Source organism: Coffea arabica, chromosome 7e (assembly GCF_036785885.1).
Source record: "Coffea arabica cultivar ET-39 chromosome 7e, Coffea Arabica ET-39 HiFi, whole genome shotgun sequence".
In the NCBI taxonomy this organism is placed as follows: domain Eukaryota; kingdom Viridiplantae; phylum Streptophyta; class Magnoliopsida; order Gentianales; family Rubiaceae; genus Coffea; species Coffea arabica.
The window spans coordinates 8,527,574-8,595,849 of record NC_092323.1 but is presented as its reverse complement, the minus strand read 5'-3'; the positions used below and the strand labels follow the sequence as shown (position 1 = coordinate 8,595,849).

Here is a 68,276-nt window from a genome sequence, read left to right as displayed (position 1 = left end):
CTACTAATTAAAGTGCCAACAGCTATCATGAAGCCATACATAAACTCGAAAGCCACCCCCATCCACCCTTCACTCTCCACTTCCCTTCATCCCAAAAACACACCAAAAAAAAAAAAAAAGAAAAGCACAGGACAGACGGAGAGAACAACACAGACATCTAATTCGACTAACCCCTCAAGCCCAAAAGAATAGTGCAATTTCAATTCTCATAAATGGAGACATAACTGACCTTGTGAAGATTCAGTGACCAGAGAAGGTGCAACAGCTGAAGCTCCGGCAGCAACAATCCCCTTGAATGTAAAACCCCTCCTGTTTAATTCGCATTTGCTCTCTGAGAAAAAGACGAAGGAGGAGGAGGAGGAGGAGGGAGGGGGGGGGGCGTTGTTAACAGCGAGTATAAGCATCAATGCTAACGAAGAATCTGAATACTCACTATAATGGTGAAGTCCGAGTTGAACTGGGGCAATGAAATTGTAGCTGCTATTGGGGTCCAAGAATTTGGTCCTCAGATAATGTGGCAGAGTAGCACATGAAGTTGACATGGATTTCATCTCAGCTCGCAATGGCTTGCTGCAACTAAGAAGTTACAAAAAGTGAGTTCTGATCACAATTCAAGAATTACAAGTTGTTGAACTGGCGAAGGAAGACGAAGATTTTTCTGGAGGAGCATTTGTCAAAGGATTTTTTTTTTAAACTGGGGGTTTTTTCGTCTGTATTTCTGTGGTGGGAGTGCTGTCTTAAGTTGTGGCGGATTACAAGCCAACAAGCAACAATTTTTATGATGAGACTTGTAGGCATACAGCAGAAACTCTTTATGATGTATTTTCTACCAATCTATTCATCACTGAGAGAAATAAGTTTGTTAATTAATTGTGCTTGGCGTCCAGATTAACAACTCATAGGCCTCATGTGGGTGGAGAGATTAAAGATGATGAGAATTAAGTGCAAGCCTAATGATCATCTGTGGTGACACTAAGTGCAGGTACAGTACGCAAAGCGAATGTTCTTGGGCCTAAATTAATCAACTCATTGGAGGTGCTACGATGGGCCATTAAGGTCCGCTATCCAACCACAATGTAAACTCACAACTGCCAAGTCAGTACATTAATCACCAAGGGAAAAACCAACTTTCTTGAATGAACGATTTTGAGGTTGGTCTATCATTTTCTATGTCCAACTTTCTTGTAACAATTTAGTAGTATTATGTTATTGTGAGTTCAACCTCTCTAATAATATATATATATGATGCGACTGCCAAAAACGAAGTCCGAGCTGAGCTGTGTTTCTGCCGAACTAGCTGATAGAGAACCGGGCGGCCGTGCCGACCTGTAGGCGAAGATGCGGCGGGGTTGGTCCCCTGGAGCAACTCCGACGATCAAGTCAGTAAAGCTCGTAATCGGAGTGAATAATGTGCTCTCAAGAAAATAGCGTACCTTGCATCCTTGTAACGCGTGGTATTTATAGGGTTGGAGGTGGTAGTTTCCCAGCAGGACAAGGGGTCCTTCCATAGCGGGACTCCTTTTAGGGCTCCACTATCTAGCTCCGATAAGTTCGGGCGGCGCAGCCCACCAGGCCCATACATCAGGGGAGGGGCCACGCGCATACTGCTCTGCCGGACTGGCCTGCGGGTAGGTCGGCTCCTTCTCCCTGAGCTACTGCAGGTATACGCCGAACTGGCGCACGTACATGGCCGACCCGACCTGGGCATGGGCCCCACTACACTAGCCCCCCCTTAGTCTAGAGTCATTGAGTGATCGCGTGAGTCTAGACCGAGTTTCAAGGCATCGTGTCAGTTCGGCGTGGGGCCCCCTTCTGAGAGCGGCATGAGTAACCGTCGCGTCGGTTCGCATCCGTCGCCTCAACCGTCCTTTCGAGTCATTATGACGGTTAAGAACGGTTCCCGATGACTTTTGAAAGTAAATGCGCGTCTCTTCACTTTCCCGCGCTGTCGTTGCCTATAAATAGGACCCTCCAAGTGTCATTTTCATTCTCCTTCTCTCATTTCTTCAGCTCGCTCCCCTCGCCTTTCAGTTCGCTTCCTCGTTTTCCTCTCTTCCAAGAGTTCATCCTGCTTCCAGAGCCTCGGGTTAGTTCGCGCACTTCTTAGATCAGCCCTTCACCCGATCTCCTCCTCTCGCCAGTAAGTTCCCTTTTTTCCTTTTTATGTCGTTCTCTTCTTCCGATCGTTCTGACGTTACTAGTTCAGCCATTGGCAGTAGGGTAGCTTCCCCTAGCCTCGTAGATATCAGTTAGTCCACCACTTCTAGTTCTCTTCCTTCTTTTAGCTCGTCCGGGTCAGAGTTCGCTCCCCCTCTCATTTTGTCCCCTGCTAGAACAATGGGTTCGTCCGAGCAACCCATAGAGCCTCATGGCGGAGCTGCCGAACAGGCAGCTCCTGATCCAACGGCCGCCGGGGCTTCTAGGGGACCTAGTGGCGAATTTGGTGAGGTCGACACTATTTCTCCGGCCCTGGAGCAGAAAGATGTTGACGTACTAGTAGAAAAATATGAAATTCCTGCCCAATTTGAACCTAGGGCCGCCCGTCCTGGAGAGGTCGCCAGCCGACCTCCTCCCGGGTTCGTGGCGATCTACAGGGACCAGCTCATGGCCGGTCTCCGTCTTTCCATTCCCCACCTTCTTTTCGAGATTCTCACCTTTTGGGGCATTCGTATAACCCAGCTCATCCCAAACGCTGTTCGCTCCATTATAGGCTTCTTCATTCTCTGTCGGGTGCATGAAATCCCTTTTTTCCTCGACTTATTCCGGGCCTTCTTCCAGATGAAGGTCAGCGGAAAAGTGCCTGGGTGGTTCTATTTTGCTAGCCGAAGTGGACGAAAACCCCTACCCGCGAATTGTTCACGGGAGCTCCTTCATCCATCAAAGACCGGAAACCCCAGTTCTTTTTCGTAAAAAATCTTGGCCTTCCTCCTCCGACCTGGAGAGCGGAGACTCAAGTGTCTGACCCCATTCCTTCTCCGCTTCCGGTACCCGAACTGACTCGACTACTCAGCTCGGATATGAAGCTGAACGTGAAAGAGTTCAGCAACGCCCAGCTCGGGGCCGCAGGACTGATCCGAGCTAACCCCTCGGATCCGTCTCCCGAAAACACGGCTCTTGCTCCGGACGAGCTGACCACCTGTAATACTCTTTCCCCTTGTCCTCTGCTGGCTTTCTTTTAATTCGGGTGATAGCTTTAACCACTTGAATCCTTCTTCTGTGCAGTGAAGAGATTTTCGCAGCTATTGTCCATCGGGGGCAGCGCATCCATTCCTGCTCAGACTCCTTCCAGCATCCCCGTCAGCTCGACACCTGTTCCACCCGTCCAGCCAGCCCCTGCTCAGTCATCCAAGGCTGCGGAGGCCGGGAAGAAAAAAAAGAAGAAGACCACCGCTAAGAGAGCCAGGGTGGAAGCGACCTCGTCCCCAGCTCGGGATGAGGGGTCGACGCCTGAGTCGGCGCAGGTCGGCCACTATGGCGTGAACACCGCCGAGGAACAAGCTCGGGCTGATGCTCCTCCTAACCTATGGCAGCGCCAGAGCACCCTGCTCTTCGACCCCCAAGTCCAGCCGGTCAAGCACCAACACCCCATGCATTTCTACCCACAGTGGAAGCTATCCATAAACGACCGAGCTCAGTTCCCAGATGTAGCTCGGGAGCTTGTCCACGGCGCCATCCTTCCACGGGATTACAATCTTGTCAAGACCATGGACTCGACCGACCTTCTCAACCATTATTACACGGGAGCTGCTCAAGTCGGTATCCTTCACTCCTTACCGTAGATAAAAAGGTTACTCCATCGTAAGACTGACCTTCTTTCCCAACTGTACTTGTCAGATGAACGTGGTCGAACCCGAGTTGGCCAGGCGCTACGAAAGCCTACTCCCACTGATAAGCGAAACAAAGGCTGCTAACGAGAAGCTACTGAGCCAGCACGGAGCTGCCGTGGCTGAGGCGGAGGGCCTGAAGAGACAGCTCGCCCAAGTTCATACGAACTTCGAACTGGAGCTGAAGAAGAATTCCGAGCTGACCTCCCAGCTAAAGGAGGAGCAACAGAGGGGTACCGAACTGGCCGCTCAGGTGGAGGCAGCCAAGGCTGATGGGCGCCAGGAGGGCGTGTGGGACTTCCTCAGGTCGGAGGACTTCCGGGGTGACCTGGCCATCTTGAATACCCCCGTACTGCAACATGGATACTCCCAGGCCCTGAAGGAAGTGCAAGGACTGGGTCTGCCTGGGTTCGACCTGGGGAAATTTCCCAGCTATAACCCCCAGGCGGTGGAGCAGATCGATCGCCTGGTGGAGGGCTATACCCGGGGGCGGCAGCTGGCCGACCTGATCGCCGATCCTCTGCTGCCAGTAACCACTCCCGAGCCCGAACAAGAGGAAGAAGAGGGGGAAAACTAGGATAGGACCTTAGTGTAGGACTCCGAACTGTCAGAGCGCAGTTCGTTTTGTATGAGCTCTGCTCTTTTGTATAGTCCTCTTTCGATGGAATGAAAAACTCTTTCTTTTGCTCCATACTTAGTTGCATCCATAGTTTTAACATTAAATTACAATAGCCTGATCTGGTACTGACCTCGATAAACACGAGCTAACTTTTAAGAAAAAACAGTTTATTCCTAACTGAACACATCAATATAAAACTTTTATCTTGGAACGACCTAGCCAGTGCGAGCTGGACTCCCTAACGGAAAATCCTCAAGTTGGAATTATGCCAGGTACGTGGTACCTCCTCCCCGCTGAGGTGCGCCGGCTTGCAGTACCCAGCTCGATCTGCCTCCTTCACCACATAGGGACCCTCCCAATTAGGATCCAGCTTAGACGTACCCCGGGCTCGGCTCACACTATTCTTTCGCAAGACCAGGTCTCCTGGTTTGAAGTACAAGTGTCTCACCCTGGCATTGTAGTGCTGCGCGACCTGTCCCTTGTACTTAGCCATGCGTATAGCCGCTTCCTCTCTCCTTTGTTCGAGCAGATCCAAATTCAGCCGTAGCTCGTCCTCATGATCCTGGACTATAAAGTTCTGAACTCTTCCCGAGGGAACACCGATCTCCGCTGGGATCACAGCCTCTGCCCCGTAAGTTAGGGCGAATGGAGTCTCCTCTGTGGTAGTTCGGGGAGTAGTTCGGTATGCCCATAGTATCGTAGGCAGCTCATCGATCCACCCAGTCTGAGCAGACTCTATCCGAGTCCTCAAGCCGTGCAGGATGGTTCTATTGACGTTTTCTACCTGACCATTGGCTTGAGGATGACCTACCGAGGTGAAGTGCTGCCTGATTCCGAGCTCTGCGCACCAACCCTGGAGGGAACTGTCAGCGAACTGGCGACCATTGTCCGAAATCAGAACCCGGGGTATACCAAATCGACAAACAATGTTCCTCCAAAGAAACTTCTGGACCGACCTACCACTGATGGTGCTGAGCGGCTCCACTTCTATCCATTTGGTGAAGTAATCCACGGCTACTATCACATGCTCATACCCCCTAGGAGCTCGAGGGAACGGGCCCAGCAGGTCAACGCCCCACTGGTAGAACGGCCAGGGGCTCTGGAGTGGAACCATCTCCTGGGTTGGGGCGTGATGGACTGGGGCGTGCAGTTGACACGATCGACACCGCGCTACCAGTTCGGCTGAATCCCGGAAGATAGTGGGCCAATAGTATCCGGACAACATCCCCTTTTTGGCTAACACCCTAGGGCCGACGTGATTTCCACAGAGACCCTCGTGTATCTCACGCAAGATGTAGTCTCCCTCTGCCGATGTCACACACTTCAGCCATGGTTGTAAATAGGATCTCCTATAAAGCACTCCATCCGTTAGCACATACCCCCGTGACTTGAGGAGAATCTTGCGCGCCTCTACCTTACTAGAGGGGAGCTCCCCACTGGTCAAATACCGCACTATGGGATCCATCCAGGAGCCCACGGCCTGGATAACTGCCGCATCAAGCTGTTCATATGCCCGACTTCGGAAGACTTCCACCAGTACTTCTTTATTCAGCGTCCCCGTCGAAGTGGAAGCCAGCTTGGACAGAGCATCTGCTCTCTTATTTCGGCTTCGAGGGACCTGCTCCAGTGCGAACAACTTGAACTGAGCTTTCAGTTCATGCACCTTGGTGACGTACCTTCTGAGTGGTTCCTCTCTGACTTCATAGTTTCCTAACACTTGATTCACTATCAGTTGCGAGTCGCTGTGAACTTTTATCGCCTCGGCTCCCAACTTCCGAGCAATTATCATCCCTGCGATTAGGGCCTCATACTCGGACTCGTTATTGGAAGCCCTGAAGTCGAATCTCAGGGCATAGGCCAGCTCCTCCCCCATGGGGCTGGTTAGAAAGAGTCCGGCTCCACAACCTTCCTTGCTCGACGACCCGTCTACAAACAACGTCCAGGTTGGAGCGGTTTGCCCTGTCTTTTCGGGGACCAGCTCAGTAACTCCCCTGGCCTGTCCGGCCCTTGCGGGGTCTCCCTTCTGCTCGTCCTGGGCTGATTTGGTAGCCTGTGTGGCCTCGGCAGCTTCTACGACCAGCTCGGCCTCAGCTGCGTCTCCGGCCAACTCGGCCTCTGATGCCCTGGTGGCCTGCGAGACCTCCTCAGCTTCTTCGACCTGCTCGGCCTCAGCTTTATCTCTGGTCGGCGCGGCTCCGGATGCCCTAACGGCCTGGGCGACCTCGGCAGCGTCTCCGGCCGATTCGGCCTTGGATGTGTCTCCGGTCGGCTCAACCTTGAATGCCTGGACGGCCTGCGCGACCTCGGCAGCTTCTCTGGCCGGTTCGGCCTCAGCTGTATCTCCGGCCGGCTTGGCCTGGACTCCCGGTTGTTCGCAAGAGACCCCCTCCGCAATGAAATCTGCTAAAGCCTGGGCCTTAATGGCCGTGCGGGGTTGGTAACCGAGGTCGTACTCGAACAGTTCTACGGCCCACTTCACCATTCTCCCAGATGCATCAGGTTTAGAAAGAATTTGCTTAAGGGGCTGGTCGGTCACCACTATTACGGGGTGAGCCTGAAAGTACGACCTAAGCTTCCTGGCCGCGTGAACTAATGCCAGAACGTAACGCTCGATTGTAGCGTACCTTGGCTCTGCTCCTTGCAGAGCTCGGCTCACATAGTACACGGGCTTTTGAACTTTGTCCTCCTCCCGAACTAGCACTGCACTGACTGCCTCTTCCCCCACGGCCAGGTATATAAATAGGGTTTCCCCCTGCGCGTGGGAAGTCAGAGTTGGCAGCCTGGCTATATGGGCTTTTAGCTCGTCGAAAGCTTTCTGGCACTCGGAGGTCCATTCAAACTGAGGACCTCTCCTTAATGCCTTGAAAAAATGCGAACCCCGAACTGCTGATTTGGACAAGAACCTGTTTAAGGCCGCCATCCTGCCAGCTAATCGCTGGACCTCCTTTATGTTTCGAGGAGGGGCCATGTCGGGGTTGGCTTTCACCCCGTCTTTGGATATCATATACCCAAGTAACTTGCCCAACCTGACCCCGAAAGTGCACTTCTTGGGGTTCAATCGCATCCGCGAGCTCCTTAAAATGTCGAAAATTTCCCTAAGGTCGCCGATGAGCTGCTCCTGAGTTCGGCTCTTCACCAACATGTCATCCACGTAGACCTCCATGTTTCGGCCGATCTGGTTTTGGAACAACTTGTTGACCAGCCTCTGGTAGGTCGCCCCAGCATTCTTCAATCCAAAGGGCATGGTGGTGTAACAGTAGGTACCGTATTCGGTGATGAAGGCAGTCCTCTCTTGGTCCTCCTCGTCCAGGGCTATCTGGTGATATTTCTTAAAGGCATCCAGAAAGCAAAAAATCTCGCACCCTGTAGTTGAGTCTACCAACTGATCGATGCGAGGGAGAGGGTAACAATCCTTCGGACAGGCTCTATTCAGGTCGGTGAAATCCACGCACATCCGTCAAGCTCTGTCCTCCTTTTTTACCAACACAGGGTTGGCCAGCCTGGTCGGATAGTAGATTTCCTTCACAATCTTGGCCTCCAACAGCTTGCCTACCTCCTCCTTGACGACCTCATTCCGTTCGGGCGCGAAATTCCTTTTCTTTTGTTTCACTGGTCGGATGTTCGGGTCGACATGTAGCCTGTGAACTGCTAGTTCGGGAGGGATTCCGGGCATGTCGTCTGCACTCCACGCAAAAATCTCAGCGAATTCCTCCAGCAGAGACTCCAATGCCCTGCGCGTCTGTTCGCTTAAGCCAGATCCGGTCCTGACCACGCGGTCAGGTCGCTCCGGGCGAATGGGCAGCTCGATCAAGCCCTCGTCCGTCTCCATTCGCTCCTCCTTCTCAACGGGCTCCCAGGGTTCCAGGTAGGCCGCTTGGGCTACCAGCTTCTCCTTTCCTTTGAGGGTCGCAATGTAGCAGGCCCTAACTACCTCTGGGTCCCCCAATACCTCCGCTACCCCTGCGGACGTAGGGAACTTCATACTAAGATGTAAGGTCGAGCAGATAGCTCGTAGTGCGTTGAGGGTTGGCCGTCCCAGTATCATGTTGTAGGAGGACGGCTCCTTTACCACCGCAAAGTTCACCGAGACAGTTCGGCACCTCGGAGATTCTCCTATAGTGACCATGAGGGTTATCATTCCCTCTGGCCTTACCGGCGGTCCGGCGAAGCCTATCAAGGGAGTTCGGACAGGGATGAGCTGCTTATCCTCCAGCTGCAGCTCTCGAAAGGTCTTGTAGTACAGCACATCGATGGCACTCCCATTATCTATGTACACCTTCTTCACCTTGTAATTGCACGTTATGACCTCTACCACGATGGCCTCATGATTATTAGAGGCGAGGGGTACCGCGTCCTCAGGTCCATAGACAATCTCCTCGTATGTCTTCAGTCGTTTGCTCGAGCTCTCTCCACTGGGAGGGGGGCGGTTATGCCGCCGAGCCGTATGACTATCCCCTCCAGCCGGTCCTCCAGCGATGGTGTTGATCACTCCAGCCAGGTTCTGAGCCTCCTGCTCGGGAGTTCTGCCGCGAGGCCCTTGAGGTCGGTTCCGGGGATAGATCGGGTTTTGGTCTGGCTTGGGCCTCGTCCGTCGCTGGTCAACCCGATCATCCCGTACGAACTGCGCGAGGTGGCCTCTTTTGATCAGCTTTTCAATGTCTTTTTTGAGGTGACGACAATTCTCCGTGTCATGCCTCACATCTCGGTGGTATGCACAGTAGAGGTCCTGATCCCGTCTGCTCCTATCCCCGGCCAAGGGCCGGGGAGGTCGGGAGAGTCCTTCCTGCTCAATTACCGCAAGAACCCGAGCTCTGGGGGCCGTGAGAGAAGTCCAATGCTTATCTCCCCCCAGGGGCCGGCTTTTGGGCGGATAGTCATAGTTGTTCTTTCGTCCCTGGTCACGTCGCACGTCTCCCTGGTCGGTGATCCTTCGGCGCTTGTCATCTCTCTGCCTCTCTTGCGCGCTTTTCAAGCGATTGGCCTCTTCAGCATTGGCCTTCTCGTGAGCTCGGTTCAGCATTTCCCGGACTGACTTGGGTGGTCTCTCCACGAGCTCCGTGTATAGCTTCTGCTTCCGCAGCCCATTAATGAAGGCCGCCATGACCACCTTGTCGTCCCGGTCGCGGACCTGGAGGGATTCGTTATTGAATCGCACCATGTATTCGCGCAGTGATTCCTCGGCCCTTTGCTGGATGGTCATGAGGTGAGCGGTGCTTTTGGAGAAGGCTCGCGAAGAGACAAACTGCGCCGAGAACAGTCGTGCGAGCTGGGTGAAAGACCTGATCGATCTGGGAGGAAGTCCCTGGAACCACTGCCGGGCCCTTCCTTCTAGGAACATCGGGAAGGTCTTGCACCTGACCTCATCCGCGGCCGTTTGTAAACGCATCTGCGTCATGAACACGAACAGATGGTCTTCCGGATCCGTGGTTGCATCGTAAGATTTCATGTTTGGAATTTTGAACTTCGCGGGCAGTTGGTATTCCTCGATATCGAGCACAAAGGGGGAAGCGATGTACCTGTCCGCCTCCGGATCCAGCAGTAGGTCCAGTTCGTCCTGTACCGTTGTCGTTCCTTCAGGGGGGAGAGCCTCCGGACGGGCTCCGGATGTTCAGTTCGGGAATTTTTGTGAGAGGGCTCTACGACCTCGACCTGCTCACGCATGAGTTCCCGATGCGCCCGCTTGGCCCCGTGCTTGGGACTCCCAGTTCGGGACTCTGACAGGTCTGCTCCCTGTACCTTAGGCTCCTTGTCTGGTTGACCTCCCGACTGCCCTTTGAGGTAGTTCATGATCGCCTCAAAGGTGGGCAGGTTTTCCGCCACCGTCTGAACCAGCTGTTCGGGCGGGATTCGTGAGGGCCCTGCCCCTCCTTCTCCAGGCGTTGGATCCCGAGGGGAGTTTTGGGGGCCGCTTCGCTCCGTCCCCTTGGATCCCCCAGCGTTTCTCTGCGACCTAGTTCTCGGCATGATTCGCGAAGAAGAGTAACGTGTTTCCCACAGACGGCGCCAATTGATGTGACTGCCAAAAACGAAGTCCGAGCTGAGCTGTGTTTCTGCCGAACTAGCTGATAGAGAACCGGGCGGCCGTGCCGACCTGTAGGCGAAGATGCGGCGGGGTTGGTCCCCTGGAGCAACTCCGACGATCAAGTCAGTAAAGCTCGTAATCGGAGTGAATAATGTGCTCTCAAGAAAATAGCGTACCTTGCATCCTTGCAACGCGTGGTATTTATAGGGTTGGAGGTGGTAGTTTCCCAGCAGGACAAGGGGTCCTTCCATAGCGGGACTCCTTCTAGGGCTCCACTATCTAGCTCCGATAAGTTCGGGCGGTGCAGCCCACCAGGCCCATACATTAGGAGAGGGGCCACGCGCATACTGCTCTGCCAGACTGGCCTGCGGGTAGGTCGGCTCCTTCTCCCTGAGCTACTGCAGGTATACGCCGAACTGGCGCACGTACATGGCCGACCCGACCTGGGCATGGGCCCCACTACACTATATATATATATTAAAAAAAAAACTCTCTAAAAAAAATTTGATATTCCTAACGCAGTATCTGGGCATCAAAAAATAAAAAAAAATAAAAATTGTGCAGTATCTTGGAATACAACCAAAAGCCAAATTTGGAGTCTAAACCAAATCTGGGTAACGAATGAAATTGTAAACCAAGAATTCCAGCCGGCGACCTGTTTAGCATTCCCTATCCTCACCCCCAAAGCAACAATGGAAGCCTCAGTCCGGATACTATTCAATTCCTCCGCTCGCCATCTTCCCAACTCCCTTTTCCATCTCCAAAAGCCGCTCCCTCTAAAGCCCTTTTCCACGCTGTTTCCTTCTCCTCCTCCTTACTATCGTCATCATCATCATCGCCCAATTCCAACTCCTGCAGTTTCATTTATTAACCCCGAAAATCGCCACTCCATTATTTTCTCAAACGCCCACATTCCCCACCACCCCTCAACAACCCCATTTGGCTATTCCCTTTCCCTCAATTCTCCACAGTTTCTCCTCAACTCATTCTTCTCCACCTCAGCCTTCTTCCGCATTTTCTCTGACCAAAAAGCTAAATCTTTCCACTGGAATTACGCTCCTGATGGAATCCACCCAAGAGAAAATGGGGTCGTCGGGGATAAAGGGCCAATCTTTGCTGCAGTGTTGTTGGGATGGCTTGGGTCGAAGCCGAAGCATCTGAGGAGGTACGTGGAGTTGTATAATTCGAGGGGTATTCATGCTGTTACCTTTGTTGCTTCTGTAAAAGATGTGCTTTCGTTTGATTTGGGGAAGAATTTAGAAGAACGGATTTCTGGGTTGGCAGTTGAGCTGGCTTCTTGGCTGGCTCAATCAGAAAAAGATGGTCGTGAAAGATTCTTGATTTTTCATACCTTCAGCAACACTGGTTGGCTTGCGTAGGTTGAGTCTTTCTTTTTTGGTTGTACTATACTGTTATCTTACTGAGGTAGCTTTACATTTTTTGGTTGTACTATATGCTTGACATTTTGATTACATTTCTTTGGCTGGGAATTTTGAGAGCAGGTATGGTGCCATTCTTGACAATTTGCAAAGTAGGCCAGATTTAATGGAAAAAATCAAGGGAATTATTGTTGATTCAGGAGGTGACGCTAATATAGATCCCAAGGTTTGTGCATACACTATTTTGGACCTTGAAACTGGCTCATTATCCAATTTCTGCTCATAGTTCGTTATCCATAATGAATTTCAGCTCATAAATGCAGGATTGGGGCTCGACTTCACCAGTTTTCTGAACTAATTGATAGACATAAATACATTGATAAGTGCATATATATGAAGTTGAAGCACCTTTTGCTTCAGTACATTGCATTTAGTTGGATGCTGTATCACATTTATAAGGACATTCACATTCAGCTTTTGATGAACTTAATGCCGGACGATATAACTATTCGTAGCCCCATCCTCTACTAATGAAACAAATTTTGACTCCTTATGGAAGGAAACTGTGAGATAAACTAGTCTATATCTTATGTACATGGTAAATTGAGCATATTTTTGTCTTGTTTTACAGCCTCATATATTTGAAAAGACTAGAACTCATGAGATATTTCCTGCTACCGTGTATATGGATTAATTTAGTTATTGGAGACATTGATCTGTTACAACAATAAAGTATTTGCAAGCTACTTTAAAAAATGCTTCAAAAAAAGTATTTGCAAACTTGTGGTTGTTTTACTGTTGATTATATGATGCTTGAAGAGAATTCCATTTCTACTCAATCCTTTGTGATTGGTGATGGTGTTTGAAATTGCTGATGCTGGCCTTGATTTTCACAAATTGATATCTCCTCTTGATCGCATTTGGATCTTCTAAACGTGGAAATATAGGAGTTTCCTGATTGTTAACCATTTCGGTATCCTACTCTGCAACTTTTTCTGATACAAAACAACTGAAAGAAAATCCGGAATTTTGAGGAACTCAGGCATTTGTTACAAAATTTGTTTCAGTCCCAAAATCTTTGATAATTTTGGTTTAACAAAATTATTCTGAAGAATAGTGCTCAGTAACAGATTCAGCTTTATCCTGTGTAGGTCTGGGCTGCTGGATTTACTGCAGCCCTGCTAAAGAAATACAGTTCATCATCTTATCCATCAGTTGAAGGTGTAGGAAGAAATCAATTGGAAAGTGGAGTTGATACCTCAAAGTTGCGAGAAAAGGAGCCCCTGTTCGTTGAAACCTTACTTTTGTCAGCATTTGAGAAGCTCTTCTCTTATCTCCTAAACTTGAACGATGTCAAACAGTAAGTATTTAAGAAACTCCTGATATATGCTGAATCTCTTCTTTTATCTCAAAAACTATAAGATGAACACATAAAATTCAATAGATATCACTAATCCTGGGTTTCACTTTTGCATTTAGACCATAAGAAGGAGAGAACAAGCCAAGATTTACATGTTTATTTGTTCTCTATCTTTGAACAGGCGGTTGACAAAGATAATCTCTGTCCTTTCAAAAAACCAGCCTTGTTGCCCACAGCTTTATCTGTATAGTACAGCTGATAAGGTCATTCCATTCACATCAGTTGAGACATTTGTTGATGAACAGAAGAGAAGTGGGAAAAATGTGTGGGCATTCAACTTTGGTGCATCACCTCATGTTGACCATTATCGGACCTTTCCCAGTGTATATACATCAGAGCTTGAGAGGTTTTTGAGCGAGTGTCTGGTCACAGTGAAGAAGTTATAAAAGTTTTGCAATTTTAGATGATTTGGGTTGAAATGCTGCACGAGTTATTGTTTGCCCTGTGCAGCTGAATTCAGCTTCAGGCAGTGGAGATTCCTAACAAGAGGTAATTTTGGCCTAATGTTACTCGAAAACTGCAAACTCTTGTTTCTGATTATTTCCATTGAGGTATGGTATTCCATTTTTGTCCAATGGTAGCTGTTGGTACTCTTGGTTCCGTAATTTTGCTAGCTGAATGAATTATATCCACTTGTCGTCTTTCTCCAACAGGTTTTCTTTTGTTGCTGTTAAGTAACTAAATCTAGAGTGATCAGACGATGAGCATCTCTAGGTTTCTTGCCTACCTGGTTCTTGAAGAGACATTCAGGTTTCGTTTTTGCAAGAAGTTGGCGAAAGGCAAGAGTGCTTGGAGTTCCTTATCCCGATTGAATCCGAAATCTTGAATATTTTTTTTCCACCTTCAGTTTAAAAGCACTCTTTTACCAGTGTATTTAACTTCTTAAATAAATGTCGTTTGACGTAAACAAAAATTTATTCTTTCTGGTACTTGAATTTGCAGATTAGTTTTAAGTTTTGTGCGTTTTACTAGTCTCCTTTGTACACTGTAATGTAAGTGCCCCTTTAACCTCGTATCTAGGATGTCGCTGTATCATCTTTGGTCATATGAGTTTTCGGTGAATTCTTGATAAGAAATTCAGCCGTGGCAATTCAGTTAAAAGGGAGTTGAGGTGTTATTTTATGGATGCTCATGCTGGCAGTGGCATCCATCCAGGTGAAGTTTGAAATATCTGATGGCAACCGGAAGATACATTTTTGACAATCACAACGTGGGTTTGAAACGAAAGAAAGAAAAACGTTGATACGAAAGAAAGACGTCCAGGTTCAATGTATTTGACGACAATCACCATCTTCGCCAACATGGGGGAGGAAAAAAAATGCATTAGTTGATGAAAAAACGTCCAGACAATTATTATAATCTTGAGTTGCTGTGTCCGGGGAGGCCACCAAAAAAAAAAAAAAAAAAAATAAATAAATCCTGGTAGCCACTTTTTTTTTTTTAATAAAAATTCAATTGCTGACAGCCCTCTTTTTAAAAAGATGCCTGAGCCTGGGCTAATAAATGGGGTGGGAACTTTTTTGTGCACTGATGAAAAGATAAATAAATAAATAAAAATGGGTTAAGTCATAAGTGGCGGTGCGTACGTATGGGTTGTACTCAGCGGTACAACCCATGGCGCTCTAGATCCGCCGCTACTATTCACCTTTCCCATCTTTGCCGATAAGCCACGATGTCGTTTTGACTTGTCAAGACTCAAGAGCAGGGCAATTTCTCGCAGAGCAGTTGTTATCAACAGGTCACAACTATGCCTTTAAGCTCAAACCCAATCCTCACAACATATTTCTCTCTCCTCTGCCTCTCGTTCTTGCGCTTCCTCTTTTCAAAGTTTAACAATAATAATATTATCCCATGTCAAAGTCTCCTACTTTTTAGATGGTTGGCATATTCAATTCATTGTTATTTAGCCGTCAACCACAATTCGCCTTTTGCTTCACCTAACTCAGAACTACTACTCAAAACTCTCAGCCTTCCTTTGGCTAATTTGCTACTCAAACTCAACTGAAATATTTGCCTCCGGGGCTCAAAAGCCTCTGTACTCGGGACCCCTTAAAAAGGCACTCGCTTTCGTTCGAGATATTCGAGATCAGATGGCAATCTTGAATGAACCCATCTCCAATTCAGGGATATCTGCCCCTAATTCTCACGGCGCCGTGGTTCTTGGGGGCACCTTTGATCGCTTACACGACGGTCATCGCCAGTTCCTTAAGGTGTTTTATAGTTCATTTCTGCATGCTCTTTTAAAGAATTTTTTTTTGTGTGGCCATATTTGAATTATAAACTGCTGATGGCCGTGTTATCTTATCTTATTTGTAGATGAGTGTCCAATGGTGATACGATTGATTGATTGATTGATTTATGAAGGGGTGTTCAATTTTATAGGCAGCTGCAGAGTTGGCCCGGAATCGGATTGTCATTGGCGTTTGTGACGGCCCCATGTTGATTAAAAAGCAGGTATTTGACAATGTGTTTGAACCATTCATCCTGTGACTATCTCTGATGGATCGTATGGATCCTAACTGCATTGCACAAATTTCCCTCTCTGCTATTCGTCAACCAATTTAGTGAAGTTGTTTGTTTACTCGTCTTGATGCTTTTGTTTGATACTCGATTCTTGCTTTAACTTTTTTTGCAGTATGCTGACTTGATAGAGCCTATTGAACAAAGAATGAAGAACGTTGAAGATTATATCAAGGTATTTATTTCTACTTGCATCCAAAATACTACCATGTCTAATTTTCTTTCTCATTTTTAGGAGTCAATTGAGCTTCTCGTTGTAATGAAATTGCAGCTTTTTCATATCTGAATGGGCTGTTAAGCTAATACATTATAGTATAAAATTGCAGCTTTTTATATGCAATGCAGCAGTCATGTATTATCAAACCTGCTGCCTCATGTTTTGTCTTCAGAATTGTAGTGTAAAGCAGAAGAATTGTAACTTACTGCATTGCATCATTGATAACTTGTATACTTTCCTGCGACACTTCTAGTCTATAAAACCGGAGCTGGTGGTGCAAGCGGAACCTATAGTGGATCCTTATGGCCCTTCAATAGTTGATGAGAATTTGGAGGCCATTGTTGTCAGGTCTGTACCATCATCAAGTTTTTTGGGCTTTTTTGCTTATTCTATTTCCTTTTAAGATTTAGGAGATTTAACTTCAATTATTTTATGGCTTTGATATCCATTCAAGAGAAAAATTCTCTTTTCTGGGGTTTCTGGTCTGAACTTCTATGTCAGCGATTTTTTTTTTTTTTTTTTCATTTTAGAATTGATTATACATGAATTTGATGAATAGGGGCAACAAAGTTCATGTGGCTGATGTAGAATTGTTGGAAAATGCTGTGGGCTGACAGGACAATTGGTTCCCACTCCCCCTTTCCTTTTTTTTCCCTTCAAAGTACAAATACAATATTGCTTCTTGCAAATCTTATACATGTTCTCTCATGATTACCACGAGCATAAACTTTTTTGTTTCTTATCTGACTCCAAAACTGAGATTGGGAAATCATTTCATGTCGCATGATACTTATCTTGTCGTAACTGTGGTGTGAGGATCTATGCATTGGGTTCTCGTATCATAATTCATGTATTTTGAAAGATTTTGATTGGAGAGCTTTACAAGTATACATTTTTGTTTCCTAGAATTTTTACATTGAAGTAAAAAGTAACTTTGAGTTGTTATTCTGACAGCAAGGAGACAATACCTGGTGGACTTTCAGTTAACAGGAAGAGAGCTGAAAGAGGCCTTTCGCAACTAAAGGTTTGATATTCAACGTACCACTCGAAATTGCGTTATTGGCGTTAGGGTAGTCGCTATACTATTAAAGATTCACTTGATAGTTTTAAGCAGATTGAAGTTGTTGATCTGGTCTCCGAAGAATCTAGTGGAGACAAGCTGAGCTCCACGGCATTGAGGAAGCTTGAGGCTGATAAGATCAAGAAAATCTAAGTTTGAAGGTCAGGCATGTGTTTTCATCGGAGTCCATACTGAATCTAAGGGCTTCGCGTTTGTTTTCTTCTTTTATCAGCTGGAACAGAGTAGAGATGGCTTTTTACGTCACGCAAATGATGTGGAGTTCTTCAAGAATCACCACCATGCGGCTTAGAGTTTTACGTGGTTAAAATATCCGACAGTGTTGGACAATAACTCATCTGGTTTCATAGCAACTTTCTGTAATTTGGTTCACTTTAGTTGCATTCTGTATAAATAGGTCATTTATTTTGGGGAAGGAACACCAAAAATTTTACACTTTTCCCTGGAGCTGTTAGACGATCTTAGCTGTTCTCAAGTGATTTCGAACAGGAAAATTCTGTAAAAACTCATAACTGGTGGCATCTAAAAACAGGTCGGCAGTACATTTACATCTATTTTTTTTTTCTTTTCCTATTCTTCATATGTTCGTTTTTTTTTTTGGGGACTTTGGTACAATATATTCTTGAACTAGACATCCTAGTACGCATTACTTCTGCAAAAGACGCGAGAAACTTTCTTACAAAATAAAAGAACTTCATTTATTTTCTGGGAGGAACAATTGAACCAGGTGCTGATGTAATCTGAAGAAAAGTGTCTTTACTTCTTTTTCTTTTTCTTTTTCTTCCCTTGTGTAAAACGGAATGACGTCCATGCTGAAAATTACACGTTTTCTTCGTTCAGAATTGGCCCATCAACATTTCATTTTCTCGAAAAATAGTTTTTTCATCAATCTGGGTTCACAGGTAAATGTCAGTTAAAAAAAAAAAGAGACAAGAAAGCAAAAATGAGAAAACAATAAATGCAGATAACGTCGTATATAAGCGCATTTTGCAGACTCTGAACGGTTATGGCCTTTTTTTTTTCCTTTTCAGGATTAAAGAAACTAACTAACCGACTTTGAGCGGTACGCGGAATACAACGGCTATCCTAACAACAAAAATTTCAAATACAAAAACCGATTGATCACAGCCTTCCTCTATCTGCCTTTTAAAATTTTAGTGTGTGCTGTGCCCTCATAAACCCCCGTGGAATCAGAAAAAACAGAGGCCGACTTCTATCAAAAGAGATATCAACCCTTTTGCTCTCCAGCGTCAATCAACCCTCTTGTCAGTCACTTGCTGTTTTATCAAGTTTTAGTAACAAGTTTCTTGAATTTATTTACAATATTTTTCAGTTTTATGTTTAATCTCTTTGAAGAAATGAAGAACTTTACTGCAAATGTTGTGTTCTCTCTGTTATTTACAGGGTTGTGAGTTGTGGCAAGTGATTATAGTTAACGCCAGAATTTCAAGAAATTGATCTTCAATTTCACATACTTCCAAAGGGTACGAGCATGATTTACGGTTTAGACAACTACATTTATTGTCTCTGTTTCTCACACATTACACAAGTGAATTATGTTATTTAATTCAAGAACTACTTTTCAGGTTCGGTCTTGGGAGAGATTGATGTGATTAAGATGAATGATCTAATGACGAAGTCGTTTCTAAGTTATGTTGAATTGAAGAAACAAGCCCGGATGGATATTGAAGCCGAGAATGATATTGACATAGAAAATGGCCAAGTTTGCCGGATTGACGCAGATAATACTAATCTTTCTCAATTCTTTCAAGAAGTCCAAGTAATTAAGGGTGATATGGAAGAGATCACTAATCTCTTAATTGATCTTCAAGGTTTGAATGAAGAGTCAAAGATCACCCACAGTGCCAAAATTCTTAGAGGGCTTCGAGATCGGATGGATTCTGACATGGTTGCTGTTCTTCGTAAAGCCAAGATTGTCAAGGCAAGACTTGAAGCACTGGATAAATCAAATAAGGCCAACCGGAAGATTTCAGTAGAGTATGCAGAAGGCAGTGCTGTTGATCGAATCAGAATGGCAACTACTAATGGATTAAGGGTCAAGCTTAGGGACATTATGTGTGAGTTTCAAGATTTGAGGGATACCATTCTCTCAGATTACAAAGATAGTCTTAGGAGAAGGTACTATAATGCTACTGGTGAGGTACCAAGTGAAGAAGTGATTGAAAAGATGGTATCTGGAAATGGGAAAATTGAAAATGTTGAAGGAAAGATGGAATTAAATCTGGAGAACAAAGAGAGGCATGAAGCTGTGATGGATATTCAAAGAAGTTTGAACAAGCTTCATCAAGTGTTTCTTGATATGGCTGTTCTGGTTGAGGCTCAAGGTGAGCAGGTTGATGATATTGAGCACAATGTTGCCGTTGCTGGAAGCTTTGTCAGTGGTGGAACCAATAGTCTCTTTTATGCTAAGCAGATGAAGAAAAAGGGTAACAAGTGGATTTTATGGGTGCTGGCTGTGGGACTGATCATCTTGCTGGTGTGCTTAATTGCCCTATTGACTTCCTGAGCTGTTGTCTGAAGAAGCATGCTATGAAGAAGCATGTTACCAGCTAAGGAAAGAATAGTTAGAGGATCACGTACATCCTACTTGTTTGGCTGTTTCAGGGGTTTTTGATTACCTTCTGATATTCTTTTACCTACAGTTGCTTAGTGGATTAGAAATGCACATGAAATGTTGTCCCTTATTTGCTTTTTCATAACTTCTCTGGTTGAGGCATACGAGGATACTAACACATTTAAATGTTTAATGATGAAGCTTACTCTGGCAAACATCCTGCTTTTATTATGTAAGTATTGTGGTAGGAATGTTTTATCTATGTTGTAATCATTCAACCTGAGCATGTTCTAAATTCTAATCACATGACTGGTATTTAGGCACAGAAATTTCGTTTGAAAGTTTCTATTAAAGAAGGGGAAGGGATTCAAGTTCCTTTCAGGCTCATCCTGAAAAAGTGAAGGAAATAATAATAATAGGATGCCAAGGCAATTTGAGTTCTAAACCTTTACAGATGATTAGAATGGGAAGTAAGAAGGAACTTGATTTACTTGTGCAAATTCATATATTTAAATATTCCGATAATTTCTTATCCAATGATAGCATAATATCGTTTCTGATGTCAAGATTATTTAGAAGGACAAGCATGTCGTCCAAATTCTCGCATCACATTATAAGTAGCTCCACGAAGAATGTGTGATACCATCTGGCATGTTACCTCAGTCAAAACAGTATCAGATGAAGGGACAAACCCCACAAGGGATACTCCTTTCTGACTTCAAGCAACACTGAGAAGTTGTATTGCAGTCCAAGATTGTTCAGGCTCTAGCTGAACTTGTCCAATCTGAGGAAACAGCAAAAATGACAACATAAAATAGCAATCAGCAAGGTAACATCGAAAGACTTTCCCAGCAGCCATTTCGAACTGTCACAGATACGAGAAATTGGTTATAAGGAATGAAGCAGGACACTGTGCCATTATCATGCAGTGGGATGAACTGATTGGATATTGATTAGTGATGGAAAAATTACCCATCAGCCTCTAAAGGTTAAAAACAAAGCAGTAACCAATTTTAATACCTTGGCATTTTCAACGCAAACAAAGTCTTTGTAAGATGCTTCCATTGTCAGATGTGGATTCCACAGTACAGTGTCTGACCAACTGCATACAGAAGGAATTACAGCAAAAGTAAGTGTAGCACAACATTATTCGTGGAAAAAGGAAAAATTGGGTGAGGTAGGGTGTAATTTGAGCACAGACCAAGATGTAGCATCATAGAGAGATTTCATCACTCACTTAGTATTCTCGATGAGTATTGTATCACCAAGACCATTATCCAGGTGCAATTTACTAGGAGCATTAAGATATATGCAATCTACAAATCCAGGAAATGTGACTACATCCCTGAGTAAAGGAAACAAAGATTACTGGAATTGGTATATTTGGATAGTCAAATTCACGTTCAAAGTTATCCCAAGTAACAAGAACTAAAGGCTGAATAGTCTAACTGCATATGGCTTATCTAAGACTGAAATTATTTTGAAGAACACATTTCAGAAAATAACTGATAAAGCTTTTAAAGTCAAGATATGAGATATAGCCACCTTTCCTCCTGACCCTCAATTGGGTTCTTCGGATCAGGATCTTTGTTAAGTGTTTTACAACCTTTTAAACCTCTAACTGATGCTCCAGTTACAGAAGCCTACAGAATACAAACTCATATTACCAGGTCATTTTCAGGATATACAAAAGAATGTCACCCTGGATGGAAGCAGAAAAAAGTGTTATTTTAAGTGTAAACTAAGAAAAATGGAGAGAAAAAATACTTTTCTTCTATTTCACTTTGGACTACACAATATACAAATATATATATACACAAGTGGATACTATAATCATATGATACTATAATCATACTATTACCTAATTAATATATGATACTATAATCATATGATACCTAATTAATATATGATACTATAATCAAATCTTTCCTAATATTTATATTATCAAATCTTTCCATAATATCAGATCACATATCTTCAACACTCCCCCTCAAACTGGTGAATATAAATCTTCCATTCCCAGCTTGACAACACTTTCATGAAACATGTTGCTACACAGTCCCTTTGTCATCACATCTGCAAGTTGAAGTCCTGTCGGAACATATGGAGTACAAATCAGTCCACTTTCTAGCTTCTCTTTAATAAAGTGCCTGTCTATCTCTATGTGTTTCGTCCGATCATGTTGCACTGGGTTGTGAGCTATACTTATAGCAGATTTGTTATCACAATATAGCTTCATCGGTTTGCTCCATTGAATCCTCAAGTCTTCTAGGATAATTTTAACCCACAATAATTCACATACCCCTGCTGCCATAGCCCTGAACTCTGCTTCAGCACTTGACCTTGCTACCACACTTTGTTTCTTGCATCTCCAGGATATTAAGTTTCCTCCAAGAAATGTACAATATCCTGAAGTTGATCGCCTGTCAACTGGAGACCCTGCAAAGTCTGCATCTGTGTAAACTGCCAGATCAATTTCAGGACCCTTTTTGAATAAAATTCCCTTCCCTGGATGTGCCTTTAAGTAATGAAGCACTCGATAAACTGCTTGTAGATGAACTGCTCTAGGATCATGCATAAACTGACTAATAACACTGACTGAGTAAGCTATATCTGGCCTAGTATGTGCGAGATAAATGAGTTTCCCAACAAGTCTTTGGTACATCTCTTTGTCCACAGCTGTATCTCCATGAGCCTCACTTAATTTGTGATTCTGCTCAATGGGAGTTCCAACTGGTTTGCTTGCTGTCATGCCTGTTTCCTTGAGCAGGTCCATAACATACTTCTGTTGAGAAATAAAAATTCCCTGCCTTGATCGAGCCACTTCAATTCCCAGAAAATACTTCAATTTTCCTAAATCCTTTATTTCAAATTCCTTGGCTAGGCACCACTTCAAAGTTTTCTTCTCTACTTCATCGTTTCCTGTCACTATGATGTCATCTACGTATACAATCAAAACAGTAACTCCCCCCAAGGCTGAATGCTTGATGAACAGGGTATGATCTCCTTGACTTTGCTTATAACCATTAGCTATCATTACCTTGGCAAATCGTCCAAACCAAGCACGTGGGGATTGTTTCAGCCCATATAATGCCTTTTTTAACCGACAAACCTTGTTCTTGTCAACCCCACTGAATCCCGGTGGAATGCTCATATAAATCTCCTCTTCTAACTCTCCATGAAGAAAAGCATTCTTCACATCGTATTGCTGTAATTCCCAATCAAAATTAACAGCCAAGGATAGCAGAATTCTCACTGTATTCATCTTTGCTACTGGAGCAAATGTTTCCCGATAATCTACTCCATATGTCTGTGTGTATCCTTTCGCGACTAACCTTACCTTGTAGCGTTCTAGGGACCCATCTGCTTTAAACTTTACTGCATACACCCATTTACAGTCCACTACTTTCTTGTTCTTTGGTAAATCAACTAATTCCCAGGTCCCATTCTTCTCTAATGCATCCATTTCTACTTCCATAGCAAGTCTCCATTCTTTCTTTGATAATGCTTCAGACAATGAGCTAGGAATAGAGACTGTATTTAAGGTGGAAAGGAAGCTTTGATGGCTCGGGGAAAACTTCTCAAAAGACACAAAGTGAGACAATGGATATAGGGGTCTTTTGGTGCATTCTCGGGGTTTTTTCCTTACAGCAATAGGTAGATGTAGGTCCTGGTCAAGGCTAAGAGGCTCAGGACAAGGTGATTTAGAGCTGGAAGAATGGTCGGTCGGTGGTGTAGAATTCAGATTTGATTCACTCATTGTTACCTCATTCCCGGAGCTTGGTTTAGAGGATTGTTCTTGCCTTGTAACCACGATGGGATCTCCTTTCCTTGTATACACTTGGTCAAACCGGAACCAGTCATAGATTTTACGGTCTTCCTTTTTTTCTTCTACCACATCAGATTGAAGAATTGACTCTTGGAATTCAGATTTGGATGACTCAGATGTGGTCAACTCTAAGGAGGGAAATTTTAACTCCTTATCTTCAAGTGTATCTAACTCCCCCTGAAGATAAGGAGTGATGAAATAGGGCTTATTTTCAACAAATGTAACATCTGCCGAGACATAGAGTTTTCTAGTAGGTGGATGATAACATTTGTAACCCTTTTGAGTAGATGAGTACCCCACGAAGACACACTTAAGAGTACGAGGATCTAACTTCCCACGGTTATGACTATGGACATGAACAAAGGAAGTACATCCAAAAACTCGAGGAGTGAGATTAAAGGAAGATCGAATATCGGGGTAAAATTTGGATAGGTTCTCTAGTGGACTTTGAAACCCCAAGACCTTGGAAGGAATTCTATTTATGACATAAGCTGATGTGAGTACAGCTTCTCCCCAATATGCTTTTGGCACACTTTGTTCAAACAGTAAGGCTCTAGTGCACTCAAGAAGATGTCGGTTTTTCCGTTCTGCCACTCCATTTTGTTGTGGAGTGGCAATACAGGATGATTCATGTATGATTCCTTCTTTTTGGAAAAACTGACTCAAGGTTTGATTGAAATAATCACGAGCATTATCTGAACGAAAGTGTTTTATCTTGGTGCCAAATTGATTTTGAATCATTGCATGAAAAACAGGGAAAATATAACTCAAATCAGACTTATTTTTGAGTAAATAGATCCAAGAGACTCTTGTGCAGTCATCGATAAATGTGACAAACCACTTAGACCCTGAGATGTTTGGAATAGTTGATGGCCCCAAATATCACTATGGATTAAAAAGAAAGGAGAAGACGATCGTTTATTACTGATAGGAAATGGGACACGAGTGTGTTTAGCATACTCGCAAATATCACAATGAAAAGACTGAACATCAAATCCCTTGAACAAGGAAGGAAACATTATTTTTAATGCAGAAAAAGACACATGACCTAGACGTCTATGATGTAACCAGATGACATCTTTATTGGAGGGTGAAGACAATGTGGACAGGGCAGATTTACTAAATTCTGGTTGACTTGATGTATCCAAGTAATAGAGTCCATCATGCTCCTTAGCTAGTCCAATCCTCTTCCCCGAGCCCCGGTCCTGAAAGTTACAACAGGATTCATCAAATATAACAGAGCCAGCTAGATCCTTGGCAAGTTTTTTTACAGAAACCAAATTTGTAGATAATCGAGGAACATGAAGAACATTTTTAAGAATCAAATTTGGAGTAACTTGGACATCTCCGATACCTGCCACAGTGGTTGTAGTACCATCTGCAACAACAATCTTTCTATTGCTAGGACAGGGATTATAGGTTTTGAATTTATTTGAAATATGAGTCATATGGTCCGTAGCACCAGAGTCAAGAATCCAGACATTCCTAAGCTCATTGCCTAAAACACTAAATGCAAAAGAGACTAGAGCCTTACCTGAAAGTGTCAATGAACACATACCCGGATTCCTTGATTGAGAATTGTTAGTTGCTGGTTTGTCAACTGTCTCTAACATACTTTTAAGCTTCTCAATTTCCTCCATACTAAACCCTCCAATCACTTGAGTTGGATCTTGAACCGACATATGAGCCTGCCTTTGCTGGCCACCTTTTTGTCCCCATTCACGAGTGGGTGGTTTCCCATGTAGTTTCCAGCATTGATCTATGGTGTGTCGTGGTTTCTTGCAGTATGTGCACCACAACTCCTCGCGATTCTTTTGCCCACTTGTTTGATTGGTCTTGTCCGCAGCAACCTTGTTCAGTACCAACCGCGGAGATTTGGAACTTAAAAGGGCTGAATTTTCTATTGAAGGTAGCTCTAACATAATACCCCTGTGACTTTCTTCTCCACGTACTTGGGATATTGCTTCTGTTAAAGAAGGAAACTCTGGCCTGCCCAGAATTTGAATTCGTACAAGATCGAATTCAGAGTTTAGGCCAGCCAAAAAATCATAAACTCGATCCCTTTCTATGAACTTCTTGATAAACACTGCACATTTGCTACAGTTCAAATCAAGTGCCCTGTAATAATCCAGTTCCTGCCACTGGTTTTGCAGAAAATTGGCATACTCCGTCACTGTTTTTGTCCCTTGTTTTGCTCCAGTTGTCTTTGTCTTGATGTCATAGATAAGAGCTGCATCATTAACCTTGGAATATGTCTGATGAAGGGCATCCCAAATTGCCTTTGCTGTAGGAAGAAACATACATGTATCGCTGATTTCAGGAATCATGGAATTCCATAACCAAGACATGATCATTGAATCCTCTTGTTCCCATGCTTCAAACCCCGCCGTTTCACTATCCGGTGCTATTTCCAATAGATGACTCAACTTTCCTTTTCCTTTCAGGAATGTTCGAACCAATTGAGACCACTTCAAATAATTTTTTCCATTTAGTCTATATGCTGCCTGGATGTTTTGAAGCTCTGTTGTGTTCCGTGTACTTTGTTCTTCTTCCATAGTTGAAGACAATTGCCGCGTTGAGGATGTAGCATTCGCCATGATTGAATAGGAGGGGGGGAAAAAAAATGTATAGTAACAGGAACAGCAATGAAGGCTGGAGAGAATAAGAAAGGAACCAGCAATTAAGGCTGGAATTGACAAGAAGCAAAGGTGGTATTTTTCCCAGAACCCTAGACGGGCTCTGATACCATGTAAACTAAGAAAAATGGAGAGAAAAAATACTTTTCTTCTATTTCACTTTGGACTACACAATATACAAATATATATATACACAAGTGGATACTATAATCATATGATACTATAATCATACTATTACCTAATTAATATATGATACTATAATCATATGATACCTAATTAATATATGATACTATAATCAAATCTTTCCTAATATTTATATTATCAAATCTTTCCATAATATCAGATCACATATCTTCAACATTAAGTAATGCAAGTAATGCACTATGACAAATGATGTCAGAAATAATGAACACCCACTTGCCAGTAATACACACTGGGTTCAAATAAGCATTAGTATCTCCTGAACAAAAATTATCCCCTAGAACCTTCCACACCCATTGACCGTCAGTTTTTTTTTTACAGCAAACATGGTTAACCACATGCTCTCTGAGAAGAGGGAATTCAACAGTACCTCTTGACTGATTGCTCATCTGCAATTTCTCAAGCACAAATATCTGATTTAAGTTTGACATCTCCAGTAAGCTCAAAAGTTTGAATCCAAGCCAAAAGCAAAGCAAACTTTGTGATCGATGTTTTGTGAAAAATGTAAGGCAAGACTTACACTGAAATATGTATGCAGGGTAGTTGTAAATGAAAATGGCTTCTGGTCAGCATTTGTAACTTTTAATTCTGTCGACAGGGTCCTTTTATCCAGAGTCACCTGAAGATAAATGAGAAAGCTTGAATAAAGATATTACGCAAAGATCGCAACAAGCCACAAGTAGCTCTGCATTTGACACATTCTGTCCTCTACTGTTTTCTCGAGTTAAAATTTCCTTGTTGGGGGTTTAGTAGAATGTAAGATAGCTAAACAACCAACCTTGTACAGAACTTGGAAAGTATGGTCCCACATAGAACGACTATATGGACCATCCTTAAGCTCCAAAGTGATAATAGGATTTCCTTCCACATTTTCGGAATTAACAATAGACCAGTTCATATTCCTTGCGAATCCATGCTGTGAAGAGTATAAGGATCCTTAAGGTAAGAAAATTAGATTAACAACTGGAAAACCAACACTAAACTGATTAAGCAACTATTGGAGCTCACAGTTATTAAGAACTATGATTAACCAGCATCTCAGCTTTAAGAATTTGATAAGTCCAACATAAGTTCAGTTAATCGGGATTTAGCCGGTGAACCATATTCAAAGAGTAAACAACATGTACCTGCTGCATTAGGCCGGGTCCAAACTGTGGAAAACAATGAGGAATTCCTCCGCTGTGCCCAAGGCATAAGAGTCAGTTAATGGCAGAATTTTCTTTCAAGAATTGCATCTTAAAGTTTTGCTGCTCATATAGAATATATGAATTCCTGATTCATATTGGTATTATTAGATCAGACATTCTTGTCTCTGATAGCCACCAAATAACCTATATCTCTGAATACAAAATTAAACTACTAAGGATAGCTACAGGCCTGAAGAAAGGAGGGGTAGCTACAGAAAAGCCTATTACTATTTGAGGAGATGACAGTGAAACTCTCATGAACTGGATAACAATACAGCAATGTAATGTTAAAGAGTAACCTGATTGGCTTCTGTCCATTGAACACAGCATCTGGCCGAACAAAAAGGAAATCTTTATTGGCTACTTTCCAAGAAGTGACACAACCTCCAAATAAGTATAACTCTGCCTCACTGCAAAAACAGTATGAGTTAATTACCACTTATGCATTCTAAAGCGGAGAATAATACGAGTATGCACCAATGCACAATTGTATGAGCCAGTTCCAAATCATAATATTAACAGCATTTAGTTACTGATATGAGACTTTTTTGCCAAAGTACAGTCATTGGTAGAGTCTTTCAGGACCAGTGAAGTTAGATCATCCACTAAATGGCAGCAAAAAAGGTGTCCTAGCATTTAAGCTTCAGCAAAAAGATGGTGGTGCGATTAGGTTCAAGTAATATTTCATGCTTGACATAAGGCATGTTGTATCAAAGATCAAAAAGTACCCAATGGAAACTACAGAATTTTTGACATCCCACTAACTACTGGCATGAGGGGATCACAGATATAACTTCGTTGAAGCCTGGTTGTGAGTCTACTCTATCAGCACCTAGCAGCTAAGAATGAGGATATCAAATGTATAGCTCCCTAGCAGCCTGGTTCTCAGTCTACTTTATCAACACCTCAGATTTAATAACAGAAAAGTAATAGCAAGATTCACATTTCCCCTTAATCAAAACATTCTTCACAAAGGAGTATTGGCCAAGTTCTTGCAAGTGTATACGACTTATGGATGCTGCTCCTTTGGCTATGCCAACTCAGAAACTCTGGTTCACCTAAAACATCGTGATGGAAAAGTTAACTCACATACTTATCAAATCTATCATGTGAACTGATGTCATGCTTCAAAGCAGCTCGCACATCATCCTATGATAGACACAGAAAAGCTAGTATTGTGCATCCTCAAAGCCAGTGTATTGGAAAGAAAGTGCATAATATTTTTTACATGATTTTGCAATGAAGTTAACGAGTCCGTCAAAGCTAGGTTTAGCTACTGTACACTAATCAAGTAAAACTTGATTTAACACCAGAAGAGTATACCTAGTAAAACACAACACAAACTCTTAGGGAGAATTATTTTTTTCTTTTCTAAATCCATGAATTGTTCATAAATCCCAATCCACAACCTTGAAGCACCAGAAAACGATCTAGATACGAGCTTTCCAGCAATTTAACCATAAAACTCAAAACACACATAACCCAGACATACTGAAACGAACAGGGGATATGCTCCAATGACATAATATAATAGCAAGGATCAACATCTAGGGGCTAATTACTAAGAATTGAACAAGATTTAGTGAAGTACCTGCCATGGGAAGAAGTCAAAATGACCTTGGGCAGATTTCCCTGGCCTTGTGTAACTTTGATACCCAAACAAGGATTTTCTGAGCTACCAACGCTTGCAAATGCCATCCCTGCGTATCTGGTGTAACAGATTAGCAAGCTCAAACAATGTCAAACACTGTTAATTAAAAAAAAAAAAAAAAAGCAGGGCCCAGAAAGCTAATAAAACCAACACTAATCACCTTTTGACTCGCCGAGGTTTGTTTGGGGATGTTAAGGATGGATTGACGACCGACCACGTGTTCAACAGGGACGATGCAGTCACCATCTTTTTCTGGAAAATATTTTACTTATATACTAAGTCGTATACTTAATCAGCTTCTTTTAAGGACGTATATCTGCGTGCGTTACACAGTTTCTTCAAGCTGAGGAATGCTCAAAGATGGCTGGTGAACGTTAAAAAATGTTCCCCGTGCGAAATTCGGATATTCCCTGCATTGTGTAGTATAGTATTTTTTTACATATATATATATATTCATCGAAATTCTTCTAACTTTGCTCTTCTTTTCTTTTTTCCTTTTCGGAGTTTAATCCTTTTCGGAGTCTAATTTATGACTTTTTAGTTAGAAGGACTGTTTCTGGTTTGGGCTCAGAAAGTCTTTGGGCTTTACCCCTTAACAGTCGAAAAAACCAATCTTCAGGGCCTTGAGTTTGTTCTTTGGGTCCATTATTATAATTCATGTCCTTCAGGATTATTTGTCATTGATTAGTTGTTTCCCACTCTAATGTTTCTGATTTAACAATATATCTTCTTTTCTTTTCTTTTTTTAATTGTAAGAGAATTTCAATTATTTCATAATGATGTAAGACCACCCTTTTGTCCCTTCAATAATCATCTACTAGTAGTAGTAGGAGTAGTATTTTCACATGATCGGCCAACTCTTTTAGTTGATAAATCTTGGAAGCATACCCAGCCATGAAAAAACTAAAAAAAAATAAAAAATGGAAGTCCATTGACATTAATGCATCTGGACTTTATTACACTTTGCAGTTCCAACAAATATCCCAAGGAAAATTCTGACTTTTTACACTTTGTTGGCACCTTTAGGATTGCGTCTGAAGTATGACACTCAAATAGCCTCCGACCATCTTATCTTTTTTTTTTTGAGAGGCATAAACAAATTAATTGCAATTTCACAAGAAATGTTTTCCTGTACAAACACTGAGATTGGCTGAATCAAATAATCCAGCAACTAGCATTTTGGGAGATCCTTCGGTGGAGGTAGAATACCCTGATCTGCCCCTGGACCATCTTCCACAACAAATGCTGTTTTCAGTCCCCATCCAGTATGAATCTCCAAATGACAGTGCAAGAACCACACTCCTATACGTACAATTTAGACCAAAAAATCAATATATGTGAGCGTAAAATCATCAAATTAACGTTTAAAGATTGTTTACTACCCCAAGAATGCACCTGGATTATCAGCTCTAAATCGAATGGCAGTCCAACCGCCAGTAGGAACACCAACTGTGTTTCTCTCTGGCGGATCGATCAAGTTATATTTTGGTGCATCTTTGCCAGGATCAAAATTTCCAATCCCAGTTCCAACAACAAAGAAATTGTAACCATGAAGATGAAAAGGGTGTGATTCAACGGAGAGAAGATTAGTATCCTGTAATACCAATTCAACAGTTGAGTTAAATGCAATTTTACTGAGCCTTGTGCCTATAGTGGTCTTAAGATTGGCTGTGAGGGGTGCACCGGTATAATTAAATGGCTTAGGAGGCTGATCGGGGAAATCAGTTTTAAAAACCCCCTTAACATTGAAATAATGCGCCTGAAGAAGCGCAGTTTCGGGCATAGTGAAAGAGATGTTGTTCAAAGAAGCCATTAATCGGGTTCCATTTAAACAGGCGGGACAAGAATTCCTTGCTAGACCAATTGTGTAAAACAGGTTCCTGTCAACTTGTAGAGGAACATTTGTGGGAAATTGTGGTGAATTCAGGCTTCTGAGCCTCTTGTTATATCTGAAGGCAAATGCTGAATCGTTAGACTTGGGTAAATGAGGAAGCGTTGGAAGAACTGTATTAGGGATGCCTTTGTATTGAAGGATGCCTGTTGCGGTGTTGTTGTCTACGGGAAGTTGAACATCCATGAAAGGTCTGGCAGCCATGAAATATCTTCCTGGAATTTGATTTGCGTGGACCAAAACATTGGTTGTCTGGCCTGGAGCGATCAGCAAGGCCTGAGTGGCAAATGACTTGGTATATACCGCATCAACTTCCACTACAGTCATGCTGTGACCAGCAATACCAAAGAAAAGCTCGTCATTTAAGGCCGAATTGATGATCCTCAACAGGTACGTTTTGCCTTGTTCAACTTCCATGACAAAAGTATCTGAAAGAGGTAAATCGAATGCAGGTGTTAGTTAACTTCCATAGGTGATAGTGATACCAATGTATTGCTTAGGATTTTCTGAGGCCCACAACGTTGTACAATGATAAAAGTGATATCCATATATCTGAAAAGCCCTCTTATCTGTCAATTCCTTACGTTTCTCAGAGCATGGAAACAGTGGTCCAGGCTTTCCATTGATTGTGTGCGCGTCTGACTTGTTTGGAGGTGAGCCTAACTGGTTTGCTTTGTTTACCAGCTTTTCAACGTCTGCATGCCACCATTCCCCTGCACCAAATACAAATCGTCCCATCCTTTATTTTGAAGATTAAAAGATAGACAAAGAAAAGTTTACAGTTGTATTGTACCTCAAGAAAAAAAAATGTTTATTTTCCAGCAAGATAATCCAAAAACTGTCTTGTGTATAAGGCTTGGTCTCATTAAGTTAGCTAACTTTCCCTTAAACCCTACTACAACCCAAGGTGGCTTAATTTATGCATCTACTTCGTTATAAGTTTATAATTCATTCCTTTAAGAATCACATGGATCGTACCTTGTATACTTTGACATGGGGCAAGTTTAAATTAGCTAGCATATCATATGATCAAATTATTTAACAGCAAAAATTGTCTATTATACTTCAATTGTAGCCTTGTAGTTGTAGAGATCTACAACAAAATCAGTAATTATCCTTGTTTCCTCTTGTCTGATTTCCTTGGTTAATTTCTTCTCTTTTTACCCATTCATCTGCAGAAGCTTTTTTTTTTTTTTTTTTTATCTACAGAACTTTTGGTATGCTACATTAGACTGCACACAGTATTTGAATTAGACTACAGGTACATCAATGAGTCTCACCTAGCAAAATAACTTCTTCCCTCTCTGGCTTTGGGAAGGGGAAGGGTGTTCCTTGTTGCGGCAGGATCACAATTGCACCATAAACAGTGGCTCTTAGCCAAAGAATATGGGCATGCCACCACAAGGTACCTCTTTGTCCCGTCACATTGAAGTCGTAAACATAGCTACTTCCAGTCTGGATTGGACATTGAGTAATGTAAGCAGGTCCGTCAGCCCAACCATTACGATATTGTTTTAATCCGTGCCTGCCAACAAGATTCATCAGATGATACCTTTTGGCTAATTTGAAATAACATCAAAAAACTTGTGGCAACTTTGGTTAGCTGTTTTTGTTCCTACCAGTGAATAGACACGTTATATTGTGCATGATTGGTAACATTGATTTGAACTCTATCTCCTTCTCTAACATACACAGTAGGCCCCGGAAACCTCCCATTTACTGTAACAATAGGTTTTGCATGGCATAACCTACTCACATTCTTCACTTGAATCTGCAACATGGTTAAGGGAGAAAAAGCAACATGGTTAAGATCATACTCCATGATCCGTAGCCGGAACGACCTGATAGAGAGATTACGACAAGCATAGGAAAATGAGAAAAGTGTGCGTGCAATTAACTCACATCAAACTGGTACGTCTTAAGTGCAGCCTCAGCAGGCAGACAAATGAACCAAAGAAACCCCAAGGGAAAAATGCTTAACGCGGAAAATAAGCTATTCCTGTGTGGCATTTTGCTAGGGAGAAAAGCACGAAGTACTGCCTTTTCTCTTCAACTATGAATAGATGAGATTGAGAAGGCAATGCAGCATAATCGTATTTATACGGCCACGCATTTCCAATTCGTTAAGGGAGAAGGCCAGATAGTAACCGATTAGGTGGAGGGGGATGTGAAAATGCTGCACGCTAAAGCTTGTGAACATAAATTCTGACAGGGGTTTTGAGGGAATTGGCTGACGTAGAGGCTTAGAAAGCCACCAAGTATAAGCCAAGAAGATTGCAGAAACATTTTTGCTCAGGAAACTGTTGACAAATTAGGACCTGATGAGAGTTACGTGAGACCAACCGAACCCCCAGTAGAAGTGCTCCTTGAGCTTTACCGTTAAGGTAAAGGAACAAGCTTTTTTTTTTAAGTGATGTTATTTTCATTATCCAATTTAAGGTCGCATTAGCATTAATCACAGACGGTAGATTCTTCCACTAGAGTTGTTTCTTTCAACTAGTCACCTGAGATTCTGTAATAATTGCTGTTTTTTTGTTGACTTACAATATGGAAACTACTCGGAACTGTTTCTTGCAATGGAATTTGGGTTTTTACTAACATTTTGATATACTAATTGATTTGCTTTTCCATCCTTGCCATCAACTATTATTAGATGATCAATATTACTTCAACTTAGCCCATTTGTACGTAGGATAGAAAACTTCAAAGACATGAAGACTAGGAGCTAAAGCCACTTTGCACCTTTGAAGTATGAGGAAATAATGACACACACATTGTCTTGAAAAACCATTAGATTGCGGATCCATGATGGTATGGACTAATATCTTTCTTTGTCTGCAAGCCCCTGGATATTTTTACTCATCATCCATCTCAAGGTCAAAAGCTAGCACGTCTAAAGAATAACTTGGGCAGCTTTCACAAATTAATCCACAAGGGCGTCCAGTGATAAGGGTTTCTCTTACTTTAGAAAAATACTTACTGTTATAAGTTACAGAATCTGTGTGAGGTTGTTTATGGTTCAGAAACTTTGACGCCAAAAAGGGCTGATTAAGAAGAGAAGAAGAAAGAAAAAAAAAAAAAAAAGGGCCGATTGGGCTTCAAACAGGGATGTTTTCATAGTTAATTGCGGTTGCTTAACATGCGTACCCACCAAAAATTGCTTTTTTCAGAAAGGACTTGACGGGAGAAAAGAAAAGAAAAGTTTGCTAAGCGAAGACTTCACCATTTTTTATCATTTGGGAGAGACTTTTTCAAAAGTTAATGTTACTTTTAAGGTAAGAGAAAGGTCGAAGCATGAAATTCTGCCAAAATCTCCTTTTCTGACCTCAATTATTCTTTTTCTTAGGATTTGGCTCCTTTCCATGCATCATAACATAACTTTCTTTACAAAATTTATGAAGTTATGCAACCGAAAGTGGTTTAAAAGCCAATGTAATTAAGTTGAGTCTATATCTTCTTTATCAATATGCATGCAATATCTTGACAGTCCAAAACAATACAAATTAACAAAAAGAATAAAATGAAACTGGATTGTTACCATCAATAAAATGAAATTGGAATGTTGCATGTCGAATTCAATAAAGTCTCTCGAAATCACAATAATACCTTGACCATCAATTAAACGACATGAATGCCGAATAAATTATGCAGGATGGATCTAAAGTTCTCCTCCATCGTAAATTATCTCTAAGCTTTACTCTGAAAATGCTAAAGTAATTGGATTATGTTGGTCAACCTTGTCCGTGAATGATTGGCATCTGGTAGAATTTATCTTTTGGTTACCAATCAAGATACACGTGAGATATGAACCCACCAAGACGGAACCATAAACAAATGAAAGTAGATCCATGGATACGCTGAAGAAGCTGCAAGAAAACAAAAGAAATTCTTGTAGAAAATGACTACTCACAAGTTTCGACAGTGAAAGAAAGATTGCATTAGTGGATACTATGCAACAATTTCTGTAAGCAATCCATGATTTCAAAAGATTCTTTGTTGACTCATAATAATTATGATTGGAATTCAATGACAATTAATACCAAACGAGAAGAAAAAAAAAAAAAAGGACAAAGAATGAACTAGGCTGGCAAGAGTAAGACTGATATACATGCTCAAGCATCAAATGGCGAAACATGGGAATGGGATTAGGGGATCGTGGGTGGCTGGCTACCCGACCTTATCCCCCGTCGAAGATGACAGCAATTTTTACACAATCACGATGATCGGGGAGGATGCCCATATGAATGAATGTTTATGGTCACCACCGTCCCACATATTCATAAACCACATGCATAAAACTAACAGGGCCTACTCGTAAAAATGTTACAGCTAATAAGGAGTACTCCATTCCATTATAGTAGTACTAGTAATAGAAAACTTCTGCGCAGGTCAGGACATGGAGTCCACATCAATAACAAGGCAACTTGGCTAAAAACAAGAAGAGGAGGAGGCCGCTTAATCTCAGTTTAGATTCTCCACCAGCATCTACGCAGTACCTTTGATTTGTTTGAACTTCTGTCTGGCAAATTTAACTCGCAAATTGAACCAATCACAATCACCCATAATTTCTCGATTTTGGAAAACTTGTTGGAATTTTCGGTCAATTTCTGTGTGCATGTCTTGGCTGTATGACAGTCCAGTTCTACTACACACTTTCTTTAAATTCTTTCCTTCTTTTTGGTAATACGTACACATTCTAAGATAAAAATACTCTATTATCTCGTTATTTCCCTTTGAGTTTTGAGCCACTAGATTTTGATGACTTCAACAGGTTATGGCAATCCGGTTCTTAATTATTCTAAGTTGGCAATTAATTAAGCCATCCTAGTACCATAAGGGTATTAATAATTTATTAAATGCAGTATTCCCATTCAGCTCTGCTCTTCCCTCCAATTTCCCTCTCCTCGGATTCCTTGCTTTCCAGTCTCTATCCATCTACGTATTGAAGTTCCGGCAAAAACACCTTTACAAAAAAGTGTGCGCAGGCGGGCGATGGCCTGATGGGTGATTAATTTAGGTAATTGTGATTATCAAGTTGATATCTACATTCCATCAGATAAATTGATTGCATCAGACCATGCCTTCCTCCATAGGGACCCACTTAATAAGGACTCCTTGGGATCCCCATCTGCCACGTGTAAAAAGTTCGCCCTTTTTATCACTGTTAATAAATCTTAGCCCTTCATTTACCAACTATTAGAATTCCTCCACCTTTTTTTTTTTTTTTTGGAAGGATCCCTCTACCATTTTTCATTACACTAAATAAAATCCTTAATAATGTTGCCACTGCTATTATATAGTCTACAATACAATGCTAGTGGTCTACATGGAATATCAATTGTGTGTTATTTTTAGTGTGGACGTGCGTGTTTCTGGTGCGTTTTTTGCTATTGACTCGAGTCTCCAATCTGAAGGGTAAAGGCCTCCAGACATTGTACTAGTGGGAGGAGAGGAGGAAAAAGAGAGGAGGAGTCCTGTTGCCGGTGGCGCGTTTCCCTCCGAACGGCGTCGGAGACGGAGACGACGGTGGTTGCTTGGTGTTTCCGGCGCTGTGTCAAGGAGAGTAATGCGAAACTGATCTGGGTTTTCTCCTACACCCTGCCCGGAAAAGAAGATGGACTGCATTCGCCGGAATTCTCCGATCTGATTGCTTCTTGCGCCGATCTCTATAACTTTTTGGTTTTTCAATCACACAATTTGCTCAGGTGGGCTGCCATCAATTTCCTCCATTTTGTCTTACATGTCTCAAAGTTCCAATTTTTAAGTCCTTGTTTACATACAACGTTCCTTTTTTGCTCCATTTTGCTTATTTTGTGATAATTCCCATTTAATTTGGTTCGGGACTTTTTTTTTTGGGAAGGTTTTTCGTCTGAAAATTATAAAATGTGGATCATAGATATTGGAAAGGTTCAATCTTCTTTAGCTGGGCAATGACATTTTAGAAATTTTGAAATTATTGTTCCTTTATATACCTTTACATGCAATTCTTTGTAATCAAAACCTCAACTTTACCTCCTTTTGCTATCTTCTCGCTTTTTAGACAACCGAGGTCCTTGTTTGATCTCATTCGGTTTTCGTCCATCTAAAAGGGTCCATCTCCTATAGCCAAGAATTAGCTCATAGATCTGGTTGTAGGGAGAAAGTCAGTATTAAAAGTTTAGGTCACTAACTCGGGTTTCTGAAAGCAGAGGTTTGATGAGTCTTTATGTGGATGGCATTGAACTGTAGGTGCGCTTGGTATGATCTTCCGAAATGTCATTCAAGAGCATTGTGCGTGAGCTGAGAGAGATGAAAGAAGGGATTGGGAATATATCTAGGAGAGGACTGGAAGGGAAGCATTGGCGCCACCGTACCAGGTCTCATATAGCACCAGATGTGGTTGTGTCTGAGCTGATCCAACAAGGGCAGTGGGCAAACTTGCCCCCAGAGCTTCTTTTGGACATAATACGGAGGGTTGAAGAGAGTGAGACATCATGGCCTGATAGGGCTGTTGTTGTTTTTTGTGCAGCAGTCTGCAAGTCATGGAGGGATATAACTAAGGAGATTGTCAAAACTCCAGAGGAATGTGGGAGGCTCACCTTTCCCATTTCATTGAAGCAGGTATCCATTTAAGTTCATCCTGTATCTTGTATGGTTTGACGTTGAGTAGAATCTGGTCTTAGTTCTGCATTATCTTCTTTTTTCTCAACTAGCCGGGGCCTCGTGAATCGCCAATTCAGTGCTTCATTAAAAGGGATAGAGCAGCATCAGTTTATCGGTTGCATTTTGGTCTCACCCCATGTAAGTGATGTTCTCTATCTACAAGCTTCGCATTTATATTTTCGGAGTCACATTTCAATTTCGAAGTAGATTTCCTATTTATGTTCCCTATCTACTAGCTTCTCAGCGTTTTCATATGTTCATTTCAATTTCGCTGTATGTTCCATTGTGCGACTCAGACATAGGAATCTGCTTGGTTGTATGCCTGCAAGTATTTTGCTCTTTTTGACAAAAAAGTATTTTGCTCTTGTTGATAGTTATGTACGCAGTATAAAGTTAATTCTATCAAAGAAGACGAGAGTGAGCACTGCTTTTATGGTAGAAGCCTACAAATCACTTTTAAGATTCCCATTAAAAAAACTAGTTTAACTAATATGGTGATGCGCATTTCCTTGACACATGTTCCATTCACATATGAACTTATAGACAGGCTAGAGAACCAACCAGTTAATGGGTATTTTTCTAGGTTGGTGCTTTGCAGTAGCTTTGTTGGAGAAGTGTGTCTTATATTTGCTATCAGTTTGTTGCCTTGATAGGGTTGATACGTTGTGACACAGAACATGGTTATACCTGCTTACAAGGACTAGGTTGTGTTGGATCTAAGATTTCCTAGTACAGCCAATTTAAGAATCCTTGTTTACATGATTTTCTTTTTAGTAGTATCTTTTCGCACAGTGCAAGGATGATTAAACTATTCATCTGGATGCACGCTATTTCTGGAGTCAATAATTTTATAATAAATGCTCTTTCTAGGTCTACGTACTTTGAGCAGTACTGATTGCTTAATCTGATCATTTATTACCTTATCATGCTTTGTCGTCGTCATTTGACACATGACTTGGTTATTCAGTAAACGGTATCTAAGCATTTTGATCATGGGGGGATGCAGCCCTCAGTTTACTTTCTCTAGCTTATGCCATTTTGCATTCTTGATGTAGCTTGTTGAATACAGTCTTCTGTTATTAATCATAGCAGTTGGAAGGCAGATAATCAATTGAAGCTTTATGGCTACAAACTATATAGTTGTTCTTCCCTTTTTCCCCAACAAAGTTGCAAATGTGATATAAGAGGAATTATAATGGTCATTTAAAGTATAATGTTGAAGAACATGCTTATTTTAATAATCCAACGCAATGCTGGATCAGATGGCAATGGACTACACCTAAAGTCATGACACTAACAAATTCACTACATGACAGCTGAGGATGAGAACGATAAACTATTGCTGGCAGCTAAGAAGATCAGAAGAGCAACTAGTACAGACTTCATCATTTCCTTGGTTGCAGATGACTTTTCCCGAGCCAGCAATACATATGTTGGAAAATTGAGGTAAGTAGCAGCAATAGATTGAGCAATTGTTTTTGGCATGAATTTGTCTTCCCTTCTCTGTTCTCAACTTTTATGAAAAATTTACTCAGGTCTAATTTTCTGGGCACGAAGTTTACCATTTATGATAGCCAACCTCCAATTGTTGCTCCGGTTCACCAAAACGGTCGCTCGAGCAGAAGATTCCATGCAAAGCAAGTATCTCCAAGAGTACCTGCTTGTAACTACGGCGTGGCAGCTATTTCCTATGAACTGAATGTCCTTCGTACTAGAGGGCCTAGGCGAATGCATTGTGTCATGCACTCAATTCCAGTGTCTTCGGTGCAGGAGGGTGGCAATGCTCCAACACCAAAATCGTTTCCTCAGTCATTTGATGATAAATCTTTTCCCTCATCGGGCTCTAAAGGAAAGGAGGCACTCAAAAGTTTATCTTCCCCTAGTCCTTCAAGTTCACCAGCCGCATCACAGCACTCTAGAGAAGCACTTATGCTTAAAAATAAGGCCCCTCGATGGCATGAGCAGTTACAGTGTTGGTGCCTAAATTTCAAAGGTCGTGTTACAGTAGCCTCTGTTAAGAATTTCCAGCTTGTGGCAGCTGTTGACCCATCACACAATGTACCAGCTGCAGAGCAAGAAAAAGTGATTTTGCAGTTTGGTAAAATTGGAAAGGACATCTTCACGATGGATTATCGCTACCCACTCTCTGCCTTCCAAGCTTTTGCAATCTGCTTGAGCAGCTTTGACACCAAGCCAGCATGTGAATGATTTTCAGTGGTTATAGCAGATATGATGACCATTTCTTATTCAATTGCTCTGATAAGAGGTCTTCCTGAATGGCCGTAAGTTACAAGTCCGCGGGCTCCTCAGACCAGTGTTTTTGTTAGTGCCATGTATTTAATATGTGTTACAAGTTTTCCTCGCATCTTATGGTAATCAGACTCTGGTAACTAGGATATTTTTAACATAACACAGCCAATATGAATATCAATAACACTATGATCTCATGCTGAGAAAACTGGTGCACAAATTGTTGGTAAATGCTGTTGCTTGTAGCACGTCATAAACGACAGCCATGGAAGATCAATGTGGAAAATACCAGTCAACTGACCCCTCTCTCTCTCGCTCTCTCGTGCATGTGCTGTGGTGATGTTCATTCTTTTATATCTTCGGACATACGCGGTCAATTCTTTTATAATTTATATCTTTGGATTAACGAGGATTATCAAACGATTACCCTCTTATGTGGCCATGGTAAGAACTAAGTAATCTCAAATATAAAATTTGCATTCACCAATCATGACATCCCATGAAAAGACATAAGTGAATTAGAATCATAGATATCATATCCAAAAAGATTAACCCTTTAAGTGGATTAGATCATTTTCCTATGTTTTATAGTACTAATAAATCGTGTCTCGCCAAGACACCAACTCTTCCACTGAAATTTTGCTATTTCATTGGCCCTGGCCTCCGGTCAAAACATGCAGGCTTAAAGGGGTGTCAATAAAACGATGCCAGGCTCATCGATTTTTAAGCTATCAATCAAATTGACAACAAGGCAAAGTGGTAATTCCGTAGCTGTTACCTGAAATGCTTGAGAACTCCTTCAAAACTTAAACCATGTTCAGCGTTCAGATTTTCATCAGATAGAACCCGGCAGAATGAAACCATTTAACTTGGGACTGCTAACTAGAAATGATAATATTCTTTTCATTTAGGTTTTGCTGCTAACACCTCAAACCAAATTGTGCTTATCAATCTATGTCCAAAGTCATCATCAACGTTTTAAGAGCTGTAGGAACAGGATACCCTTGAGAGTTAGCCATCAAGGAACCAAGAATAGTCATCCTCGGCTAACAGGATACAATTCAAATGACTTAAATTGTCAGTAAAATAGTCATTAAGTTGCGGCCGTGACATCCGTGAACAGGTTTGCTGTCCAACTTGAGAGCACAAGATCCTGAGCTTCATCTCACAGTAGAATATGTGATGAACTCCCTAGAAGTGAACTGAAAGGCTTGATGAGGAATTGGATTCCTGTAACAGACAACAATCTTTCACTAGAGAATAGCTCCCCAAAAACAAGTAGCTCTAGTGATGCAAAAATTGAAGCAAAGGAAAGGAAGAGGTACGCACGGCCTAGGCCCATAGACTTTAATCTGCCTGACATGAGTATCCCTCCCGTTAAGATGGTTTGACAAGATCGCTATTTGCAACATGAAAGTATTCACAAAAGTTTCCCTACCACATTCATGAATAATTGTTATTGATGAATTGAATTAACATACACCAAAAGGAACTTAGTTGAAGCCAAGTCATCTCAATCAGCAATTAAGAACAAATGTGCAAAGCGTACTAAGAGGATAGAAGAGAGACAATATCGTGAAAATTTAAAACATTAACAAACTGACATCAAGATTTTTTAAGTAGAACTAATTAAATGTAATCGTCAACGTGAACTAAGGAAAGAACCAAAACTATACACTACCCATGGAAATAAATTTTTTAATTAGAACTAATTAAATGAGAAAAAGAAGTATAACTGATTATTTAGGGCTATATATCTAACTCAACAGAAAAACAAAAGCTTGCAGGGCTCACCGAGGATCATTCCCAGACAGTGAGATATACACCCAACCTGCTGGCTTGACAAGCTCGATTGCTTTTATCTCCTAGATAAAATCAAAAGAACATAAACACATTCAATAGTTCCATGCATCAACAATTCGGTACAATCAATTATATGATGTTCTGATATGCAATATTTCATAGTTTCTATAGGTTAGAGCGCATTTGAACAAAAGTCTGGAGGATCAAAAGCCGACTCACTTTCAAGTTGTGGAAACCATCACCAGCTCGGATCGAGATCTTACTAGGCGTATAACTCTCATCAAGCTTGAAATCCACATATAAAACCACTAACTAGGAAACAATAAAAAAAAACAAATAAGAATCCTAGTTATGGCATAAAACAGGAGGCACAATAAAAAAAATACCAACTAATTAAAAGAGCATACTTGAAGCTTTACTTTCTTTTGAAATTGAATATTAACAAGATGTGGCTGTGCTCCGTCTGATCTAGCTCCAATGCGACACAAGTAAACAAAGAAAGTACAAATTAAACTCATACTTATTGCACGCAGAAAGCTGTATGCAAAAGAAATGGAAAGAATATAAAAAGTTAAAGGGTGAATTAGTAAATAAAGAGAAATTACTGCCAGTAGGTATCAAGGTTGTCGTCGCGAAGGGAAAGAACGCCATTGCCGGGCTTGCAAGAGCTGACACTCCAAGCAGCCTTCTTTGCCATCTCACAAAGGTCATCATCCACAACTAGCTGCTGGTCCCCTCCAACGAGCTTCCCTTCTTCCTCTCCCTCAGATGATTCAGCCATTTCAATTTATTTTCAAGTTATTCACGAACCCTTTGCAAAGATTATTCTTATTTATCTGCTAGATGAAAAAAGAAAAAAACTTGCAAACATCACAAACCCAAAAGAAACGGAAAGTATTTCAATTTATTTTCAAGATTTGTTAATGTTAGATTTGATCAGGATTTCGTTTGGGCATTTTGTCAAACAGGTATCACGGTTGGAAGATTACAAAGGTAATAGCTTTTCAGTCAGCTCCCTGTGCTAGTTGTGTCACAAAGGATGTGTGTGTAGAGAGAGACGATAGATACCAATGAGGGCAACTGGGCAAGGTTGAATGAAGGCAGAAAGCTATGGATAGATTATTCCACCATGGCTGGCATTTGTATCCGATACTGGGCCACGGGCCACCTTTATTTTTTTTAAAACTAGTTGCAAAAGCACATTTGCCCTCAACTTGGCGCTAGTCGCGCGTTTGCTCTTTTTCCCTATACATTTGAAAACACAGGAATTTATTTTCAAAAAGAATACGGACGTGATTTGAAAAAATATGTTTACAATACAATCAAATAATTTTTTGTAAATAAGAACCTATTCAAATACACCATTAGAATTTTTTTTTTTTTTGTCTCTTGGGAAATAAATTGTTAAAAAATGAGTTTTGGATTTTTGTGCTTGTTCTTATCATGTAGGCATTATTATGGAGGATTACGAAATACTAACTTGTACAGTACCATTTTTATGTGTCTATCATTTCGGGGAAAAAAAAAGGATTAATATTCCTGTGTAGCTCCACTAGAGAATAGGATAGTCATGGCTACTGGCAAAAGCATGATATTTTGCACTTGTTATTCAGCAATATTTATTATTTAGTAACTCATTTATAATTTTTGTATATTAGAATTTTCTTTCAAAGTTCAATTCCTAGCAGCTGCATCATTTTCAAGGATTCATGATTTTGAAATAATGGGAATGAGCAAGTTCTTGTTTAATGTGTGGTTTCATCCTTTTGGGTACAATTTTATGTTTGATTTAAACTAGTAGAAAATGAAAATAATTCTGGAAAATAAAAAAGAGATGAACTTTAGATCTGAAAAACCGTAACAAGTATGTTTGGATTAGCTGTTTTTGGTGGTGTTTTTTAAAAACTTTACTGTAGCTGTGTGTATTATATTTATAAATTATAAATTATATGTTATATATTATATATTAATATACATATTATATTTATATTATATATATAAATACATATATTAATATACATATTATAAAACAAAATTGAAATATATATAGTTATATATTTATATAAATATATTTATAAATATATATAAATATATTTTAAACAAAATATTTATATTTATATATAAATATATATTTATTTATTTCAATTGATATAATATATATAATATACATAATTGAAATATACATATTAATATTAATATCATTTTATATATAATATATAATATACATAATTGAAATATACACATTAATATATATTAATATACATATTATAAAACAAAATTGAAATAAAAAAATATTGTATATATAAATAAAAAAATATTAATATATATAGTATAAAACGAAATTGAAATCAAAAAATCTGATTTCTATTTCCGATTTCAAAAATTCCATTACCAAATTCGTATAATTCGAAATCGAAAATTCCGAATTTTTTTGTATATTTGGAATTATTTTTGATATATTGTTTGGATACGGTGTTTTTGAAGCTGTTTTTGTTTGTATATTACTGTAGCATTGTAGATGAAAAAATTATTTTTCAAAAAATGCTGAATCCAAACAGAGCAATTGTTGTTGATTTCACAAGAAATGAATTGTGCATTTGCTATGATGGCAAATCTTCTTTACCAGTAACACGGAGCTCTAGCACTGAATATTTTGAACACAAAGACAAACTATTGCACAATATTTTGATAGTGATTTGTTTATAAAATCTCTCACCCATTAATACTGAAGGCTTGGTTTTGGTTAATTATTTTAATTGATTATCGATTCTGGTTTTGAATAATCATTTTTTCCTCGATATTCTTGTTTGATTTTGTATTTAGATTATAAATTTTTTTTAACAATTTAAAAAAGTTAAAATTCACGATTTATCAAAAAGTAATTTTTATTGATTCCGATTATTCTCTATAATCCCTTTTTATAATCAGCTTATACAAAATCTAAACCAAACGAGAACAAAGCCATAATAGGCCCGAGGAAGGGGATTGTTCATTTGTTTGACATATTTGTCGTTGTACGTTGGTTAGCAGACACAAGGAAGGCGAACTCAGCCTGTCAGCCATGACGCGTAGAAGCTGTGTTAAGGAACATGTCCCGAAATTCGTTTGGTAGCCTTGTTTGGATTGCCGGTTTCCGTCGAAAAATTACGTCGTTTTCCGTGATCACATTTCCTTATTACCTTTTTTCCTCACATACATCAAATCGTTACAGTAATTTTTCCATGAAAAATCACGGAAAATGCAATCCAAACGGGATAGCAACTAGCACAAGTCATTTTTACCACTGAGCTTTAGTCCACCGTTTGGACGGTAAGTCAGTAATTCGAACTCTACCTACAGTGAAAAAATTTAAAAGTAGTGTCAGAATACCCTTTTAATCTGGTAGATTTTTATACCTACTAGCCCCTTATACACAGTCTTTTTAGGCTTCCCTCCCTCTAGATAATATTAGGTGAAAAAAATAGGACGTTCTTACATAGTGCTTCATCAGTGTATCTACTATTCATATCAAGAACTTGAGGTGGAAAATCTCAGAGCTCATCGGCTCCTCCATAATAGGTAAGTACAAGTTTTTAATGAATTAATACATTAATAGATACGTGTCCACTCTCCCCATCCCCACCAATGTAAGTTGGCTCTTTTAGCCTTTATACACTAAATTAGGTTATAGAAATGTTCAGATTATCTTAGAAACTAATAATATTAGGTGAAAAAAATAGGACGTTCTTATGTAGTGTTTCATCAGTTTATCTACCATTTATATCAAGAACTTGAGATGAAAAATCTCATAGCTCATCAGCTCCTCCATAATAGGTAAGTACGAGTCTTTAATGAATTAGTACATTAATAGATACGTCTCCAGTCTCCCATCCCCACCCATGTAAAAGTTGGTATTGGTGTTATACAGGCAACAACGCCAGTATTAGGAGGAAAGTGGCCTCAATAAATTTTGTCAATTTTCATCATGTGCAAGTGCAATGATGATGCCATTCTAAAAACCTGTTTCGCAATGGAGAAGGAAGGAACACCTTGTCCGAAATGTTGGCCCTCTCAAGTGGCAGTGGCTCCTCCTCTGTGGTGAGGTCACTATAGCAAGGAAAGCCACTCACAAGCAACCCTTTCAAGTACAACTGCAAATTGGACCACTAAACCATCTTTCCTTTTCATTCACCTCGTCCCCCACCACTTTTGCTTATCCCCAACCCCATCCCCCCTCTGCTTAAAAGTTCCCAACTGTAATTACCTTACCCCTTTCGCCATCCAGCATTATTCTCTCTTTCTTTTCTATGAATTTCTTCTCCGGGGGGACTCTGGCGGAGGGCCAAGCGGTGATGGTTCTTGTGGTGGTGAAATTGCAATTTGGTCTCTCCATCGTATCTTACAGTAGTATAAAGATATGCGCGATAGAAACATGTATGTATACTTGTCATCCAGTGGAACACGATCAAGAATCAGAACTATTATTACAATTATATAAATCAAATCTCACCAGTGGTAGCAAGATTTACTATACAAGCAAATAATCTCCTCTGCAAGCAAAATCGCATTGAATGAGGGGACCAATTTATATAGCTAAATTAGAAGCAAAAAAAAAAAAAAAAAATTTCTCCAACATTCTAGTTAATCTGCTGTCCAAAAAAAAAAAAATTATAGGCACTCCATCTTAAAATCACAGAACTTGAAATCTTGAGGCTTTAAGCCATGTTGCTGATATCTGCTTCGCTGAAATGTACGATAAGAAGCCCTGGCGAAGAAGGTAAGGTACCCTGCCTGCTCCATTGTAGTAGTAATTGCTATCTAGGCTGCAGGTATATCACATAAGATATAATTTTAGCGTTAAGAATATGAATAAACCTCTGAGGAAGAGGATTGATCAATGACAGCGATGTCTATAACTTGCACAGCAATCGTATTTACGACTTCACAAATTTACGCAGCTCCTCGTGATTATAAATGAATATTAGTAATTGATTGCATAAAGCGACTTGCCAATTGCCGTATCCAACAAATCTGACAATTTCACAAAACCTAACTAAATACTCACCCTATACGTAAAGTGAGACCGAAATTGACTGTTTACTCTTAATGATAGCTGACGACATTGTTGTAAAAGCTTTGCCAATCGCTGTCCCAAGTTGGCATCTGCTGCAATTTAACAATGAAGTAGTCATCAGAGTAAGTTCTTGGACAAATTAAGCAGCAAGATTTGAATAAAGTTACTCACGGACAGACTAGAAATTGAATCAAAATATGCTTCCGGAAATGTTAATGAGGATGTTCCGGTTCTCTGTGGCACCATCTGAGCAGGATTGATTGCCATATCAAGCCCTGAACTTGTGGGTTCTTGTTGCCCTTGATTGTACTGTAGTAAGGCTGAATGAACCACTTCTATCGGTGTAGCCGCGGTCGGAAAACTGGCGATGTAAGCAGGAAACTACAATCCCCATAAATAAATGTCAGTTTTACATGTTAAAATCTCTTTACAGCGAAGAAGTATAATACTCAAAAAGTGGAAAGATTAGGCTGATATTAACCTCTTTTGCAAAGATGTTGTCAACGTTAAAGTCTAGCCGCGGATTCAGAGTAGCCAATTTCATTGAAAGGAACTGCAAGGTACAATCAACTGAAGTCATGAACAAGTCTGGCCGATTAACAAAATCAAGAATCTCCATAGTCGAATTCCAGATTTTACCTCAACTTGTTTCTGGAGAGATTGAACGTAATTAATAATTTCATCGAGCATGCCAGCCTTCCCAGTAACTTTGTTACAGCCAGGGACTAAATCTTGTAGACATTTCATCTTCTTACTAATTTTCTCCCTCCTAGCCTGAAATAGACATTTTGTTTAAACGAATTTAGCAAAGTATTTTAGCCTCAATATATGGTAATTCCCAGAACATTGAAGTCTCTGGCAAACTGGTAGAACACTGAGCGACTCACTCTTTCAGCTAAGCTGTGGCTATCAGTGGCCTGACCACGACGCGCTCTGACATGAATGTAATCAGTCTTCTGAACCACCTCTGAAGCCTTGGAATTGGAATTTTCCCTTGAATTTCTCCCTGAATTTTCCTTTTCACTTTTTACGGTAATCCCTGACTGTACTTCCCCTGCTTCTCCTTCGACCCTTTTGTCCTTGCACTCCTCTTCTACATCAAACTGCCAAAAAATAAATAAATCAATCAATCAAGCGCACTAAAAATTACTCCAATAGCATTGGAATATCCGAATTTTGCAAGGTTTGTAGAGTATTTAATTTACCAACCTCTGCTTTCCTTTTCTTGCTGGAAGCAACATGATGAGTTTTAGATGAAGTAGCAGTAACGTTAGAGCAGGATAGTTGATGGTGATCCATTTCCAAATTAGTATTAGTAGTCGTGATTTCGGAACAGGTGAACCCGAAATTGGGGGAATTTTCTTGATGAACTTTCAAGGGATTCACTAAATTCTGGTACTGAAACAGAGGCATTGATGATGTTGTGGGTTGCGAAGAATGCATGTCCTGTTGATGCTGCTGCTGCTGGTAAAGGCGTTGCAACACTGATCTCTGCCTTTCCAGTACGCTCATATCGGCGTTCATGCCGGCAGCGGTGAAGTTCTCCGGTGACGGCGTCTGCAGGCAGTGTAACATAATAAATCAAGGTGGCGCGCAAGTTAGTGAGGAAAGCTGGAAAGGTGGGAAATAATTGATGAGCGCCACAGATGAAATGGTGAATGTGGCCGGGGGGAGGAATTTGTTAGACGGCGTTAAAAAAAATGAATTGCGGGAGGAGTGATTTATAAAGGAGAAGATAAGGGGTGAGATGGGAGGTGGGGACGGAGGGGTTGATATTAAGGAATATATATTTGGATGGTTTGGACAAAATGGTGGGGTTAAGGATTGCGAGGGGTGGGACCGATGGCCAGTGGTTCTGAGGTGCAACTACCATGTGAGAATGTCCGGTGGCTGCTAACGGTAAACGGACTGGTATCGACGGCGTTCTGCACCTTCCAAAGCTCACGGCAGTTTCCAGCCAGGGCTGAGGAAGGGCCAGAAAGACCGAAGAACGCCAGTGCTAGAACACTAGTTTCCAGCCACGGCGGAGGGATGGGCCATAAAGAGTGACCAAAGAACGCCAACGCTAGGCCACTAACGCTCGAGGAAGGGGTTGAACCGAGCTAAGCTTGTTTAAACTTTGAATAGATCCAAGAAAAGTAAACCAAATACTAGTTACTGGTTAATAACATAATTGCAGTCCAAGATCGTTTGGATTGCCTATTTTTCAAAAACTAGCTTTTTAAATATATTATTATAATAATACATAAATAAAAATAATTTAAAAAAATTTCATTCATACAATATATTAAAACCAATTCACAAATATATATAAAAAAATTTTAAAAACTTTTGCAATATTTTTCACTTATCACCATCACCCACCACCTCCTCCCTCTTCATCCCCCTCCTCTCTCTTCCTCTTTCCTCTCCTTCTCTTCCCCTCGTTCCCTCCCCCAACCCTCCCCTTCCCTCTAGATAGAGCTGTTAATCGAGTCGAGTATTTGGTTGCCGAATTCGACTCGAGCTCGTTAGGAAAACGAGCTTTAAAATGTATTTGAACTCGGCTTGTTAAATGTACATGTGGTTCACAAACGAGTCGAGCTCCACGAGCTCGAGCTCGTGCAAATTAACCTTAATAAAAACCTATAATTTTTAATTTTTATAATTTTGATTTCTAAAATGACAAATATACCCTTCATTAACGAGCTCTAACGAGCTACTCGAGTATCAAACGAGCCGAGCTTACTCGACTCGTTTAACTAAACGAGCATGTTTCGAGCTCGAGCTCCACTCGTTAATCAAAATTAACGAGCCGAGCTCGAGGCTTAATGAGTCGAGCTCTAACGAGTTTTTGAATTACTCGATTGACTTAACAGCTCTAACTCTAGATCTAGCTGCGACCAAACAAGGCCTTGACTGCGATCTGGTCAAGAAGGGCAGATCGTGACCAAAAGGTCACAACTTTTTGGTCGTGATTTGGCCACGACCAGATCGAGAAGGGTGGGAGGGAAAGGGAAGAAGAAAGGGGAAGAGGGAGGAAAAGGAGGAAAGAAGGAGTGGAGGCGAAAGGAGTGAGGGGCTGGGGTGGTAGTATTAATTTTTAAAAAATACTCTAAAAATATTTTTTTTTAAAAAGATACACCAAAATATATTCTTAAAATCCCTCCAAAAATATTACAAAAAATAAATATACAATAAAAGTTTTTCATATACACTATTACAGTAAAATATTTCAAAAGCATCACTAAAAACAACTAATCCAAACGGAGGCACAGTTTTAGACTTTTTTTTTTTGGCAATCGCTGTTTTAGATTTGTTTGACTCAATTAGTTTAGTCTCTTATATTTTAATACTTCTCCTTATTGTTTGTATAATGAACTTTGCTCTGATATGCTTCTCCTTCTTTGTATGATAAACTTCGCTTTGATATACTTCTCCTTCTCATCAAGAAAAAAATATAAAAAAAATGATCGATGGTGATCAATCGCTCGGGGAACAGGATCATCCACAATTTTATGTTAATTGTTAACATCTTCATTACGCTAAGTGGAGCCCCATTAGGTTTGTTGCCTAGATTGGCTAAGGACCCACAGTCCATATTGGGAAAGTGGACTCACCAGAAAGAAGAACCCGCGGTTTCCAATTTTGTACATGCCACCTTGAATCCACAATTTGTTTGATGAATTTTTTGAACACCCTTCGGCTTTGTTAAAAACCAATTAGTGAGGAAAAGCCTTCTGCCCTTTTGGACTCCTCCTAATTTTATGACAATAATGTTTGTTACTAACTCGCTCTCAATTTCGTAAAGCCAATTTTCTTAAGAACGCCGGGAATCAGCAGGTTTAATTAGTGGGACAATAAACCCAAAAAAAAATCAAGAAAAAGGTGAGGGGCTGAGGAATTGAAGGAAAACCTTAACACCAAATGGAGATGTAAAAGAGCCTACTTTTTATGGGATGATTGCGGGACCTTGCTGGTCTCATGCCAAGAGGCTTCTACTAAATGCATCTACATGAGAGTAATCAGTGTGCGAATAGCCTTGCAAAGATGAGAGTTGATCTTCAAGATCATTTTGTTTTGTATCCAATTCTATGCTCCATGCTATCCGTAATTCATTTGTAGTGGCCAAGAAATTCATATTTGTATAAATTTAGAAATTAGAAATTATTTCATATTTTGTATAAGATTAGAAATTAACAATTATTTCTTGTTATACTTGGGTATTAGCCAAGTAATGTGGCTTATAAATAGGTATGGGTTGACATACTACAAAGTGACACAAGAATGACATATAGCCTTATACATGGGGTGGGAGAGAGATCTTGCAAAATGAGAGATGGTATACAAGGGTTTTAGTTTCAAGTTGTATTCTTGTATCAAATTTGCTCTCTCATAATGAAGAACATGTTTTCTCTTCGTGGACTAAATTCAATGATGGAGTCGAACCAAGTTAAATCTTGTATGCCATTTATATTTTCATGCATATGATTTATTTGTTATTAAATTGTTACATATTTGATATCTCAATAGTTATTTATTTCGAGTCTACATCCCAACATTTGCCTACCTCAATTTGTAATTGACTCGTAACTTGTTATGCATTATGTTTCTTTCGTACCAAAAAAAAAAAAATCTATCTATCTATTTATTCTATTACCCTATTAAAAAAAAAAGTATGACGAGTTTTGGTGTGTAAGAATGTAAGCAGAAGTTTACCATAATTTTTGTGATGCCAAAATTGCCTTAGACACTAATAACTAGGCAAATTGCATTGTATTTCCTTAATAATTAATAAGAATTATGCTAATAGCTACAAAGAGATAGACCTTGAGTTGTAGTAAATTATATTAAAAAAAACCACCATTTCATTATATATCAATTATGCCAACAATTGCAAGAATGAAAAACATTCCCTTGAGTTATGCTGAATTAAACAGGAAAAAGAACAAATTTTATTTATAAATTATACAAAAATATATATAATGAATCTTAGTGGTTAATAGTATAAGCAAAAAATGATACTATTTTTCGTGATGCCAAAATTACACTCCTCTCTAATAAATGGACAAATTGCATTGCATTTTATTACAAATAAATAATATCAAACATGCTAGCAGTTACAAAAAATGAAAGATTCCTTACTTTTTTATTTATCAAAAAAAGAACAATAAATTTTATTTACAAAATATTTAAGTTTAAAGAGTACTTCAAACATGAAACAAAAATAATAAATTGGTACTATGAGTCTCTTAAAAAATATCATGAGCCTTTTTATTTTTTTTTTCATTTTAGTATGAGTATATTAGTATTGAATAAGAAACTTTAACACAAAATAGGAGATAGAGTTCAAAGATAGGCAAAGAGTTTCATATTGAGAATTTATTTATTTAAATTGCAACAAAAATTAAATTTAATGAACTTTATTAATGGTATTCTTATAACAACTAACAACATTAAATTGCAATTACCGAATATTAAATACACAAATGCCAATCACAATAATAGTGAAACATCCTTTGAGTTATGGTGAATTAAACCTAAAAATATATTTTTTTAATAAAAATCCAATTACAAAGAGTACTTCAAAGGTGAAAAATATATCCATGTTTAGTTTGACTGTTATATAAGAATTAACTTTTTATCCATTGATAATGTAGTGACTTTTTTACATTAATAGTTAATAGTTTTAGATGTTATGTGGCAATGATCTAAATTGGCTAGAGTAAAAAAAAATAAACACTGGTAGTCTATAAAAAGAAATACTCATTATATAATAAATAATCTTAATGGCTTATAATTTTTAATTATATAAACTCTATAATTATAAAGTATGTCATCAATGCCAAATACAAATAGGTTTCATCGAATCAAAACATTTCTCCTCAAAGTTAATGTATTTAAATTCGAACAACAGAATTTCAATATATTTAAATGCTATAATAATTATAATAACGCTACAGATCATTTTACAATCCACCATTAATTAGCCAAAAAATAATTAGAAAAGCTCACTAAAACTAATAAAAAATTCATAGAATGACTTAAAGAGAAAGAACAGATAATTCAAAAAGTTAAAAATTTTAACTCAAATGACATAAAAGAGAACATTTAGGTCATCCAAACTTAACAGAAAGACAAAAACATTGATGTTGTTACAATACAAAACTTTTCTTAGGGCAAAGAATGTTTTATAACTTTTGCATTTGTATTGGTTAGGGCAAACTAAATTCAGAAAAAAGTATAAAAATAATATAAATATTAAATATCACATCTTTTTTGTCTCAATTACATTTATTCCTTCAAAACAATTGATATTCTAAAAATTTTAAGGGAAACAAAAAATCTAAAAGCACTACGTTCACGTGCAAAGCATGTGATCCATTGCTAGTATAAATAAAAGACGGATTTTTAGTCTTCATGCTATTGTCCGGGAACAAAATTAAAGAAATTTCGATATACAAAGCAACCAAACTGCTACTTAATAACTTCTCTTTGAAAATTTTAGTTATCTGTATCCTGTATCGTAGACATGAACAAGTATGAATTCATGAATGATTGTTTGATTTGTTTCTTCTCTTTTGAATCGGTTTAAACGTCAAAAGCAGCATAAGAAAAGGAGCACATGCAATTCCTAAACAAAATTCTTGGTCCCTTTACGCACTCCGTTTTGAAGAGAAAGCACTGCTATACAACACAATATACATACGTGCATCTATCAGCATCAGGATGCAGAACAAGGTTCTCCTTATTGCCCTCCGTCAGAAAATGGTAAAGGAAGGAGAAGCAGAGGAAAGAGGAGAGGGGGGGGGGGGGGGATTGAAGCTAGCTTGCAAGCGCTTGTGGAACAGGGTATCTGTCAACATCATCAGGATATGCACCATCCTTCTTTCCATATACTTCACATGCTATGTTGTGTTTAATTGTGGAGAAGAAAGATGCAAGGGAGGTTTTTGTGGGGACATCAAGAGACAACTAGTATTGTTTGCATAAACAATTCTTTCTGTGTCTGATCTCTGCAGCTAAAATCGCATAGATAAAATTTATCTATCTGTGTCTTTCCAAAAAGAAAAAGAAAAACTATCCGTAGATGGAAACATTTTTATCCAGAACCGCAGCGTTATGGATAAGGAGAAAGAAGTCCCATATTCTCGATGGCTTTTCTTGGATGCATGCATGGATAAATAACACTACTACATTACTATACTAGTGGATGTTGCTGCCTTGGTTGGTCAGTAGCCCCATTCTACTGTTTGTTTAACTCCTGAGAAGCAGTAAAAGAAACAAGAATATGCCAAATAAGAGGCAGCAAGAGACAAAAACTAATAAAAAATCGACAGCATGAAACAATACAAGTTACTAGTAAAAAGATGAAAAGAGTAAAGAAAAATCAAAGATAACAGGATTATGAAAAGAACATCCAGGAGGAGGGGAGGGACAAGATCACATTAATTTGATAAAAGATTGATACAGCAAGTAGATTTAGGGGCCCCAGCAACAGTTAGTTTTGACTAGAACTCTGAATTAATAAATTGAGGAATGATTTTTTTCTTTTTTTTTGAGGATAAGCAATGGGCTGTGTTGGGAGGATCTCATCAACTTCAGTCTTGAGATGGATGTGTTCTTCTGATTGCTTCATGTCTCAATTCTTCCACATACCTAACGCTCATATCATAACTTACTAATAGGCTACCATTCTGCAATCCAGCCCACTCAAACCCCACAAGGCAATGATTCCCATTTCCCACCCCACCATGCATTTGTCTTCCCAGCCAACAAACATTTGACATATTTCGATCAAGTCTGGCTTTTCCAAGTTTAGCCTGGACCTAGGCATTGGATGTGAAGGGAATATCCATAATGAGTTCAAGAATCTTCATCATAGGAAGGTGTATGACCTAAAACTTAATCCCATGATTCCGGAAATGTTCACATAAACATATGGGTTAAAAGTAATGATGATTTGATCGTTCAGTTCTCTTTCAATAATGGGTTAAGATAAACTAAGAAAAATAACCTCCCTGTCCCCCTCCTCAGGGATATACTAGTTAATTAAATTCCAAAAGAGAATGACCCTGTAAGTGGTGCAATTTGCATTAAGGATTTCTTCAAATTAATCATAACTCCACCTGAGCTAGATGGTACTTACAACTGGATATTTTGATTAGTAAGTATAATCTTTCCGTGGCAACCTGGTATCAGTTCATGAAATAATTTTCAAGCGTCAGACACTGTTTTTCTAGTTCAGCCGGAAAACCTGCCAACCTCTTCAGAAGTTGGTTGTCAACTGGTCTAAATGATTCTATCACTTTCTCTTCAAAGATATCGCAAATCAAGGGTTATGAGAGGTAGTAGTCTGTTAGACATGGAAGATCTGTAATCAATGTGTTTCCAACGAGACGATGATATTGGGCTCGAGAAGGAAGCAAGCAAAAGACATGGATAGGGAATTACGGTCCCATGATCTTAAGCATGGGAACAAGGACAAAGGCCCTCTAAAAGCATTAAAAATTTGCTCGGTTAATTTTGACTGCCCTGAGTGGACGCAAACTAAAGTTCAGGGGAAAAGAAGCCACCTGAAAGCATTATAATAGTATTGGCACCAGACATTGCAGTCAAATGACGATATACCAGTTAAATGAATCAATGCTCCAGCCATTTGATCAAAACCTTATACCAGGGCCAGGGGGAATGAATATAGCAAGTTGGTCCTACATGCAGGGGGTTTAGCCCCCCTAGAAGAGCTATTTGAGCAATATGCAGGGTTTTGTAGGCCAAGATCATTGACCTTCAACAGGAGCACCATCAAGTTATACTATTAGTCGAAGACCAGATTGCTTGAGCAATAATAATATGTTTTAGTAGCTCTTTTGCGGTACTCTGAAAGATTTTTATTAATTAGCCTTGCTTTCTTTTCTATGCCAATTGCCACGTTGACTTATTTACCTGGTTTATTTATAAGTTTGTATGTTCTTTTATGATTGTATCCCGAGTTAATTAAGTAATTGATGCCTGAAAAATGAATCAGACGCAATCCCACTGATAAAATTGGATTATTATAGTTGATTGCTTGATGTATAACTTCGCTTGAAGGGGTTTATTTGAGCTAAGTGCGATTCTACTGTCGAGGCATCTGCTAACCGTCCAAAGTTCTTCTCCAACAGCACTTACTCTATTACACCTCTCACAGAAGAAATAAAAAATCAATGTTTTGATTTATAAGAATTTAGCTTTTCACCATGCACAGCATGCAAAAATAGGAAAAGAGATTGGTATGAAGAAACTGAAGAGGAAAAGTGGAAAAAAAATGGTCCGCTGGTCTGAATTTTGGTGTTCACTTGAAACTTTGGAGTTCATTGTATTGGTTCAGATAATTCTTCCCCCATCATTATTAGTCTAAATGGTTTGAAAAACTTCGAAAGTTGTCCCTGAAAGATTTCTTGCTTTGCCGGGCACAAAGAAAGTGATTAACCCTTACAGCTAAGAAATTTTTCGAGGCAGTTTTGTGCACGTACTTGAGGTCATCAACCAAAGTTAGAAACACATAGGAGCCAGTCATGCTAAAAGGATTACATGCTGCAACGCATCAATAAAAGGGGACATATCCTTAAGGTCCATACTCCACCAATATTCTTCTAAACTTCTGCTGCTACTTGATTTCTTAGTTTAATGAATCAAAAAGGACAATCACTTCAGTTGGATATCCTACTAATATAGTCTTTTTAAGTCTAAATAATGCCATTACCAATATGACAAATGCTTTATTCTTTTGAAAAAGGATGCTCAATTTGACAAATGACAAATGAATCGCATATGCCATTACAATGCTTTACACAAATACGCATGTGAAAGGAACTTTACAAACAGGTAATTAGAGATGATTACCATGACATCGGCATTATAAGAAATCGACAAAAGTAGAAGTCTACATCCATCTCATAGATCTGTACATTTATACACAACATATACCAAAAGCCCTGCAGCTATGTTACAAACAGTAGACCTTAGCTACAATTGGATAGCAAACCAGTATTGGTAAAAAATCTTACACAACCACTGGGAATCAACTATATCCATTCTCTAATATATGAATGTTCTCAACCACTCCTACCAACTAACTAGCCTAAAGCAAGAAACATCTTACCTGGTTATATCCAAGAATCTGTTAAAAGTTGAGTCTTGATTGCCTGAGGAAAAAGGACCTGCATATTACTTTTTCTTTCCATGTTTTGAGAACTTCGACATTTTCCCAAAAAATTCTTGTACCTTACTTGAAGATTTCCTTCCTTTGGAATGAGGGCTAGTGTCTCTAATAACGTCATAGCAATCTTCACTTTCACTTACTCCATCACGTAAGAGTCGTAGTAGTTCCACTGACATTGCCTTCCCTTTGTTATTCCCATTGACGGATATAGCAACAAGACCAGGAATTACACCCTCCTCCATGACCAGATCGCAATATTGAATTCGTTGGGAGCACAAAGAAAGAAGAACACCTACTGTATATTCCTGGTCTTCCTGACTGTCACTCTCAAGTAGTTTAGTAAGGGAGGCAATGCAGCCATCAGTCTCAGCTAGAAAAGCTCTGGTATCTTCACTGTCACACAAGTTCTTCAGAATAGCCACACTGTACCCTGCCAGAGCACTATCATCGAAATATGGAACCAACTTGGGGATGAAGTTAGCAGGAACCATTAAGGACCTAATTCTACTCTTTGCTGACAAATTGCACAATATTTTGAGGGCTGGCTCCTGTAGTCCTGATATCTGTTTGTCAAGTATTCTTAGTATATGATGAAGTGCACCAGATGCCGCAATTTCATAATCACAGGGTTGGTGGCAAGATAAAACCTCCAGTACACCAATAGTTTCTTCAGCAACTTCAGTGTCTAGAAAGGAGGCCAACAGTGCATATGTGTCTTCTTCCAAGCATGGTATAGTACTGCTTCTGAAACAAGCGCTCAAAAGGACTTAACATGAGGGAAAAGGAAAATCTAAAACCACATTCATCATCATGCTTGAGGCAAATTGCAATTATGTATTTTTTTTTTTTTATATAATTTGTGACTAGATGTACACCTGTTGTATGTGCATATATCAATTACTAATACTACGCAACAATCGGCATCACATTGCACATATAGAAGTCTTCCTGTGAAAGTTACATATAACCCTCAAGCATGAAAAGCAACAAGCAGCTAACATGTCAGAATCATGCAATTTAATGCAAGAAAATTTTATTTTGAATTTAATGTTGTTCAACTAAGTACAAAACTGATTCTACCAAAAGCAGCTAGCACAGCATTGTTCTCAAGGATTCGCAGATTGATTACCTGCATTTCTTAACAAAAGCTGACAGCAAAAGACATCCAGTTCTCAGAGCTTCCACATCGTGAACGTCATCGGCATCCTTCAGAAATTTTAGAAGTGGTGGAATCAAATTCTCACATGATATTGAGCTACAAGATCGATCTTCATGTTTCCAAAAGCTCTGAATATCTTTGACCACTTTGCACCTGTATTCCCAAGGAAGTGAATCCATTTCATACAGAATCTCCAGATCGATTTCATGTGCGCTTCCAATACACTGAAATCTCACACCATTCGCAATCTGAGCATGAGAAGTAACAGAACCCTGTCCAGCATATGTAGCTCGAATAGATGAGTTGCTGAAATCTATAGGAAGAGCAAGATCATTCACAGAACTGCTCAAGCTGGCAATGGACGTTGATGAAATTTCCAGTGGTTGATACACTGCAGGCATGCTGGGATCAGGTATAGTTACTCCAGCTTTTGCGCACCACTTTGAAATTAGATCCTTCATGACAGTATTTGGAGTCAATGACAAGTGGCTTAACTTTTTTTGAGTCTTTGGACATACATCATGACCTTCATCAAACCACCTCTGAATCCACATCCTTTCAAATGTTAGCCCTGAAGCAATAACAACGGGGTCATACATTAATCTCAACGATAAAGGACATTTGAATTGTTCTGGAATTCCAGGAGTACTCCATGTGTTACTTTGAGCCTCATCAGGTCTATCTAGCAGCCGAGATTCTACTTCAACAGACTGACCAGAAGAGCTTGGCAATGGAATGGATTCTTCATGCTGCATCAATTTTGTTTCCTTTTGCTCTTTCACAATCAACTTCCCGTACTTTTTCAGAAGATGTTGCAAGAATAATAAGATTTTCCTTTTTGGCAGCTCATTTTGCCCGATTTTGTCAAGCAACTTCCTGATGGATCTTGTCTCTATCAAAAGGTCTTTCTGGGAATTGATATGAAGCCTCACTGTAGCACCTTGGATAGCCTTAAATGCAGTTTCTTCTGTTGAATCTGTTGGAGATCTATACTGATTAATCAACTCCCACAAAACCTTTCCTGCCTCCTCCTCTGAAGGGTCTAAGCTAAATGCCACAACTCTTAGATCAGAAATTATTTTCGAAATCTGCAGATAACAATTCCCATGAATGTCAAAAATCCCAGTTTTACCTAGTTAAGGACCAAAGTGAGAAAAGAAAACAGAAAGAGTGACAAGATTGAGAGACCAGAAGATTCAATCAAAGCGATTTTACAGTCAGTACGAAAAAAATGCAGGCTTAGCCCTCAACAAAAGAAAAGAAAGCTGTATACTTTAGTAGGCATAAACCAATCAAACAGCTCACAGAGTCCATACTAATCAACATGCTTTTCCAGAAAAAGCCATCCTTCATCAATCAAAATGGTAATTATTCAAGAGGCTACCATGCAATTGAAAACCTAGACATGAAATATCTTAAACTATAAAGTGTTCTTGTCTAACCTCTGCAGCAAGCATTACAGGGACCATATTTTGCAACTGGCTTAAACTTTGCTCAAGCAGATTCGTTGACTTTTGGCATCTTGTCAATATAGTATCTCCTGTTAGTGCCTGAAATCAGTATTGAAATGAAAATGTAAAGTAAATTCCTTACCATTTCTCAGACTTGTCTGTTTGAGCTGTATCCATGTACATATGCGTTTCCTAAAACCAAGTACTAAAGGCAACAAAAGTATCCAAAAAACATAACTAATTACACTGAGAGACATAAAGTGTTTTTGACCCTGTAGTCATAAGAGTTTGCTGCTATAGACACCAAGTTTTTCATTTCATTTGTTCTTCAATGTTCATTCTCTGTCTTTATGTTGCCTGCATTCTTTATTAAGTATCAAGAACAATCTAATGATACAGATATCAAAACCACTGAAGAATATGCACATGGGAGAAGTCGTTTATTGGGATCATTTAACTGCATTAGGCCAGGTCTTTCCAAACAAAGTGAAGTTTTTTAGAGGTATAAGTACAATATAAGAGACAAAAGAATTGAGGAGAAGTGGCTAGAGAACGAAAATTTGACAAGCTACAAGTGGACGATTGAATGAGAAGAAAGAAAATGGTATGCTAAAGCAACTCAGGAACTAATAACACAGAACTTGGTTAAGCTACAACGTGTTATAAGGAAATTGAATCACATTGTCCATTAGCTTTTTCCTAACATTCTTCGTCTACAGCAAGAATCTTAACTTGACCATGTGAACTTCACAAAAGTACTCAAAGCACTGATGCAGTTTTTTTTTTCTTTTATTTCAAGAAATTGAGCAAATCTCATTCAGCTGCAATATGTTGAAACAAATCTGATAAATTAAGATTCCCACCATGAAGTAATTATAAGTCACTTACCAGGTAGAGCTTGCTGGACTCACTGCAATGCTGAAGCAACAGCTTGGCTTTACCAATTGCTCTGTTCAATAAGCAAAGTGCCCCTATTCCTGTTGAGCACCCAGGCCGGGCTTCTTCTGTTTCTGGAAGTATTTTCGAAACGCTATTTATCAATTTTATTAACTCTGCGCACATGAGACGATGCACCTGGATAGTAGGACAATAAAATATTAACTCCAACTGAGCGTAGATTAGGTAGAAGGAATGGAAAGGAAATCGAGAACTGGCAACTCTAGCAATAATTACGCTTGGAGAATCAATTGATGTCCCTCATGACCAGAAAAAAGAAGAAATGCAGCATAATAATACCAATCAAATTGCAGAATAAATCCACTGCATCCTTTCCAAAAGGAAAAGATATCCATGTTAAGTGTTAGCTTTCATCTGCTAGTGTATTAGCATCATTGCCCTTGAAACCTATCAGAACAGTATGATATTTTAGGTACATGCATCCATACCTTTATGTCATTCAGAGATGGCAGAGCTTCTGTAACTTCGAAAACATCACTCCCCATAAGTCAACAGAAACTCAAACCTGCAAGTAGTAAATTGCCAAGCATGTGAACATCAATATGTGAGGAAATGCTGACAATTGCACTCAGATGCAGTAAAGATGGCAAACAATGGAGAAAGTGGATTTATTGAGAAAAGCAGTTTAAAACCTCATATTTACAAGATCAGATGACAAAAATAGGCACATCCATTTCGGATGGCAGCTTCATACCTCAGACCAACAAGAGTTTATCACTTAACCATACAATCAAACAAGAGAGATGTTTTTGATCTTATGTCTAGAAACAGAACTAACAAGCTATAAGATCTATATTATACATAAAGGCTTTCAAATTCATTTGCTTTGCAGCAAATAGATACGAAGTGATTTTTACAAATTCTGCTGAGTAGTGGCAGGCGGATTAACTGACATAAGAAATCCATACTGAAGCAATATGTGAAAGTAAGTATTCAATTTCCCCTTCTAAGTAACATAATTTTTCCCAACAAATTTGTTATCGTTAATTATAAACTCCCACAATTAAGAACAAAAAGCGTGTTAGCGAATTAACAAATGATAAGACATCAATACAGGCAGTCAAAATGTAAACATCAGAATAAGTGGATTATCTGTTGTTTTAGGAAGGAAGGGTACAGACAGGGGAATCATTTTAAAAATAGGGGTCTGAAGGAAGCAAAGAAAACACATACCAAGGAAAATGGCTGAACAAGAAAAGTTTCTATCTCTGGTTGTTGGTTAACAGGAACAGCAAGTTCAACACAAGAAGGAAACTGGCTTTGTCCAACAGAATGATCCAATACACGGACATTCGACACCACCAGAGACTAATTGTGCAAACTAAGCACGACCCACTTCACCGAAACCTCAAAATTCACCATCAAACCCCCACGCTCAGACAAAGACTTAAGCTTTAAGGAAAAACTTCTTGGTACTCCCCACTGAGATTTAGCAAATTCCTTGCTTCCTTCCTTCACTAGAACAAAATCTCAGTTCATAATTCTGATTTCTCTGAAGGACAATCTTTTCTATTACAACATACACCGGAAGAAATCCCTCTTCCTTCTGACACAAGCGTAGAACGAATCCCCACAAACCAAAATACCTAACAAAAAAAGCAGAGGCCTAACCAAACTCACCCTTTAGCTTCCCCCTTTTCCAGAAGCCGCTAAGATTAAAAACCAATGAAGATAAATGATAGCTCCCAACTCCAAAAGACTAGTAAGAGCCAAGTCTAACCATCCCACATGGGAAGATAAAAAAAGGTGACAAGATTTTATTTTTATGCTTCAAGAAGACTACAATAGTCCAGAATTCATGGGTCATGGGAGAAAAAGGATGGTGACGATCATAAAGATGTAGGTCTCCTGTCCTGTCCTCTTCTCTCCTCTTTCTACGCTCCTACCCCCTTTCTCTCGAGTAAATGAAGAGAAATTGAGAAAGCAAAAGAAAGGACAAAGAAGTATCTGGTTCACCCATTAGAGCAAAAGAACAGGAGTTTCAGTCCAGCAGCCTCTCTTGATTTTTCTTGAATCCAATTTTTGAGAATGATAAAAGTTGGAGGACGTCCTCACTTCTTATCCCTCACTAGAAATATATTGTTAAAAATTGCATCTTTCTAAATTTGTTGAACCAAAGGTTTATAAATGGCCTTACCAACTACAGATGACGAGACAAAGCAGACTACTTCATCATCTGCTAAATTATTGGTTGTTTGGTTCCACTTTTCTAACCAAAAACCGATACAAATTGAGCTCATGATTGGTCCATGGAAATATTTATCACAACGTTACAATTTCAAAGAAGGATTTGTGGAATGAGTCAATTTTCAAATTTTGTTGCTAGTTCCACGGGATATTGGGAATCTGGATAAAGACATAAGAAGCATGCTTTTCTTCTTGTAAGTCTCTTTCTTTCGTTAACTTATTGTATTCTTTGCAGTAAAACAGTAAAAGAAAATCTCGAAACTTATTTTCCTAGGCGATCACTTGTACAAATGTTTGTTTTATGTAGCATACATGGATTCATGACAAATAAATTTTTCATTCACATTTCAGGTTATTTTGTTGTACGCATGTCACGAATTCATAGTTATTAGTATAAAAAAATACATAAAAAAATTAATGCATAGTTTTCACTTTTCACCATTTTTATTTTCTTCTTTTCCATGCCTTGAAGAATTTATTGGGTGAAGCTATAAATAGAATATATATTTTGATCATAAATGCTATTAATAGAATATTACATCTAATAAAAGACTAGCATTTGATTTGGTTCGAGTGTTACTCGCTGTTGTTCTATTGTTACACCTTGTACAGATGATATTACACCGTGTGCAAATAGTATTACACCTTTCGGAACCGTTCGAGCCCCGGATCCAAATATGAACCAAGATACGAAACAAGTGGGGAACAAGTTCCATTAGTAATCATTTGGGAAGGATTCATCAATTAATTAAATTGCCAAGAAAGCAATTGTAATTTTTTCCTTGCAGAAAAATAAATCCCAGCTTATTGAACCAAGTTGAATATTAGGCCAAAAAATAACTAGAACAATTCTTTTTTTTTTTTTGGCAAAAAAGAGTTAGAACTTATGTATTTATAATAAATTAAATTACTCAAATTCTCCTTTAACGGGTAAGGAATGGAATAGAGTGACTCCATCGAAGGAATTGACGATTAAAACTTATTCTTTTTTGGGGTAACCACTTAAGAGGCATTTAGCTCCAAGTAATTACTATATCCTTTCGTAGCAGTTCCATGCATTATACTCTGATTGGGCCATAACTCACATCTGCCTAATATTTCAGTTTCAAGAAAAGAAAAACAAAAGTGGAACTCGTTTCGTAGCAGTTCCATGCATTAATACTCTGATTGGGCCATAACTCACATCTGCCTAATATTTCAGTTTCAAGAAAAGAAAAGAAAAGAAAAACAAAAGTGGAATAAGAATAAATATCTACTTAAATACCAAAAAAAAAAAGAAGAAGAAATTTCGATGTGACTGCGGGGGCTATACGAACTACGAATAGCCGAGCCAAAAAGAAAAGAAAAAGCTCAAGATCATGACAAATCATCTCATAGACTTATATGCCCACCACATCTAATCCGGGACCTCTGATTTTTATCCAACTTCTCCGTCAGCCAAGATGAACATGTCCAAATTTTAATCGAACCCGAGTCCACTTTCTCACGTATTTGACTTAAGATTAAAAAAAAATTATTTTACTGAACATATTTCATAGCAAGGTTAATCGTAATAAATTAGCAATAAATAAAAGTTCAATCATACCAGTGAAATTGATCTGTCAGTACATTAACAATAAGTAGTTTTTTTTTTTTTTGGGGTTGAGATTAACAGTAAATAGTGATTAATTAACTGTGTTTGCCAACGATGGTGGCGGTGGTTCCAGGTTAATATTTGACCAAGTTCAGTTCCTTTTTTCCTGTTTAATTTTTAATTTATTTTTTGGGGGTGGACGGCAGATATGAGAGAACCCTTTTTATTTGAGCAAATTATCTGGTTGGCCATTAAACTTTTACCATCGTTCAGTTTTGGTCACTCAACTATTAAAAGTCTGGTTTTGACCATTGAAATATATAAAGTTAAGACGCGAGGCCATTCTGTTATATTTGGCCGTTAAGTTTACCAATATGTCTGTTTGCACGATTTTCAAGATAAAAATTAGGGTCAATTTAGGAAGTTCAAAATCTTCTCTCAAAAATTGTCCCTCTTCCTCCTCCTCCTCATCAAATCTTCGTCAGACCCTTTTCATCCTCAAATCTTCCCTTCACCGTTTCATTACTCTCTCCGTCAGTTTCCACCGACTTCGTTGCTGAATCAATAATTGAAATCTTCCTATAATCTCCACTCATTTTATCATTCATATTTATACTTCAGCGGCTCCTTCCCGGACAAAAGCTCCAAAATCACACTCCAAAAGCGTATATGTCAAACTTCTGCGTCGCCAAGCCGGTGGACTTAAACTCCGGCAACAGTATCCTCTCACTCCTTCAAATTACCTACCCCCATTCCCCGACCTCCGCAGCTCCGGCAATTCCTCTTTCGTTATCTCACCTCCATCATATCTCTTCGTCTCGGAGCATAGCTCGGCGGCTCCGAATGGCAAATTCGGGCATTCAAGGAAGGCTCAGTGATAATAATTCCACTGCTCTTCACGTACTGGTGGCCCAAACTTATGCTATATCTGGCTGCGGTGTGGATATAATTCAAGCCGTAAGCTAAATCCATGGCGATTTGCATTCGCGACATCCAGGTTGAAAGAAAGGTGAAATCAGGGTTTCTTGGATTTCAGAGACAAGTAGAAAGATTGGAGCCGCTGATAAATTTGTAAACTAAGTAAATGTGATTATTTGAAATGGAAGCTCCGAGGAGCTTGATTAAGCATTTATGTGGCTTTTACAAATAAACAATAATTTGGATTTGAGTCAGATTCGTGGATTGTTTGATGGATTTTCCGTTGGAAAATAATGACATCCTTTCCGTTGAGCTCGCAGCACCAGGACTGGGAGGAGGAGGAGGAAGTGGAGTAGCGTTTGGCGAGAAAATTGTTGGCGACAGAACAGATTTCGGAGAAATCATAAATATAGGCGTGTTCCAGGAGGGAGAGATGGAGGCTGGAGAGGGATGTACGGCTTGAAGCGGAGGTGCCGCTGGTGGAGGAACTGGAGGAAGGAAGTTTAGCGAATGGAGAATTTAGGGACGGGCAGCAGGGAGATTGGGTTGCTTGAGGGGAGGTTCTGGGTTTGGTCTTGATGCCTGCGGTGGATGAAAAGGGTCTGACGAAGATTTGAGGAGGGGGAGGAGGAAGAGGAACAATTTTTGAGAGAAGATGTTGAACTTCCTAAATTGACCCTAACTTTTATCTTGAAAATCGTGCAAACAGACATATTGGTAAACTTAACGGCCAAATATAACAGAATGGCCTCGCGTCTTAACTTTATATATTTCAATGGTCAAAACCAGACTTTTAATAGTTGAGTGACTAAAACTGAACGATGGCAAAAGTTTAATGACCAACCGGATAATTTCTTTGGCCAAGAAGTTGATTATTGCAATCGCAATATAGGGACGCTCTACCGGAAGGGGAGGATGAAGCAAACCTAAATGCTTGGAAAATGGCAGCATTAGCCAAAAACAAAAAAAAAAAAATTTCACTCACTAACTAAGTGCCGCTACCGTTAGGTCATTTCCTTATTCTCTCTTTGACAGTGCAGGTGTTAACTTAGTAGGTGGTGGGATGATTTTTGGATTGTTGGTATTTTACTCCAAAGAAAAAATCCCCAAGTATGCAGTTTTCCCTTCAAGAAAAACTTTGTTTGACGAATTCTCCAAGATGCTCTCTTCCCCTCAATGCAGGCCACTAAATTCATGCAGTGCTTGTCCGTATCCCCAAAAGTAAGTTTCAATTAATTTGGCCCTGGTGGTAATGATAGTTACATATATGACTGCGTACTATAATAAAGTTCATGTCATGCACAATGGGTCGTTTTTTGTATTTGTCCGAGGCAGAATTAAGTGAGATTGATACATTCGTTTAGTATTTCAACGGCAAGGACCACTAAGTAAGCAGGAGTATTAATTATACATACGTCTGATACAAGTATATTAGCAGTATTGTTCCTTCATGTCGTTTTTCACACTTATTGTCTACTTGCGTGTGTTGGAAGAACATCATCAATTTTGGCGATATCCCCTGCTTCGCGGTTGAGTTGAGGGATCTTCCATTCTCCACTGGTGATCATGGTTTCTGGTGGACTTCACAAAGTTTGATTTATTAATTGATCTATTAGAATCATGGTTCAAAGACCCGGTCGAGTCTGAGACGATTCGGCCAAGTCGTTACCGTCTCGGGTCCTCCCGATACGACATCGGGATGATACGATTCCGAGATATTTGGCTTGTGAGACGTTACCGTGAATGGTTGAAACGGTTGAATCACACCGAATCATTCCGAACCATCACGAGTCAACTTGAATTATTATTATTTTTACTAATTTTTAATTATCATATTTTTTATAATTTTTAAAATATTAAATATTTCAAATTTTTGTGTCTCGCTGAAACCGCGACCGATATGGAACGGTCCGAGCCGCCAGCATAACTACGATGCGACTTTGAATCATGATTAGAATTATGGCTGCTCACGAATCGAGCCGTTCACGATCGGATACGAGCTCGACTCGAGCTCGGTCAATATCGAACTCAAGTCGAGTTCGAGCTCAAAAACATTAAGTTCGTTGGCTCGCGAGCTCAATTATATATATATATTTTTTATTTTTTATTTTAATAGTAAAATTACATATATATCCCAATATTTTATTATTTGTTAAAAAAATAATTATTTTATTCATTTTTAAAAATAAAATAATTATTTTTTATTTTTTAAGCTTGAGTTCGACTCGAATTTGAGTTGGGCTCGATCTCGACCTTGACATTTTGAGCTCATCGAGTTTGAGCTCGAATTTGAGTTTCATGAAATTAACTGGAAGCTCGACTCGATAAGTTTAAAGTTCGTCTCGACTCGGCTCGTTTGCACTCCTAATTAGAATAGACAATTCAGCGTCGGTGTTTTGCTTAAATGGTTACTACAACTACAATGATTATGTTATTAATAATTTAGAGTTAGTTGAGTAACAGTAATGAGTCGTTTACGACGACCTCCAAAAGACAATTAAAATCTTGTTAGAATTAGACCAGGGCAGAAAGAAAGGAAGAAACGTCCAACCAGCTGCACCAAACTTCCCGAGCCTGCATGGAAATTTTCATGCAGAATCTCCGTGTATTTTCTCTTCTGGAGGCAGGCTGCCGCGGCTAATCTTTTTTCGATCCGTTGAATCATTGACCAAAAAACAGCCGTCTTTAGACTTTTAACTTTTGACCGATGTCAAAAGTATTCAACCGAACGTGAAACAAAGACAAACACTCTTCAGATAATACGACACAAGACTCTGTGGAAATTTCACCCTATGCCTGTGGGGCTTGAGACAATAGGCAAGCATGACGAATCAGATAACGCTCCGAGGACTACTAAAATGTCAATGTTGGATTTTGCTACCTATTGTGTGTTCACATTCAGTCAGAGGTCTTGGTCAATTGTTTCATAAGGAAATATATATTCTAAAAAGATGGTTCTTTTTTTTAAAATTTTTTTTTTCAAATACAATGCTATAGTAATATATAATAATTCAAAAAAATTCCATTCATACAACATATTAAATATTTTAA

The 68,276-nt window shown here is 39.8% G+C and overlaps 8 protein-coding genes across 22 annotated transcripts in view; 3 read left to right on the top strand and 5 right to left on the bottom strand.

Annotated features, from left to right (window-relative positions):
- The window catches only part of LOC140011128 (uncharacterized), a 3,983-nt gene extending 3,281 nt beyond the window's left edge, over positions 1-702 (bottom strand). The window contains exons 1-2 of one of the 2 annotated variants that reach the window (XM_072059492.1): positions 434-702; positions 230-331 (exon numbers count right to left, since the gene is read on the bottom strand). In XM_072059492.1, coding sequence (XP_071915593.1) covers positions 230-331; positions 434-551 — 220 coding nt within the window. In that variant the 5' untranslated portion in view covers positions 552-702. The remainder of the gene's footprint in view (positions 1-229; positions 332-433) is intronic. The other variant, XM_072059491.1, reaches the window with a different exon arrangement.
- A 10,305-nt stretch (positions 703-11,007) lies between these two features.
- On the top strand, positions 11,008-14,193 carry LOC140011046 (uncharacterized). Of its 2 annotated transcripts, none has more exons than XM_072058950.1 (5): positions 11,008-11,840; positions 11,968-12,070; positions 12,996-13,204; positions 13,386-13,753; positions 13,918-14,193. In XM_072058950.1, the coding sequence occupies exons 1-4, from the start codon at positions 11,158-11,160 to the stop codon at positions 13,648-13,650; spliced, it is 1,260 nt and encodes a 419-aa protein (XP_071915051.1). In that variant the 5' UTR covers positions 11,008-11,157; the 3' UTR covers positions 13,651-13,753; positions 13,918-14,193. The 2 variants fall into 2 exon arrangements, with proteins under 2 accessions (XP_071915051.1, XP_071915052.1); XM_072058951.1 differs by having other exon boundaries at positions 13,386-13,815.
- A 604-nt stretch (positions 14,194-14,797) lies between these two features.
- LOC113699455 (syntaxin-112) lies at positions 14,798-19,869 on the top strand. The gene is made up of 7 exons (XM_072059972.1): positions 14,798-15,474; positions 15,647-15,718; positions 15,900-15,959; positions 16,255-16,349; positions 16,956-17,025; positions 17,116-17,212; positions 18,666-19,869. The coding sequence occupies exons 1-7, from the start codon at positions 15,355-15,357 to the stop codon at positions 19,604-19,606; spliced, it is 1,455 nt and encodes a 484-aa protein (XP_071916073.1). The 5' UTR covers positions 14,798-15,354; the 3' UTR covers positions 19,607-19,869.
- Positions 19,870-30,089: 10,220 nt separating this feature from the next.
- On the bottom strand, positions 30,090-33,097 carry LOC113698364 (laccase-11-like). Its single transcript, XM_072058963.1, has 6 exons — positions 32,952-33,097; positions 32,669-32,820; positions 32,330-32,574; positions 31,634-31,762; positions 30,554-31,477; positions 30,090-30,460 (listed from the first exon to the last, which is right to left on the bottom strand). Exons 1-6 carry the CDS (start codon positions 33,057-33,059, stop codon positions 30,330-30,332), a joined length of 1,689 nt encoding a protein of 562 aa, XP_071915064.1. The 5' UTR covers positions 33,060-33,097; the 3' UTR covers positions 30,090-30,329.
- A 3,229-nt stretch (positions 33,098-36,326) lies between these two features.
- On the top strand, positions 36,327-40,149 carry LOC140011049 (tubby-like F-box protein 5). Of its 2 annotated transcripts, none has more exons than XM_072058965.1 (5): positions 36,327-36,754; positions 37,238-37,649; positions 37,742-37,829; positions 39,008-39,137; positions 39,227-40,149. In XM_072058965.1, the coding sequence occupies exons 2-5, from the start codon at positions 37,302-37,304 to the stop codon at positions 39,897-39,899; spliced, it is 1,239 nt and encodes a 412-aa protein (XP_071915066.1). In that variant the 5' UTR covers positions 36,327-36,754; positions 37,238-37,301; the 3' UTR covers positions 39,900-40,149. The 2 variants fall into 2 exon arrangements, with proteins under 2 accessions (XP_071915066.1, XP_071915065.1); XM_072058964.1 differs by having other exon boundaries at positions 36,330-36,754; positions 37,278-37,649.
- Positions 40,150-40,820: 671 nt separating this feature from the next.
- LOC140003906 (anaphase-promoting complex subunit 10-like) lies at positions 40,821-43,007 on the bottom strand. 9 transcript variants are annotated; one of them, XM_072058967.1, is made up of 7 exons: positions 42,734-42,997; positions 42,350-42,580; positions 42,152-42,212; positions 41,964-42,056; positions 41,736-41,806; positions 41,271-41,375; positions 40,821-41,171 (listed from the first exon to the last, which is right to left on the bottom strand). In XM_072058967.1, exons 2-7 carry the CDS (start codon positions 42,523-42,525, stop codon positions 41,102-41,104), a joined length of 576 nt encoding a protein of 191 aa, XP_071915068.1. In that variant the 5' UTR covers positions 42,526-42,580; positions 42,734-42,997; the 3' UTR covers positions 40,821-41,101. The 9 variants fall into 9 exon arrangements, with proteins under 9 accessions (XP_071915068.1, XP_071915069.1, XP_071915067.1 ...); XM_072058968.1 differs by having other exon boundaries at positions 42,350-42,583; positions 42,813-42,997; XM_072058966.1 differs by having other exon boundaries at positions 42,813-42,997.
- Positions 43,008-46,173: 3,166 nt separating this feature from the next.
- LOC113698772 (uncharacterized) lies at positions 46,174-48,898 on the bottom strand. Of its 2 annotated transcripts, none has more exons than XM_027218717.2 (7): positions 48,007-48,898; positions 47,685-47,900; positions 47,437-47,571; positions 47,279-47,350; positions 46,969-47,178; positions 46,789-46,889; positions 46,174-46,546 (listed from the first exon to the last, which is right to left on the bottom strand). In XM_027218717.2, exons 1-6 carry the CDS (start codon positions 48,370-48,372, stop codon positions 46,827-46,829), a joined length of 1,062 nt encoding a protein of 353 aa, XP_027074518.2. In that variant the 5' UTR covers positions 48,373-48,898; the 3' UTR covers positions 46,174-46,546; positions 46,789-46,826. The 2 variants fall into 2 exon arrangements, with proteins under 2 accessions (XP_027074518.2, XP_027074519.2); XM_027218718.2 differs by having other exon boundaries at positions 46,789-46,886; positions 48,007-48,897.
- Positions 48,899-56,684: 7,786 nt separating this feature from the next.
- LOC113698724 (U-box domain-containing protein 5) lies at positions 56,685-62,857 on the bottom strand. 3 transcript variants are annotated; one of them, XM_027218640.2, is made up of 7 exons: positions 61,721-62,857; positions 60,976-61,052; positions 60,479-60,664; positions 59,582-59,689; positions 58,110-59,227; positions 57,043-57,724; positions 56,685-56,963 (listed from the first exon to the last, which is right to left on the bottom strand). In XM_027218640.2, exons 2-7 carry the CDS (start codon positions 61,030-61,032, stop codon positions 56,925-56,927), a joined length of 2,190 nt encoding a protein of 729 aa, XP_027074441.2. In that variant the 5' UTR covers positions 61,033-61,052; positions 61,721-62,857; the 3' UTR covers positions 56,685-56,924. The 3 variants fall into 3 exon arrangements, with proteins under 3 accessions (XP_027074441.2, XP_027074439.2, XP_071914923.1); XM_027218638.2 differs by having other exon boundaries at positions 56,685-57,724; positions 61,721-62,854; XM_072058822.1 differs by lacking the exon at positions 59,582-59,689 and having other exon boundaries at positions 56,685-57,724; positions 61,721-62,856.
- Positions 62,858-68,276: the final 5,419 nt, after the last annotated feature.

Excerpts from the sequence above, each read along its gene's own strand:
- LOC113698724 (XM_027218638.2), bottom strand. The coding sequence starts at position 61,032 with ATGGGGAGTGATGTTTTCGAAGTTACAGAAGCTCTGCCATCTCTGAAT. Across the intron at positions 59,228-59,581 it reads CTGTAATGCTTGCTGCAGAG|ATTTCGAAAATAATTTCTGA; the intron begins GTTAGACAAGAA and ends TGTTATCTGCAG. Across the intron at positions 57,725-58,109 it reads GCTTTTGTTAAGAAATGCAG|AAGCAGTACTATACCATGCT; the intron begins GTAATCAATCTG and ends CGCTTGTTTCAG.
- LOC140011049 (XM_072058965.1), top strand. The coding sequence starts at position 37,302 with ATGTCATTCAAGAGCATTGTGCGTGAGCTGAGAGAGATGAAAGAAGGG. Across the intron at positions 37,650-37,741 it reads TTCCCATTTCATTGAAGCAG|CCGGGGCCTCGTGAATCGCC; the intron begins GTATCCATTTAA and ends TTTCTCAACTAG. Across the intron at positions 37,830-39,007 it reads GCATTTTGGTCTCACCCCAT|CTGAGGATGAGAACGATAAA; the intron begins GTAAGTGATGTT and ends ACTACATGACAG.
- LOC113699455 (XM_072059972.1), top strand. The coding sequence starts at position 15,355 with ATGGCAATCTTGAATGAACCCATCTCCAATTCAGGGATATCTGCCCCT. Across the intron at positions 16,350-16,955 it reads TTGGAGGCCATTGTTGTCAG|CAAGGAGACAATACCTGGTG; the intron begins GTCTGTACCATC and ends TTATTCTGACAG. Across the intron at positions 17,213-18,665 it reads TGATAAGATCAAGAAAATCT|GTTCGGTCTTGGGAGAGATT; the intron begins AAGTTTGAAGGT and ends ACTACTTTTCAG.
- LOC140011046 (XM_072058950.1), top strand. The coding sequence starts at position 11,158 with ATGGAAGCCTCAGTCCGGATACTATTCAATTCCTCCGCTCGCCATCTT. Across the intron at positions 11,841-11,967 it reads AGCAACACTGGTTGGCTTGC|GTATGGTGCCATTCTTGACA; the intron begins GTAGGTTGAGTC and ends TTTTGAGAGCAG. Across the intron at positions 12,071-12,995 it reads ACGCTAATATAGATCCCAAG|GTCTGGGCTGCTGGATTTAC; the intron begins GTTTGTGCATAC and ends TATCCTGTGTAG.
- LOC113698364 (XM_072058963.1), bottom strand. The coding sequence starts at position 33,059 with ATGCCACACAGGAATAGCTTATTTTCCGCGTTAAGCATTTTTCCCTTG. Across the intron at positions 32,821-32,951 it reads TTAAGACGTACCAGTTTGAT|ATTCAAGTGAAGAATGTGAG; the intron begins GTGAGTTAATTG and ends ACCATGTTGCAG. Across the intron at positions 30,461-30,553 it reads ATTTAGAGCTGATAATCCAG|GAGTGTGGTTCTTGCACTGT; the intron begins GTGCATTCTTGG and ends TTGTACGTATAG.
- LOC113698772 (XM_027218717.2), bottom strand. The coding sequence starts at position 48,372 with ATGTTACACTGCCTGCAGACGCCGTCACCGGAGAACTTCACCGCTGCC. Across the intron at positions 47,351-47,436 it reads CTCTCCAGAAACAAGTTGAG|TTCCTTTCAATGAAATTGGC; the intron begins GTAAAATCTGGA and ends TGTACCTTGCAG. Across the intron at positions 47,179-47,278 it reads ACAACATCTTTGCAAAAGAG|TTTCCTGCTTACATCGCCAG; the intron begins GTTAATATCAGC and ends TGGGGATTGTAG.
- LOC140003906 (XM_072058967.1), bottom strand. The coding sequence starts at position 42,525 with ATGGCTGAATCATCTGAGGGAGAGGAAGAAGGGAAGCTCGTTGGAGGG. Across the intron at positions 42,213-42,349 it reads AACCTTGATACCTACTGGCA|ATCAGACGGAGCACAGCCAC; the intron begins GTAATTTCTCTT and ends CATTGGAGCTAG. Across the intron at positions 41,807-41,963 it reads ATGGTTTCCACAACTTGAAA|GAGATAAAAGCAATCGAGCT; the intron begins GTGAGTCGGCTT and ends GATTTTATCTAG.